At 46.3% G+C, this 72,089-nt stretch overlaps 1 protein-coding gene across 2 annotated transcripts; it reads right to left on the bottom strand.

Annotated features, from left to right (window-relative positions):
* Positions 1–46,632: 46,632 nt before the first annotated feature.
* Positions 46,633–64,405, bottom strand: Cd83 (CD83 molecule). 2 transcript variants are annotated; one of them, XM_047558770.1, is made up of 5 exons: positions 64,022–64,405; positions 63,825–63,940; positions 51,870–52,086; positions 50,121–50,227; positions 46,633–48,160 (listed from the first exon to the last, which is right to left on the bottom strand). In XM_047558770.1, the coding sequence occupies exons 1-5, from the start codon at positions 64,056–64,058 to the stop codon at positions 48,035–48,037; spliced, it is 603 nt and encodes a 200-aa protein (XP_047414726.1). In that variant the 5' UTR covers positions 64,059–64,405; the 3' UTR covers positions 46,633–48,034. The 2 variants fall into 2 exon arrangements, with proteins under 2 accessions (XP_047414726.1, XP_047414725.1); XM_047558769.1 differs by having other exon boundaries at positions 46,633–48,163; positions 64,022–64,311.
* Between the last annotated feature and the right edge of the window lie 7,684 nt (positions 64,406–72,089).

Raw genomic sequence — 72,089 nt, 5'->3', positions numbered from 1 at the left:
TGTGGTAGAAGGAAGCTCAGGGGGTCTTTGTGGATAATCCTGTCACTTTGGATAGGGCCACATCCCAAAGGATGTTTCTCCCTGTCACAACTCTAGTTGAAAAGTGTGCTGTCCTTTGAATGTGTCCTCCCAAATTTCATGTGTTGGAAACTTAATCCCCAAATTCACATGCTAACAGTGTTTGCAGATGGGACCTTTGGGGAGGTAATTGGGTTTAGATGAGGTCCTAAGGGTGGGTCCCCAATGATGGCCTTAGTGACTTGCTTGCACACTAGCTGGCACACTTGCTCTGCCTTGTCATGTGATGCTACCCACCATGTTAGGATGCAGTAGAAGGCCCTCACCAGAGGTCACAACCATGCTCTTAGGCTTGCCGGGCTCCAGAACCATAAGCCAAATAAACTTCTGTTCTTTATAAATTACCTGGTTTCAGTTATGTTGGTACAGCAACAGAAAATGAACTGAGGCCGAGCCCCATAGCCAGCCTGCTCTAGGCTGCCCTGCAGTATTGGGGAGAAGTTCCTTCAAAGGCAGTCGTTAGGATATGAGACAGCGGTAAGACCACGCACGTTAAAACATTCCATGCTCCTCCCAAATCTTCCATAGGTTATGGGGGAAATTCTTACTTTAAAAAAAGAAGGTATAAACCATACTTGATGGTAGGGTCTCATTACCTGTACCCTTTGGCTGCTACAGACAGATCATTTCCTCTGCCTTTTCCTACATCATGGATGTGAATGGGACTACAATATTATTAGAAATTCACTCATAGTGCTTCCATTTGTTCTAAGGGGCTTATTTTGTTTTGTATTTCAAACATAGTACACTTTTTAGTCATGCAACATGACTTTGCAGTCTACCAAGAATTCTTTTCTGTGAATGCATTTAACATGCATTTTTGAGCAAGTAAACTCAGACATCGACCTCAGAGTTCTGTGATCCCTGGTAGCTCCAGGCAACCACAGCACAGCATGGGAGGTGTTGGAAGCAGGTGTCCAGGGCACAGGGCTACAAGGGGAAGATGCCTCCTCGTGCCTGGAACATCAGGAATGGCTTCTGAGAGGATGCAACATCCAGACTGAGGCTGGAAGAACAATTTTGGACTTCAGGGCTTGGTTAGGATGAAAGGAAAACAGGTCGACTGCCTTAAAAGTGTACTTGTCAAATGCACTTTCCCTCTGAACCTGAAGCTCTCTTTCTAGAATATCCCTAAAGGGCTAATCAGACAAGTGCATGAATATGTGCATACAACAATATTCATCTCTCCTATTAATAATAGGAGAGAGAGAGAGAGAGGGGTAAAGATAAGAAAAAGAAAAAAAAACCTAGATGATCAACAGTAGGATAAGTAAATTGAGATACATTCATTTAACTCAGTGCAAATGTAGACAATAAAAGTCATCTTGTAGATAATGTTTCTTGATACTCACAATAGGTTCCTAAAGAAGAGACCAGACTACAAAAAGGTGTGTCACTGTCTAGCTCCCAACAACCTGCAGATGGACCACTGTCTAGACCTGGAAGTCCATGGAAGGACCGCTGTCTGGCACCCGGCAGTCCAAGGATCGAAGGATGGTCATGGCCCAGCAGCATTGGCAACATCTGGGAGCTTGTGAAGTGTCAAGTATCAGACCCACCATAGACCTATTGAATCAAAATATGCATTTTTCTAAGAGCCTAAACTCTTGGCAAAGAACTCATTTAAGTTTGAGAAGCATTAGATAGAACTATAGACTTGTTGGTCTACAGTGACGTTTCTGCCGATCCATGGCAGCGTGAGAAAACCAGGGGCGAAGTATTGAGTCTTCCACAAAGTTAAATATATTGAACTGATAGCCCTGCACTATATTCTAAGGTTATAAGCTTACATTTTTGAAGTTATGCTTCCTTTCTTTATACAACAATGGTGATTTTTGCACAGTAGATTTTGTTTGCTGTTTTGGAGGCATTTCAGTGGCCTTCGTTGGCAAAATAAACAGTTGGTTTGGAAATCCTACGTGTTGCTTTTGAATTTTACCAAGAAATCTTGGAATCATGAGGAAAGTTAAAACACAGTTTTCAAGTAAGACCTAACGTGGGTGTGTAGTTTGGGAGGCCGTCAATCACATGCTGACAACGGTTCCCTAGGGAAGGCGGGACCGCAGACACTTGCAGCATTTTCTCCTTTTTTGGGCTGTCCATGTTTTCTGCATTAAGTGTTTAACACAGTAGGATGACACTGGAGTCCAATAGGACAGGTGTCTGGTCTCAGTAGTTAAGGAGCCTGTATCTGTCTGGGGACTCTCAATGTACCGGTTATGCACATGGACAGCAGAGTAGATTCCTCTGAGTTCTAGTCCCAGTGCCACCACTTACAAGCTGGGAAACTTTGTCCAGGTTTCTTCCCGTCCTTGTGCCTCGGTTTCCTCATCTATAAGAAGGACTTGAAGACCATAGTGCTTAAACTCTACAGCTGTTTTGAGGTTTACATGAGCTAGCATATGAGCTACTTCACTAAGTCTGCCAAAATGAAATGTCACAAGCTGGGTGCCTTTGTGCTTCCAGAAACCAGAGGTCCAAATTCAAGGTGTCCATAAGACCATGTTCTTAAAAACCTTATACCTTAAAAAGAAGGTATAAACCATACTTGATGGTAGGGTCTCATTACCTGTACCCTTTAGCTGCTACAGACAGATCATTTCTCTGCCTTTTCCTACATCATGGATGTGAACAGGACTACAACATTATTAGAAATTCACTCATAGGCTTTTGAGACAGTCATTCTTGCTTTTCCAGCTTCTGGTGGCCAGGCCAGGGGCTGGTGCCGGTGTCTGCTCCAATCCAACCTCTGCCTCTGTCTTCACAGAGTTCTCTCCCCAGGTTCTGTCTCTGATTCGGACACCTGTATTTAAATTCAAGGCTTCCCTCAATAATCCCGAATAATCTTATCTCAAGATCCTTAGTCTTATTGTACCTGCCAAGATCTTTTTTCCAAATGAGATCACGTTCACAAGAACAAGTTGAGTAGCCTGAATCTGAAAATCCAAAATCTCAAAAGCTAAATCTGGAACTTTTTGAATGCCAACATGAAACCACAAATAAAAAATTCCACACCTGACCTCATGTGACTGGTCACAGTCAAAACACAGGTGCACTGAAAATGTGCATAAAATTACCTTCAGGCTATGAGGCATAAGTGAATTTTGTCTTTAGATGTGCATCCCATTCCCAAGTTATCTCCCTGCAGATGTGAAAATATTTCCAAATTTGAAAAAATCCCAAGTCCGAAGCACTTCTGGTCCCAAGCATTTTGGATAAAGGATCCTCAACCAGTACTGGGGGATTGGAAGTCAGGGCCACACATTTAACCCACTGCAACATTTGTGATTCAACTTAACACACACCAAGAGCTGTCCTTGTCCCATTTCAGTTACCAGCCTCTGGGAAGCTTACATTCCAAAGCTTTCTCTAAAGACTCTGGCTCAGAAGCTTCTTGTTTTCCAGTTTCCAACCCAAGTGGATTGTGAGACTTCCTGAAGATCTCCCTCTCAGGAACCCTCGCCTTCAAGAAGCCCAGTCTTTTGACTGTGCTTACCGCTGAAATCAGGAAGTTTTTGGTGAATCCTAACAGGACCCTCCTCAAGACAGACGAGGAAGTAAAACTGAGTCCACAGAGTCGGTTTAATCATCAAAATTCAGTTCCATTTTCCACTTCTCCAGATGAGCATCTTGTATCATCTAATAAATAATTAGTCCCCGAAGAGCCCAGGATAGACTGTGGACTTCACATGCAGGATGTTTTATCTCTTGGGGAGATAAGGGCACCCTCAAAAAGCAACCCCTGAAAAGAGGTGAGCCTGTCCTCCTGTGTGGTCCTCCTGCCCACAGGCAGCCTTCCAGCAACGTGGTCAAGGAGATTGCTGGCAGCAGGATACAACACCTGACCTTGACTTTTAGAAGCTGGGCTGCCAGTGTTTCCTTGTGACTGACTGTTCTAGGTCATCAGATGGGTGTGACTTCGTATGAAGTGGCACCGCAAGCTGTGAGCTCAGAGCCAGCCTGCGTCAGGAGCTCAGTGTGTTTGACTCAATGAATGAGTTTGTGGCTTGGGGAGAGTGACAGTTGAGAATTCTAGGAGTCACAGTTTCATCAGGGAAGTTATGTAGATAAACACATGACTTTCCCCTGCCAAGTGGGCGTTTTCTCTAAATGGAAAACTAAGCTGCCAGGAAGGGGTGTTGTTTCTGCTCCTTGCCAGAGCAGGTCAATTGCCCTGAGGCGTTTACAGAGTCAGGACTATTGAGTGTCTTATGTGTACAAGTGACCACCCACTGGCTCCTCCCTCCTGGGGTGGGGGGTCAATGCCACCTCCATGTGGCACCCTCTAGTAGTAGGATAGGGGGGAGCCACAAGATGAGAGCCCTCCTCCAAGCTTCCCCAGGTGGCCACCAGTCTCTGAACTGCAAACTCAGGCTACAGATTCCCTTGGCACAGAGAGATGCAGACTTCTCTTGAGCGTGACCAGGAATACGCGCAGCTCTCGGTGGCTGATGGAGGGACCATGCAGCAGAGGCCCCTTGCTCCATCTCTTCCTTCCAGTGCCTCTTGAAACCCAGCTCCCTCGCACACAGCTTGTAAAATGAGTGTCGCACACACACACTCAGGGTCCTAAAGCTGTTACCTGGATATTTCAGACTGAAAATATTGCAGCCTCCTAAAAAATGTAAACAACTATGACTGGAGAAGAAGTTGGTTTTTGGATGAGTAACAAAGTTGCTTGGGTTCTTCCCTCAGTCTGCAGTCACCCCAGAATGAAGGGGGAGCAGCATCCAGCCCTGGTTCCATCTCGCTGATGAACTCCAGGCCCAGCCCCTCACAGCAAAGCCACTTCCAAGGCATCTGTAAGCAGAGACTTCCAGAGAATTGGAACCGACAGCAGTTACAGGAGGTTCACGGCTGCCCTGTACAGTGGCATGCTGGGCTCATGTTGTGGCACCCCTTTTACTGGTGTCCTTTATTTATTATTTTTTTTTAATTTCAGGCTACAGGCAGGCTTTGTAAGAATGTGAAAATCAATAGGAAAGGTTTGTAAAGGGTGACATGTTTGTTAATGTTTTATTGATTATGCTATTGGTTGTAAATTTTCTAACTTAATAAAGCTCAAGATATTTTTGCCATGAAAGACAGAGGTTATTTAATTAACTGCAACTTAATGCAAACTAATACCATGATACATTGTGACTACTTCAAAGTGACACCCAATTTGTCACTCTACAAGGAGGCATGATGACACACATGTGCTCGCACACGTGAGAATATTATGCCACCGTAGGAATCAGAGTGGGAACACTGGTATAAAAAGGAAAAGCATCTGTACCCCAGCACTTAAGACAAAAGAGCAGGACAATGTGCACTTAAAGCTAATTTTTTAAAAAAGGCTGAGCAGGCATGTAGCTGTTTCTTTGTAACAGAAAATTAGGAATGGGTTCTTTAAAAGCTAAGCAAAATTACAAATGCCCATAATTCAGGCAGCATTGTAAAATATTCATGATAATCCATGTTCTGTATCTAAAGTGAAAACTCAGTGACTTAACTCAATGATCTTGCAAAATCACAATTACTTATTTAACATATCTAAGAAATCCCATCAGCTAGGCTAGCCATGCTATGGCACTCCTTCCCAGAACTGCTTGAGTTGCTCTGTACATAGTGGATGTTCATCATTCTATACTAAAATGGTCTCACATTCGGAGTCGTGTCATGTCGTGATGGGGTCTGAAGCACTAAGGTGTTAAGGCATTTATTAACAGCAAGTCTTCCTCTCTTTTCAAACAAATCCTTTAGGAAGCTGTGTTCCTTGGGCTTTTCATCACTGTGATAAAAATACCCACCAAGAATAATTTTGAGAAGGGAAAGTTTCTTTTGGTTCATGGTTGGTTTGGTTTGGTTTCAGAGGTTGGGTCCATGGTGAGGCTCTGAGCCCAAGGTGAGGCAGAACATCATGGCGGAAGGTCATGGTGGAGGTGCCCTGCTCAGCTCCAGGCATCCAGGAAGCAAAGAGAGCAGGAAGTGATGGGGGATAAGACACGATCCCCAAGGGCACCCGCAGTGACCTGCCTCCTCCAGCCACACCCCACCTGCCTACAGTGACCACCCCGTCTACTCAAACTGGGATGGACTGATGAGGTTACAGCTCTCACCATCTGAGCATTTCACCTCCCGCATTAACACAGGAGTGTGGGGGAGACCATAACATCATCCACTTTGTTCTGTTATCTTTGTTCATTTGGGGGTTTCCTGCCATAAGCCCTTGACGCACACTATTACATGGTCTGCAGCATTCCTGGCCTTGCCTCATGGAGTTGAGCTGGGGAGGGAGGTGGCCCCCAGTTTGTCTGTGTGGGCGTCAGCTCTCTGGTTTGCCAAGACCTCCAGAGCTGGTAAGTGACCCTCCCCCCTCCCCATTCCCAACACTAATAGCTGAACTGGCATTATTTTTTTTTTAAATCTTCCTCCAAACTTCTTTCCTCAGGAAATGGTTTAAATAACTGTTTTGCAGTCACAAAAGGCTCATGAATCACCAACTCTTCCAAGAAATTGTAAAGATTCTCATGGAACTGCTTCAATAAAGCATTTATTTCCTCTGAAGAATAGTGGAAAGGGAAGAATTACATCCTGCACACTAATTTCCCCAATTACCATCCATGGGTTTCTTTCTACCTGCCAGGTTAATAACCAGCCTGTTTTTATCACCCTGGCCATAGGAAAAAAACCTTCCATATCTGGTAATTACCCTTTCTCTCTCTCTCTTTCTCCCTCTCTTTTGCTTTTTGAATTATTTTTAACATGCCTTTTCAAGCCCTTTCAAACTTCCTAATGGAGCCCGCCCTCATGGGAACGTTTCGAAATGTTCCTCCATTCTAAATCTCACATCAGCTCTTCCAGAATCTCAACAGTAATTCTCAATTAATAAAAATTTCAATGAGACATGAGTTCCCTTTCTTCCCATTTATTTAAAAGTCTCCCACCGTGGCTCCTAAAATGTTTGAAAAACAATTTTTAAATGAAAATAATTCTATAAATATACAGCCATGAAACCAGACTCGCTTTGGGCTTTCCCTATCTAGGTTCTAAGTTAATGCCTTCAGGAAAAGGCCTTTTATTCTCTTTCTTTTCTTTTAATACATCTTTGCACTTTCCAATATGAAGTTTTTAAAAACCCTACAATTTAAAAATAGACTTTTTAGAAATTCTCAAAAGTCAGATAAAATTATATAAATGTTAAAGGAACAAAATTGGGAACAGAGCATGAAGGACATCCTTTCCTTGGATAGAGAAAGAGAGACGGGCTGCTCCGGGGATGATGGCACATTCAAAGTCATTGTCAAGGTCCTAGTTTTACATTGAGCGATGAGTTCACGGCACTTATTAAGTAACAAAAAGCAAACCAGTGAATAACTGAAGACCTACTTGGACAGAGATTATGATCGCATGAGACTCAGATCTTCATCAGCAGAAGGTGAATAATGATTCCTGTATCACAAGTTCATTATGAGGGTTCTTTTAAGCCCCAAAAAGGATGTGTTATCATAACAGCAAGAGGGATGCATCTGTCATCAGATACCTGCTGGCTGGGTCATCTCTAAGGACCTCCATTATTTTCATTTATAATAAGGAGATAATGATCTTTATGCTTCTTTATTGGAACACAGTGAGGAGCAAGTGAAAAACGTTTGTGAAGTACTTAGAACCATGCTTGGTTTATGGTACTGATGAATATCAGCCACTCTTATTTTTAGGTTGCACCTCGTGCAGGGGTGAGGTCTAATAGACCAGCAGTAACTCTTCGTTTCTCTTCCTATGCCCACAAGATTATCTTGTGGACTAAATGAGGTAAGAATTATGACTCAGCTTGGTGGGTTCTGTGGAGTTATGGAGAAGAAAGGACAAGCCCCTCAACAGTGGCCAAGGGAGAGGAGATCAGGGCACAGCCAGAGCCCCGAGACCCAGCTTGATGGAAGCCATGCTCTAGTGTTCTGCTGCACTTGCTTCGTCCCCACCAAGCACCTCAGCCTCACAGAGATAAAAAGTTAAGGGCTTCTACCCAATCAACAAATGGGCTAAGGAAATGAACAGACACTTCACAGAAGAAGATCTGCAAGCAATCTACAAACATATGGAGAAATGTTCACCATCTTTAGTAATAAGAGAAATGCAAATCAAAACTACCCTAAGATTCCATCTCACCCCAATTAGAATGGCAATTATCAAGAATACAAGCAACAACAGGTGTTGGCGAGGATGTGGGGGAAAAGGTACACTCTTACATTGCTGGTGGGGCTACAAATTAGTGCAGCCACTCTGGAAAGCAGTGTGGAGATTCCTTAGAAAACTTGGAATGGAACCACCATTTGAGCCAGCTATCCCACTCCTTGGCCTATACCCAAAGGACTTAAAATCAGCATACTACAGGGATACAGCCACATCAATGTTCATAGCTGTTCAATTCACAATAGCCAGACTGTGGAACCAACCTAGGTGTCCTTCAATTGATGAATAGATAAAGAAACTGTGGTATATATATACAATGGAATATTACTCAGCTATAAAGAATAATAAAATTATGGCATTTGCAGGCAAATGGATGAAATTGGAGAATATCATGCTAAGTGAGATAAGCCAATCTCAAAAAACCAAAGGATGAATGATCTTGCTAATAAGCGGATGATCACACATAATGAGAGGTGGGAGAGGGGCAAGAATGGAGGAAGGAGGGACTGTATAGAGGGAAAAGAGGGGTGGGCGGGGGGGGGAAGAAAAAAATAACAGAATGAATCAAACATCATTACCCTATGTAAATGTATGATTACACAAATGGTATGCCATTACTCCGTATACAAACAGAAACAACATGTATCCCATTTGTTTACAATAAAAATAAATAAATAAATAAAATACAAAAAAATAAAAAATAAAAAGTTAAGAGCTTCTATATCGGTTTTTTTTTTTTGTTACTGCAATGAAATACCTGTGGCTGCATACTGTGTTATAAAAAAAGGAGATTTATTTAGCCCACGGTTTTAGAGTTCAAGGACCTTATGTCAATGCCATGGTGGATGGCACCACAATGTCTACATGTTGGAGAGGCAGAGATCACATGATGAGACTCAAAGCCAGAGAGAGGGGAGGGGCTAGGAATGACCTCCCTCTAGGCTCCACCTCTTAAAAGGCCCACCACCTATTAACATCACCACACTGTGGACCAAGCTCCTAACCTATGAACCTTTGGGCACAAACCACATCCCCACCACAGCTGCTCCTGCATTTAGCCGAGTTACACGGCTTTCTAGTAGATGGATGCATCAACTTGCAGAAGGCAGTAGAGGAAGAAGCCAAGTCTCCTCCAGAAAGCAGAGTCAGCCCTTTTTGCTCTCCAGAGTCGCTGCTGACTTCTCTGTGGTCCACTCTACCCAGAGGTGAATACATTTGGGGCATCACTGCAGGAAGGGACAGGAGCATAGACAGGTCATTCCTGGGGGCCACTGAAAAGGAAATTAGCATCCACCCCTGCAAGACCAGGTGAGCCCTCGTGATACAAGGTCAGGGGTGAGAGCTGGATGTCCCTGGCCTTGGGCGCCTCCCATCCTCACACCCTGTAGGTTCCTTCGGTCTCTGAAGGAGCAGCATTTGCCCTGGGAGGTAAACACAGTGCTCAGGGCCTCTGAGAACAGTTGATCTCATCAGCAGGGACAACGGGAGGGCATCCCTTCTTCTGCACCTGGGATAGCACTTCTCAGTGATGAGAAAGGAAAGTATTCTTTTCCCTCCTGGGTTTTCCATTTTTAACCTACAGGCCCCAGAGTACGCTGAGACGTCATTTTAATCCTCTACTACAAATTGGGGGCAACTTTTGCCAGAAAACTTTCTGGAAGCTGCCAAGCCATGACAGCCAAGGAGCAGGGGCTCAAGGTTCACAGAACACTCGGTAGTTTCAGCTTCATTATCACCTTCAACTTTTCCACGACGCAACCGCTCTCGGGTATGAGTTTGAACTCACAGCTCCCTTTGGTGACCTGATTACCATCTGCAACACTCTCCGGCAGAAATGACCTACGTTGAGACTCACTTTAATTAATAACGAGGATGCGTCCACACTCCCCTGAGCCGGGCACTTACTTTACTTAGTGTTTCATATGCATCAACTACATTTTCTCCTCATTAGCATCCTAGAGGAAGGCACTATGTTAACCCTTATTTGAAAAATGAGCAAACCACAGCCAGGAGTCTGGAAGACACCGCCTAGCTTTGCAGAGCTGGAAAGGGCAGGGACAATTGTGGATGGGAGGTCTTGAGCTTCGTCAGGGCTAAATCTGGCCTCCCAGAGACTGCTGCACGGGTGGGACCTTCCACTTGCATTACAGGACTCTGAGGGTCGGTCACACCCAGGCAGGTCAGCCACCCACATCTACCGCTCCAAGGAAAGAGGTTGTCGCTCAGCACCATGTGAAGCCAGCGAAAAGGCTCAGGCGACCAAACCCCCAGCGCTAAGGCTGATGGGACTCTGTGCGTATTTAGATATGACCCAATCCAAGTATTTTAGAGTGGACTTCCACATTCCTTTTTCCATCAGTTTAGACACAACCAGGGGACAATGTGAATAACTCAGTCCTCACCCCACGTCATGAATGCACTCAGCTTTGAATCAAGCCGCTTCCTACCAAGCCCATCTTTGCTAAGTTCCTCTCAGAAACCACTCAGCATCCACCGTTTTTCTCAGAAGTCTTTGCTTCCTTCCAATATACTCGGCCACATGTTACCTGCACCTTGTCACAGCTCCCCGACTGCCCACCACAGTGTGTGTGTTCGATCCCAGTCCGCTGGTTGGCCCTGTTCCTCGGGACATGTTCTCTGGGTCACTGTGGCAATGCAGGATGTGGGCGGCAGGGGGTTGGGATGGCTTCCTTGTTAGGCAGGGTCTGCAAGAATCCCCTCTGAGGGAAGATTTGTGAGTGTGGTCAGCCGTGACAGTCCCCCTGTGGAAACATGTCTCTGACAGCCATCGCTGGTGGACACGACCGTGTGATCATTTAATGCGCCATGACAGTGCGTCTCAAGACCCCCTCTGCTAGGTTCTTCCTTGGGCTCTTGCTCAAGTCCAGCTGAACATGGACACACCCTGACCTCCCTCTGCCTCCCAGGAGCCCCCTTCCCCTATCAGTGTTATTGTTGGACATCTAACAGGGGATGGGCAGGTGTGTTGGCAGTTGTTCCTCCTACCGAACCCCCTGAACGTTCCCATCTTGCCCACGATCGTGACCTGAGAACCGATCTGAAAGCTACCTCAACTGCCAAACTTAGAACAGCTCCACTTTGCAACATGGACTTCCAACCCTTCCTCTTCTTCCTGGCTCCCTTTTCATCTCCTTTGGCACTCTCTCCTTGCCCAGGCTGCTCGGATGATGGCCCAACCCTGGATTGCCCTCCTGCATGTAGAACCTGGCTCTCGCTTGGGTTTTGCTCCGGTTGCTGCAGCGTCCCCCACCCTGCCGGCCCCTCCCTGACTCATATCCTCAGTGGACTGGACATCAACTTGACCAAACTTCACATCCTGAAAAAGAACACGGTCGCGATCCCTTAGCTGGGCACGTCTCACTTCATCGGCCTCCTTAGGGTATTTTCATGGAAACAGCTCATTTGTTTCTATGTGGTTAAGAGGCCTCTGCCAAAAAAAGATGGGGATGCATTCAGAGCTTCATAAATACAAGAGATCGAGCTCACTAAGGACACACTCACTCCTGAAAGAACGGCACTGGAGATTAACCGAAGCATTTCTGTCTAAATTCGGCAAATTTTTTAAATGATGGCTGTAGGAATCAGGCTCAAGTATTTCCAGCGGTCAACCATGGAGCCCTGAATGAGTGGTCCTAGGTGGCTCTTTCTCTCCTGTCTGGACCACCTTCTCTCATTTCCTGGTAAGGCCCCTCTCCCCTGTATTGGCCACTGTGCCATACACCGTGCCTGTCAGGACATGGCCTTTCTGACAGCTTGCTGGTACGCTATGGAGACTTGGCCTCTCTCTGTCTCCAATTTTGAAATTCATCCCTTTGTATGAATATTTCCTGCTGCAGCCACACCCAGGTTGCTGTTGGATTCCTGCTGTTCTTGCTCTTCTCCTCCTAATGAGTCCTTCACAAAACTGACCAAGGTTAGGCGGAAGGTGGCACCACCTCCTTGGGTCCACCATGTATGCAGATCACCTCTTCAGGAGCTGTTGCTTCTGTGGAGAAAGGAAATTTGTAGACTCCTCTGACTTTAGGTGAGCAAAAGTATTTTTCCTTTGACTAAGTCCTTCTCCTCTGATGCCACCTCTGTACAGGTGGTTTCCTGTCTCTCCTATACATGAAAAAATCTTTGCCTAAAGATGGAGGGGTCCTAACCAGCCAAGCTACTATTGTGCTACTTAACCATACAGCCAGAAGAAAGGATATGGAGACAGGAGTTCAATAGTCTAGTGTGTATCAGTTTCCTACAGCTGCTGTAACAAAATCCCACCAACTTAGTGACTCAAAGCAACACAAACTTATTATCTCACAATTCTAGAAGTCAGATGTTTCATATGGAGTAGTGTAGCACTTTCAAATCTTTTTCTCCCTCCCCGCCCCCCCAGATGCTTATACCTTCCTCTTGCCTAGTTACGACATTAGGGTCACAAGGTTAATCCAGGTCCACCTCCCCATCTCTAGATCCTTGACTTATTTAGACCTGCAAAGTCCTTTTGCCATGTGAGGAAAATATTCACAGACTAGTGATTAAGATGTAGATATATTTGGAGCAGTCACTATCCTGCTGACCACATGACACAGAAGACAAGATTAATAATCAAGAAAATGAAGACCTAAAAGAAAGGGGTTGATTTATCAACAGCATAGTGTCCCCATCAAGACTGTCATGAAAGCCTGCTGCTGTGGTCTGAGTGTGTCTCTTGAGCTTCACATGTGTGACATTTGATCCCCAAATTCTGATGCTGGCAGTATTTGAAGGTAGGGCTTTGGGAAGTGATTGGGATTAGACCAGGTCATCATGCTGGGACCCCTGTGGTAGAACTGGTTACTCACACTTGCTATGACTGGCCTGGTGATGCCTTTCACAATGCTGTGATGCTGGACAGACTGCCAGATCATACTCTTGGACTTCACAGCCTCCAGAACTCTGAGCTAAATAACTAACTCCTTTCCTTTATAAATTATCCAGTCTCAGGTATTCTGTCATAGCAACTGAAAATGTATTAAGACACCTATAACATGGCCCAACAAGATCAAGTGACACCCTTATTTATAAATGAGGAAACAGGCCCAGAGGGGCAAAATGCTTGCCACCTATGCTCAGTGGTTTAGTGACCTGAGAAGGACTGGCATTCAGTACTTGACTCCCAGATGGGTGCTCGCCACCAAACAAACACTTGCCATTTCCTCCACTCCACATTTTTCTCCTCCATCTTTTTAAAAAGAAACATGCCGCCAGATGCAGCCCCCCAGTTTCCTGGCTGCTGCTAGAACAGCAGGCTTCTCTTGAAGCTGGGAACCCCTTGCTGCCGGCCTTTCTGCCATGTGCTTGCTAAGCCTGGTACATTGTGCGCTCACATTCTTTGAAGATCCTCTTCTTTTATCTTGGCTCAAAATAGCACCTGCCCCCGCATCAGCCTCGGGAACTTCAGAGCCTCCGAAGGAATGGGTAAATTGATCACCTGGTGAACTGACCTACATTCTGCCTAACTGGTTTTGGCCTGACCATGACCCCAAGCATCAGAGTCAAAAGGAATAAAAGAGATGGCCAGATCTTTGTGCAGAGAGATTTCATGGCTCTGGTTGACCCCCCAAATTAATAATTGTCAGGAAGAAATCAAAAGATAAAAGGTTCTTAGCATAGAGTTAATTTTACAAAAACGCATACTTCTGCTGATGTTTCAGGAAAAAGAAATTATCAAAACGATGAGTCGGGCATTTCTCAGGGGCAGATCATCTGGTCTCGTTCAGCGGCCCTTTCAGTCTGATGTGGTGGGTCAGGTTATATTTTATTACCAAAAAGGCTAAATTGGATGCTGTATCTGTTTTTATATAAGCACTTTGCAAAAGACATCGGTTTCTAATTTGCAAAATGTGCCACATTATCAGATGTAATTGAAGAAACAAAGGGCTGGTTTTTTTTTCTTTTTTTCTTGAAACGTGAACTGAAGATGTTGTCAAAAGATATTTAAGATGTTTCTAGGGTCACCATCAAATGCATATTATCTCCCTGTTTCTTTTAACGCTTCAGTTGTAAAATCCTTTTGGAACGCTTCAAAAAGACATTTACTTCCTCCTGATCTGATCGTTTGGTACAATTGGCATCTGTTGAGCTTCATTTTCCAATGGAGCTGCACAGAGCACGGCTTGTTTAATATAATTTGTTGTTTACGCTTCAGGATCTGTGGCATTATCTGCCTACATGTGCAAAGAGGAGCTGGATGAATAACTGGTTTTGGTTTTCTTTTCTTTCTTTTAATTTTTAAATCAACATGGTTTTTCTGCATCTTACAGAAAAGTGTTGTCAGTTCTACTAGAATCTGCACATTTCGCCAAGAGAAGAATGCATCTTCAGGTTTCTCCAAACAGTCCCCAGACCTCAGATTACTGCAATAAATTTCAGATAAGTAAAATTTCAGCCTAATGAATGCCATACCTAAAGAAGCCTCTGTAAAGTACTTTGCATGACCCAGTTGCAGAGAGCAGAGAAATGAAACTCCGCTAATTTGACCACAGTGGGGTTCATGCACAGACTGGCCGTTTGCATCCTCCAGTGTCACAGACACCTCTGATTAAAAGCATCCAAACCTGAACTTGACCTTGTCTTTGTTTCTCCAGGTTCGGTCTTGTCCTACCACTTCCCAGCTCAGCATTCAACACCACCCCACCCAGCTGTGCAGGACCCATAACCAGCCCCCAGCGCCATCAGGCACCTTCTAAATACCTCTTGATTCGGCTACCTCACTCTATCGCCAGAGCCGCATCATGGCTTCTGTGGGTCTTTGGCTTTTTTGGCTTCACCGCCTTCTACCACTGAAAAATACTTAAAATTGTACTTTATGGCTTTGAGGGCATAGAGTCAAATATAATCGAAACTGGATTTTTTAGTATTGATTCATTTTTAATTCTGATTTTTAAGATAAACTAAAAGTTAAACGTTTCACGGACCCCTGGAGTGTTCCGTGGGTCCTGGGCGCCGCGCCTGTTCGTGATCCTGACCCAAACCTGGCCTGCTCCAATTGCTGGTTACTTGTTCACTCTCTCTAATCTCCGTGGTAGTCAGCTTTGTATCTCTGCAACCAAAATACCTGATGAGAACAACGCTGAGGAGGAAAAGTTTATTTCTGGCACAGAGTTTTACAGGACTCAGTCCATGGTCAGCCGGCTCCATTGCTCTGAACCTAAGAGAAGGTCTTGGTAGAGGGTGAGGTGAAGGAAAACTGCTCATCTCATGACAACTGGGAAACAGAGAGGAAGAGGGAGATAAAACAAGAGAAGATAAACCCTCCAGGGCACGCCCCTAGGGACCCACTTCCTCCAGCTAGGTCCCACCTTCCAGTGGTCCATTCAGCTGTCAATGGATTGATGGACTGATGAGGTCAGAGCACATGAGACTTTGGGGGACAGTTTAGATCCAAGCCATAACACCGCTCTCAACAATCCTCTCTCCTGTGCAGCCCAACATTCAAATTTGTCTACCACCCACCAAGGCTATGCATTGCTTTAAGAACATTTTTATTAAGATAAGATTCCCATAACATGAAATTCACTATTTTAATTATTTTTAAGTGTATAATTTAGTCATTTTTTGGCATATATTTGCAATCTCCTACAAACATCACTACTACTAATTTCAGAATGTTTTCATTACACCCAAGGTAACGCTTTTCTCTGAATCCCTCCCTCTCCTTCTCTCCTGACAACCAGTAATCTTCTTTCTCTCTATAGACATTTGCCTCCTCTGGATATTTCATATTAAAATAATCATGTGCTGTGTGGCCTTTTGTTCTGCCTTCTTAGGTGTGTCTTCAAGGTCATCCGTGCCAGAACATTTATCGGTCTGTCCTTTTCATGGCTGAAGTCCATTGCTTGGCTGGGCCGCAGCTCATTTGTACAGTCATTAGTTGAAGGACATTGCGGTTGATTCCACTTTGGAGCTATTATGAATTATGCTCTTAAGAATATTCACGTACAAACTTTTTACTGGGCAAGTACTTTCCATCCCTGGGGCATACACCTAGAGAGGGATGACTGTATCATCTAGCCACTCTGCTTTGCTTTTCAAGGAACTGCCAGGCTGATTCCATCAGCCGCTGTTCCTTTTTACATTTTCGCCAGCAGCAGATCAGGGTTTAAATTTCTCCTCATCTTTACCAATACTTGTTGTCTCCCTATTTTTTATTATAGCTGTCCTGTGGGCGTAAGTAGTGTCACATGCTTGCATTTGCAATTCCCTAACGACACCTGATGCTGAGCATCTTTTCACGTGCCTACAGGCCATTTGTGTGATATTTGAAAGCAGGTCTACTAAATTCTTTGCCCACTTTTTGATTGTTTTCTTTTAGCTGTGAGTTGCAAGAGTTTTTTAAACCATACATATATATATCTTCTAAATACTCAGTCCTTATCAGATACACTTTCTTATTCCTTGGGTTGTCTTTCCTCTCTCTTGTTTTTGATGCACAAGTTTTAATTTTCAATTTATCTAGGTCAAATTTACCTATTTTTTTCTTTAGTTGCTTCTGCTTTCAATATTGTATTTAAGAAACCACTAACTAATCCGAGTTCACTGAGACTTATACCTTTATTTTCTTCAAAGAGCTTTATCGTTGAAGCTCTTATATTTTAGTTTTTGATCCATTTTGATTTTATTTTTGCATATGGAGTAGATGGGGGTCAAAATTTGTTCTTTTGCACATGGGTAACCAGTTATCCCAACACCTCTGGTTGAAAAGACTTTTCTTTTCCTGTTGAAGTGTCTTGGCCTCTTGCTTGAAAATTAATTGACCATAAGCGTGAGAGTTTATTTCTGGACTCTTGATTCTATTCCATTGATTTACCTTCAAGTGCTTCATCATCTTGATTACTGCAACTTCATAGTAAGTTTTCAAATCATGAAGTACAAGTCTCATGACTTTTTTCTCTTTCAAGGTCGTTTTGGTTATTGTGGGTCCTGTGCATTTCTATGCAAATTTTAGAATTGACTTATAAATTTCCTAAAAAAAAAAAAAAAAAGATAAACTTGATAGGCTTTGGGAAAAGCAGACAACCTTTTCTTTCTCCTGACCCAAGGAAGAAACTTTCAGTCTTAAATATTGTCCCGGCGTCCTCGTTGAACATCAGCGTTGAGAGGCCAGGTGCGCATTCCTCGTCGATGCTTTCTATCAGGTTGAGAAAGTCTCCTCCATTCCTAGCTTTCTGTGTGTTTTCTACCGTGAAGGTTGGAATTTGTCACTTTCTGACTACATTTTTTCCTCTTTATTCTGTTAATATCGTGTGTTCCACTGATTGATTTTCCTATGTTGTAGCAATCTTGCCTTCCTAGGACAATTCCCACTTGGCATTATTCCCCACGGGTGTATCATCTGTTTAATATGCTGCTGGAGTTGGTTTGCTAGTATTTGGTGAGGATTCTTGCATCCATATTCATAAGAGATATTGGCCTGCAGTTTTTTTTTTTTTTTTTGTGTGTGTGTGTGTGTGTGTGTGTGTGTGTGTGTGCTGTTGACTTGGAAATGTGGCAATACCATTCTTACAGAATAAGTTAGGAAATGTTCTATCCTCCTCTATTTGGGGAATCATTTTCGAAGGAATGCTGTTAACTATTTAAATATTCAGTAGAATTCACCAGTCATGCAATCTTGTCCTGAGTTTTTCTTTCTTTCTTTTCTTTTCTGTTTTATTTTTGAAAAGCCAATTCAGATTTCTTGTTTCTTTTTTAATCAGTTTATGTGTTTCAAACATGTATATAATGAAACATCACTCCTATACAGCTCTATACTCCTGTTTTGTGACATGAATGCTATAGATTACATCTTTATGCAAAGATGCATGTCCCCATCTGTCTCTCTCTCTCTCTCTCTCTCTCTCTATATATATATATATATATATACACACACACACACACACACACACACACATATGTATGGATTTGTATAAATGTATAAATATTTGTATATATGTATACATATATACATTTGTATATATGTATATATGTATAAATATATATATATGTATATATGGCTTTATGGATTTGCCATTTAAATCATACAAGAAAAAGAAGAATTACAACCAAAAATTACATTAATATTGTCTTTTATCATTTATTGTATAATTATATTTATGGGTGCCTCTAATTCAGGCAGATTTAAAAAGTGATCTAGTGACCTCTCATTAGCCTAAGGTCTCTAAGCTTTCTTGTAGGGCACATCTGATAAGAACAAACCCTCAGATTTTGTTTGTTTTGAGATGTCTTCATTTTTCCCACATGTTCAAAGGATAGTTTTGCTGGGTATAGAATCCTCAATTGACAGTGTCTGTCTTTCTCACTTTGAATGTGGTGTCCTACCGCCTTATGCTTTCTCATCTGGTTTCAGATGAGAAGTCTGCTATAAATCTTACTGAAGATCTCTTGTATATAATCAGCCATTTCCCTCATGTTTTTTTTTTTCCAGATACTTCCTTTGTCTCTTGTGTTCAATAGTTTGATTAGCAATAACAGTGGAGTAAAATGGCAGAGGCTTTGGTATGAAGCACATGTGGATTTTAATCTCAGCTGTATCAATTTCTAGCTATTTTTCTTGTGTCTGAAAGGAACATAATGACGTCTACTCTGAGGATTTTTATGAAAGCTGAAATACTGTAAAAGAGGTTTGAATGCAGGCAATAGGTCATTGTTCAATTCTCACAGACCTACCTAAGACATGGCTCCACCCAGAGTAAGTGTCATGGTTTGGATAAGTGACCCTCAAAGGTTTATGTGCTAAAGGCTTGGTCCCCAGTCCAAGATGTTATCAGGATATGATGGGACCTTTAGGAGGCAGGACCTAGTAGAAGAAAATTGGTTCATTCGGGTGTGCCCTTGAAGGGGATATTGGAACCCCAGCTATATCTTTTCTGTTTCTCAACCACTATGACAGGAGCAGATTTTTCTACCATACACTCCCTGACATGCTGTTCTGCCTTGTCATGCACCCACAGCAACAGGACCAATCTGATCAAAGACTGTAATCTCTGAAACTATGAACCAAAATTAACCTTTCCTCTTTTTAAGCTGATGATCTGACATTTTGTTATAGTATTGGGAAACTGATATAGCATTGTAGATTACAGGTTTTGTGCTTGGTATTTGTATTGCTATTTTGTTCATTCTTCACTATTTCTCCTTCACAACATCTAGTCAGAAAACTGTTCCTTGTGCCGAGGTGATTTCGATCCACCCAAACTGGTGTTATTTCTCTTAGAGTATCATCCACAGATGCTTAATAGAAGAAAATAATGTTGTTGTCTGATGGCTCTCCCTGAGATACAACTGGCACCCTAAGTTCCCCTAAATAATGCATTATAGTGATGAATCAGTTTCATCTTTTTTTTCCCCTAGAACTGTGTATTTCAGTTCTGCCCCTTGAGGGATCCACGTTTATGAAACTAAGCAAAATTTTCAGCCTTGTCCTCTACAGAGACAGTTCTCATCTGCAAATTTACAATCTGCTCCAGGGAGGTTCAACCCCTTCAATCTCAAACCCATCTCTACCTACAGATAGGACTTAATATTGTAAGGCTGAAGGTACATGTATGCTAAGGTCAATGGCCTCAGATCCTTGCTGACTCTCCACCCTCTTGCACCCAGAATCTGGCCTGCTGACTCACAGTACCTGCCTATTGCCTCCTAGCCCACCGGCCTCCCCTGGACAAGCTGCCAGTTCTTGCTGACTCTGCTGGACTTCTCTCCCTTGACTGATACATGAGTCTTGACCCTCCCTCGGTCTACTTAATTCATTCGACAAATACTGATGAGCACTTGGTATGAGCAAGACTCTGTTCTAGGTACCACAGATAAAGCCTTGAGCCACAGGTAGATAAAAATCTCTGCCCCCTACCCCAGAACTTACCTTCTAGTTTGCCTCTAATAACATGTCGTCACAAAGAATTCAACACCCCATCTGAAAAATGGATTGGCTAGGCTAAGTCTGTATTCATCAGGTGCTTGGATCTTTAAAAGGGTTGTTGGAACTTTGTACCCCAATGACTTCCAACAAACAGGTCAGGTCATTCTTTCCCACTACCAGGTGGTATGTCCTAAGTATTCCCGGATGTTCCCTTCGTGATTTCCCCCACTAACTTGTCAGTTAAAGAAGAGAGACTCTCTCACTGTGGTTTCTGGGCATTGCTGGGAGTTTCCTTTGGATGGGAGTCTTTTGGATAACCTGTCACTCACCTCTGCTAACTAGTCAGTCCTGGGGGCTATTTACTCCTGTATGTTATACGTGATGGCCAAAACATTTACATTTTCCTTCAGTCACATGTAAACTCTGAGTGGGTAACTTGGGGAACTAAGGATTTTTTTCTTTGCGTACCCCGATTTTCATTTCTAGAACAGCCTGTGATCTTATAACCACTTTTTCTAATATTTCTGCCCAATTCATTTCAACAAAAATTTTAGAATGGTGAATTTCTCTAATATGGAACCCCAAACAAGATGTCCTTGAGCTTCTCTGCCTCTCTTTAGTCTCAACCCATCTTTTGTAGCATAGTTATCAAATGGCCCCTCTGATTCTTTAGTTCATTTCTTCCTTTTTGTGTAGAAAGTTCTACTTCAGTTTTAAAGTTTGCCACGTATCTCCTTAAATTCTTTTTCCCTAATGAGTATTGATTTGCAACTGACAGACTCAGTTTTATGCTCTTTCTTCGTCTCCTTCTTCAAGCAGTATTTTGCATTTTTAATGGGGCGGCTTCCTTCATTCTGCTGGGTAGCCACATGGAGGCTTTCCTGGACAAAGGCCTGGCTTTTAAGGCCCTCTCCCACCTTTCCCCAAGTTTCTGGTGGCCCTCTGCAGGCTTCCCCCACAAGTTCCATGACCATGGCACCTCCATCGGTTTCTCTGGTTGTTATACATCCAGCCCCCAGACAGGCACAGAGTAGGAACCTCAATATTGGCCCATGGGTGAAGGAATGAATGAACTTTTTTAAGTGAATGTGCCCCCCTTTTGCTACTCTTTTATATACTTGGTTGTGATTCTCAATTTTGAGCAGCACTTGAATGGATCCACTTGCTCTCCTGAGGGCCAGTCTGCTTTCTTTCCCCTCTACACACCATATATCATCCCTCCTTGAAGGGACTGGGGATTCCGACACAGATGCGTGCTTTCTACACCCAATCTCAAGAAGCGATTTTAGATTGCTTCCTTTCCTGTAGTTTTCCAACCACCCTGCTCCAGGAAGAGGGACAAGAGCACCTTGCATCACATGGTAGTTTTTGCAGGACGAGTCTCAGAGTTACGAGACCAACACTAAGCACAGCTGCTGGCTGCTCACAGGCACCTGGGCTCCTCAGCCCTGGGCTGCTTTGTGACCTCTCAGTGTCATACACATGAAGCGGGAGAGACGCAAGAACAGTGCTCAGAAACTTTTATGTGCTCTTTGGCATTGCCACAGCACACAAGTTCCTGGTTTTGTATTTTACAAACGTCTCCATCCATGATTCAACAGCAACAAGAATCACTAACTCTTTACCACAAATAGTGTAATATGCACCAGCTCAGCGCTTAGCTGTGTCAAATGGGAGGTGGCTTAGTCGGTCTGTAAAACAGACTGCAAGCTTGAGGACTGTCCATGTCACATGACCCAGAAAAAAATGACAAACTCGGGGTAATGATTCCTGATGGGTGGGAATCATAAGCCTCAGTACATGTTTCTATAGAAGAAAGATTCTGTTTACGGAATAATGGACATTACCCTGGAGTTATGCAGTATGGTGCAGTTTCAAAACCAATTCATCATCCATCTTTGCAGCACACAAATGTAGCTGCTGTGCAAGAAAAACCTCATTCACTGGTATAAAAAGCCAGCTGTGCCAGAGGAGGGAATAATAGGGGAGCTGCACTGAGTCAGAATACATCTCATTGACACTAAAGCTGATTGATGGGCAAGGAGCCTTCTGAGTCCAGAGGAGAACAAAATGGAAAAGAGATAGACAAATGGTACCGTGATGTATGAGAATCTGTAGGTGTGACACAGATGTGTGTTCCCTGCGCAAGAGAAGATTAGGGTCTTTCAAGGCTGACAGTTGTTGTCAGTGCAGTTGACATAAATTTTGCTAATGTTAATGGAAATGTACTAGCGTGATTTACCAAAGCCATTTACAGCTGTTGAGTTAGAGGGAAATAGAAAGCAATCGCAGGAAGAACCCAAGAGGCTTCGTACTTGTGTGCACGAGCGAATGCATATTTTAAAACTGCTATGCACATAGAATTTCCCCCTAATGTGGCAATTTTTATTTTTCTCTCAAGTTATTCTTTCAGATGTTAAGAAACAGCAGCAGATTCTGTGGTTCCAAGACAGCCACCCCAAATTATTTGCTTTCTCCATTCTGAGTCTACGCTTCACGGGTTTGAACTGGCTCTGATTTCCTAACGAATCCGTTTCTCAGGAGACCATCTCTCATTCTTCTTCATGATGCTGGAATTAGACTTTTATCTGCATTTAGTTACAGAAGTCACAAAGTATTCTGGAAGGCCAAGACATTGCTTTTAGCCACGGAAGTGGCAATGCCAAGGGCATGTTCAATTTCCACCGATGACCACATGCAGAGAGCATCAAAAGCCATCCTTGAAGGGTACAAGGTGTGGCCCACGTCTTCTCATACTGCTGCAGCGTGTGTTTGCAATGCACGACAAGAGAGTTGGTGGCAAGAAAGTGCGCCAGAGCTGGAGCATCTCCTGGCATGGAAGAGGCACAAGTGGCTTCACCCAGGAACTTCTCCAAGGAGCTGAGTAACACAGGTGCCCAGGGAGGCTGCATTTGGCAGTTGAACCATCAGAAGCAATAGTTGGGACAATCGGAATGATTCTGTAAAGAGCAAACAGGGGACTTGAGCAGGCGTGGAAGGTAGGCAGGTGGGAAAGTGTGTGGAGAACATTTTAAGAGGTGAAAATAAGTTTGTCTATATAAAAGAAGAGGTATGGAAACTCTGGGCTGGCTTCCTACCTGAAAAGACTTCGGGTGGGTCCGAGAGCAGGAGGAAAGAAGACAGCTCTGTGGCAGCCAAAGCCTTTTTCTACCTAGGATGCTGAAGTTGTTTCCCTGGGAAGAGGAGCAGGATGGTGTGAGGACAGTAGCTTCTCCTGGTCCTGTCCCCTCTGACTGTCCGCTGCCTTTGGCTGACATTCTGCTACTGCCCTCAGCGTTCGAGATGGGCTCAGGGAAACAGGGAGCCACATGGAGGTTCACCCAGCGGCTCTTTTCTGCAGGGTTTTGTGCACAGAAGGTCGAAGCCTCGGTGCTGATGGAGGTGAGTTAAACCCTTGCTTCCCCACGCCACTCAGCTCACTCCACACCAAGCCTGCCCTCGCACAGTGACAATGCTTTGGGGCTTCAGAGACCCCACTTAGTTCAGTCACCTGGATTCTTTGTTCCCAAGCCCCTTACTTTCTTTCTGGTCTCCAGACAGTTCATACAGTTATGGCAAAAACGTGGAAAGTTTTCCGCCAACGTGTTTCACTACTTCCCAGACACCTATGGCCTCCCTCACTCCGGAGTCTCTCCTGACTTGCCATTCTTCCTTGGGATGGCCTCTTTGGTCTCACTCTCAGTGGTAGCTCTGTAACTACCATTTTGCTCAACTCAGCCCTTGCAGCAATCCATTCTTCAGCAGCATCCTTCCAGATGGTTCTCACCCAGACTCGGTTCAGCCTCAGAGGCAAGGCCAGTGCTGACATGCTACAACATGGACTAACCATGTGGGATGGGTACCCAGTCCCTATGCGGTCAGCCTCACAATTCCTTATGTAAATCCCCAGAGTCTGAGTAATGCACAAATGAAATGGATTTTGAAGTTCTAAAATAGGAAATAAATGTGATCTCATGGGTTCAACCAAGGATGGGTGGCTCATGGAACTAAAGAGTCTAGAAATAGAACTAGTTCTAAGCATGGGTGGATCAAGGGGCTCAACTGATGTCAGTAAAATATAAGTAAAGTCTCTTGATCTTGCTTTCTTGTTGTCTTCATCTCAAGAAATTCTCACGCTTGAACTGTGACTGAAGGAGTCACTAGAAAGTACAGTCCACCCTCTACCAGGTAGGCTCTCCTGCTTTAACAAAATATAACTCCTTTTCCAGGCATAAAGGGCACAGATTTAAAGTCCTTACACAAGATTCCCTTATTGACAGAGGTGGATAGGATGGTTCCCCAAAGGAAGCTCAGAGCGCTACTGTCCAAGGAGAGAGAAAGAACGCAGAGCCCCCAAGAACTGCAGGTGTCTATCGGCAAGGTTGGTCTAGAGCAACTAGGTTTGGTAATGGAAGAGTTCAGCTTGCTTCTTTCTTTCTTTCTTTCTTTCTTTCTTTCTTTCTTTATTGGTACCAGGGATTGAACCCACAGGCTCTTAATCTCTGAACCACATCCCCAGCTCCTTTTATTTTTCATTTTGAGACAGGGTCTTGCTAAGTTACTTAGGTCCTCGCTAAGTTGCTAAGGCTGACGTTGAACTTGTGATACTCTGGCCTCAGCCTCCCAAGTCACTAGGATTACAGGTGTGCACCACCATGCCTGGCTTATTTTTAATATATGCAAAATACATACACACATATATGCAAGAATCTGTACGCTTATATATGTGTACATACACATGTAAATACAAGCATCTATAAGTTTGTATATAAAGGAACATATGCGTGTATTTAAATGTAAACACATTATAGCAAGCTGCCTCACCTTCCTTGAGAGTACGCTAGACAACAGTAGAGGATTTTTGTTTTTGTTTTGTTTTGTTTTGTTTTCCTTTCTAAAAATCTATTTTGTGCCCTATGACATCTAAGACAGTGCTGGCACATAGTGGGTTCACCCAAAACAGCTGGTGAATGAAAGAATGGAAACCCATGCATATGAAGAGGAAAGTCCCTCGGGGAGCACACAGGCGGAGTCTGTCCCACCAGGTGGGCATGTTATTGATGCCCCCCCTAACATCTGCCCACTGCTGGTGATGGATTCAGACTCTCCAGACTCTGCTGAAGACCGTACATGCCAAAGACCTGTCTTCTCTGACTCACCTTGCCTCATCTTATCTCAACTTCAGGGAATAATGTAAGTGTGTGCCCTACATTTGCCTTTGACCACAGGTAAGGATCACTTAGGAAAGAGTGTGAAAGAAAGAAGAGACAAGAACCTGAACAGAAAATGGCCAGACCACCCACGGATAGACACGCACTTTTAAAACGGCAGACCCGTCGATTCAGATTTTCATATGAACCTGTAAACAAGATTTATTTGGAAAAATATGAATAAGAAGAGCCATGAATAGGGAAATGTATGCCGGATATTGAAACATGCCCTAAAACCTCAACAACTTAAAACTGTGAGACCGCCTCAGAAGAGACAGGCAAATCAATGGAACGAAATAAAGTCTAGAAATAAATGGAAACACATCTGGGAACGTAATGTACGACACAGATGGCCTCTCTGATGAGTGTGGAGAGAGTGGATTATTCAATTCTGTCAGATCAACACAGAAGTCATGTTTAAAAAAAGTTGCATCCGTACTTCACACCTTATACCTGGATGGATTCCGAATGCAAAATGATTAACACACCAAAGCAGTGGGAGAAAGCATAGGCGAATTATTTAGTAGCTTGAGGATGGGAAAGACTTTTCCAACTGTGACTTAAGATGGAGAAGTCATACAAGAAAAGACTGATAAAATTATGCAATGGAAAAAAATTAAAAGAAAATTCCTGTGTAATGACTAGTATAAGCAATGTCAAAAAGACAAATGACGAATCAGAAAAAAAAATGTGTTTCTTCTATCACAAAAGCCTAGTTTATCCAATATGTATGTTCTCCTTAATTTTTAAAAGACCATCAATCCATCTTTAAGTGAGCAAAGGATGTAAATAGTTCATAGGAAAGTAAATATAAAAAGACTTTAAATACGCAAAATGTTCAACATCATTCATTAAGAAATACAAGTTAAAACTGCACCAAGATACTTTATTTATTTATTTATTTATTATTTATTTGGCTTCTGGGATTGGCAAAGACCCAAAAACCTGATAACATACTCAGTTAGTGAGCCTTGGAGTAAAGAGGACTCATTTATCACCAGAAGGGAAATAAATTGGAGGGCCAGCAAGGTCAATATGGCAGTATCTATTAAAATTACAAATGGGCCTGCCCTTTGACCCCTCAATTCCATTTCACAGCAGTTATCCATGGTTATACTGGTACATATGCAAAATGATGTATGTACAAGGTTATTTGTTGCAACGTGTACGAGGGAATGATTAGAAACTACCTAAATGTCCATTAAAAAGGAACCCAGACAAGGAAATCCTATTTAGCTTTAAAAAATAAATGAAAGATCTCCAATATGTACTGACAGGCAAGGAAAGAATAAGGTATGAAACAATGTATAAACAGGAAGACAAAGAATGTGAATTTGTATCTTTTTCAAGCAAAAGGATACTCAAGAAATCAGGTCACTAAGGCCCTATTCAAGGGGAGGGGATTTACACTCTGTCTTTCCATGGTAGGAACGTCAGAGAATTTGTAGACATATTTAAAATCACACTAAGTTTCTGTACTCCTAGAATTCCTAACCACGTTAATGTATGAGCTGTTCAAATATTTAACAATTCAACATTTTTTTAAAAAGGGAGTGAATACCTAGAGATTTCCATATTGCAGCAGCTTGCTTTTATTAAAAGACAACATGTGACTGTCTTCAGGATCTTTGGCTAGTTAGACTCCATTTCAGCCTTCCAGTGGTCCTGGGGGAGTCTTCCTGGTTCCTGGTGGGGTTCAAGCCCAGGGAGAAGGAGGAAAAGTCCGTCACGCCGTGGCAGTGAGCAACGTGGCCGTGGTGTCGCTTTCTCCAAGTTCTTTTGCGATTTCTAATATTTCCTCATCGAGCAGCAGTTAACTTTTGGGATCAAAAAAATAAATAAACCTGCTATCTTAAAATGTATGTGCTCTTTAAAATTCACCCATTAGTTAAAATGCACGAAGTATTTCAGATTCATCTTGCCTTCCAAAGAAGACCCACCCTTAGAAAAATGTTGTTTTTGCTAATGTCACTTCTGCTAAGCTGGAGGATGCTGGACAGACAGTCCAGAGGAGACCCGAGCCAGCCTCCCTTTACAAAGGAGACTGGGATGGTTGTCAGGAAGAAGGCGCGTCTCCACGCCCAGGAGTTCCCTGCGAGAAGTGGCACTGGACTCAGGACCAGCAGGCTTCTTGGTAGACATGTCAGAGAAGACTTTCAGCATGACAAAGGCATGGACAGAGGTTTATTTAGGAAAGTAGGTGCACTATCAAGGGAGGACAGGGGCCACCTCAAGAGAGAGGCCTTCAGGGTAAAGCAAGGCACACTCCAGGGAGGAGGGGCCCATCTCCAGAGAAACAGTGGCCCCTGGGCGGGGGCTGTTAATACTCGTAGCGGGTGGCGTTGGGGACTGGGCTAGGGAAGGAGCCAGTGCAGTCACTCAATTCCAGGTCAGTTTTCCCTGCCCTTGGGTGAGCCAAGGACAGGTGGCTCAGAGTTACAACTATTCCTGAGCACTTTCTGCATCACCATGGCTCATGGGCGTTTCCATTAGGACTCAGTCTCTCTCTCTCTCTCTCTCTCTCTCTCTCTCTCTCTCTCTCTCTCTCTCTCTCTCTCAGAAGAGCAGAGGTTGCAGGGTAAATGACACTGGGGTAGAAGAGAGCCATGAAGAGACCTTGGAGGGGAAGCAGTGACTTCATCACATTAGGTGTCACCGGACGCGGTGTGACGATGACAGTCCACGTGGTGTATGTTCCCCTGCCTTTGTGGAAGCATCTCTAATTTTGGAATGGATGCATTTTTCAGACTCTCCTTTCTAAATGGAATTTCGCTAAAAAGGAGCAAATTGCAAAATTCCTTTCTAACTAGAAAAGAGTGTCACTGGGAGAGTCTTGGGACAGGAGATGGTCTGGGCCAGAAGTGTAAGAGGTCAGTTAGCCGGAGCAGACGGTGGGCAGGCAGGGAGGGTCCCCGTTACTTACAGGACATGTGGACTTTATCTCGGGGATGATGTGAAGTACCCAAGAGTTTGAAGTGGGAGAGTTTTCAATTTGTAACTCAGAGTGACCATGTGGCTATGTCCAGAGGACAAAGTGGAGTGGTCAAGACTGGAGACAGGAGACAGATTAGGGTTTTATTTCACAACAAACCTCATCCGGGTGATGGATGAGGAGAGCAGAAGGAGGGTCGTGGTGTGCGCAAGGAAACATGGGTAAGAGAACCCTGCAAGGCTACAATCAGTCAGATGCATCGACAGATTTGATTGAAGTCAGATGAGAGAAAGATGGCGGTAGTGTTGCCTAAGCTGCCTTTCCTTTTAAAAGAGTCTCTCTCTCTCTCTCTCTCTCTCTCTCTCTCTCTCTGTAGTTGTAGTTGGACCACATGCCTCTATTTTATTTGTTCATTTTTCTGTGGTGCTGAGGATGGAACCCAGTGCCTCGCACGTGCTAGGCAAGCGCTCTGCCACTGAGCTACAACCCAGCCCTGCCTAAGCTTCTGAATGGCTACTGCAGACCAAACAACAACAACAACAACAAACAAACAAAAAACTGACCAAGCATATTTAGAGGGGAGCAATTCCACGTGCCTTGTTTTAGTCTGAGGTAAGAAAACTGCTTGGATTTGAATGCGTTCCCTTGGCGATATGTGTGGGATGGTCCAGTGGAGATTTCGGCAGGGCTTGGAGTCTGAGGTCTGGGAAGCACCTGAGCGAAAGGCCTGACATCTGCAGGATGCAGCCACATGCATGGGGCTTAGGATGGTGGCCCCGGGAGAAGCCTTGGAAAGCGATGTGCAGAACTGAAGGTGTGACTCCGGGGTCAGTGGCACAGATGGCTGGGTAGGCGTTGCCTGGATGACTTAACTCAGTCACCTGTAGTTGCAGGAAAAGGGGCTCACCTCATTTATCTCAAGAAAGTAGGAAGGGTCTGGAAGGAGGCCAAGATGCCTCAAGAAATTGGGCAGTCCCGAGTCTCTTCTCTTCTCTCTTCTCTTCCCTTCCCTTCCCTTCCCTTCCCTTCCCTTCCCTTCCCTTCTCTCTCTTCTCTCCTCTCCTCTCCTCTCCTCTTCTCTCCTCTCCTCTCATCTCCTCTTCTCTCTCTTCTCTTCTCTTCTCTTCTCTTCTCTCTTCTCTTCCCTTCCCTTCCCTTCCCTTCCCTTCTCTCTCTTCTCTCCTCTCCTCTCCTCTCCTCCCTTCTCCTCTCCTCTCCTCTCCTCTCTTCTCCTCTCCTCTCCTCTCCTCTCTTCTCCTCTTCTCTCCTCTCCTCTCCTCTCCTCTTCTCTCCTCTCCTCTTCTCTTTCTCCTCTCCTCTCCTCTCCTCTCTCTCCTCTTCTCTTCTCTCTCTCCTCTCCTCTCCTCTCCTCTCCTGTCCTCTTCTCTTTCTTCTCTTCTCTTCTTTCTCTCCCCTGCTGTGTCTTCTGCACATCCTCTTTGTTCTCTCAGGCCCAACCAGCTTCATCCCCTCCTCGCTAGGATTTGGGAAGTCTGAACACCTGAAACTAAGAAAAATATTTATTCACTTGCAAATGATTCTCTGGAGCTAGAATCCGTAGCTTTCCTCAGCTCCTCAGAGTGATCCAAGAACCGAAGAAGCTGCCAAACCTCCTCACCCTTCTCTCCTGGGACAGAGGGACGCGCAGGCTTGTCTCAGCCCCAGGACTTCCTTTTGCTTCCGAAACTATGGCAAAGAGCAAAACTCTTCACCATCCTAGTTTGCATTGTCAAATTAGAGAATTTGATGGACCCAGATTTTTTACAACTGGCCAAAGGAAATAAGATTTTTGCACTGGAGTCAAGGCGACCTCCAAGGGGACACAAACAAGACCAGAGGATATAGAGCCAACTGCCCAGGTAGAGAGTAGGCAAAGAAGCTCCCATAAACGGAAGGCAGGGTAGACAGGAGGGAGCGGAAGGCAGCACAACCTTCAGCCACGAAGGGGGGGCGGATTCTGTATCAGGGATATTGGGTGCGATGATCAATAGTTGGCTGCTTAAAATTACCAAAGAGATTGGATTAATGGATCGATAGTAAGCTGACAGGAGATTTCTAATGGAATCCTACAGATCATGCTCCTCAACCCTATGCTTTTAACATTTTTTTTGTCTATAAAAGCATCTCAAATGAATATCAAATTTGCAGATATCAAAAAGCTGTGGAGAACGTGGCATATTGGAAGACAGATCTCGGTCTCAAGAAGATCTTGGCAATTCAGAATAACAGACCAAAACAAACAGGGTGAAATTCGATGGGATTGAATATAAAATGCTGAATTATTAAAAGGAAACGCAACGACAGCATAAAGCAGTGGCCTAGCTACGTAGAGCTCCAAAAATCTCTAAACAAACCGAATCATCAATATGAAACTTGCTGAAAAAAATGGGGGTGGGTAGAACTTTTAAAAAAGGGAAAAATCATCCTGTATTAATAAAGCTTTCAAAGTCCAGGTCCAAGAGTGGTAGCAAATTCTTCCCTGGTCAGACAACATCGGGGTAGAGTGCTCTCCTTCCAGTACGATCAGTACAACACACTCGGGCCCTTAGGGTAGGCTGCCTGGCTGTATTTGGAGTCCCCTAAGATATCTTCTCTTCGAGTGGCTCACCATGCGGCACTTACTCAGGTCCATGGGGAGATGCTCCCCTCATGCGTGGCTGGCAGAGGGCTGGAATCCAGCCTCCGCTTATCTCAGGAGCCCAGGCAGCTGGACTCCCACCTTCATCTCCACGACCCTCCACACTTCTGAACAGACTCCTACAGGTGCCAGAGGGTGCTCCTAAGGACAAATTGCATGGTCTTCATGACGTCACCAACAGAAGACACTGGGGCTGAGTCACCTCCCAAAGTGACTAACACAGTTAGGGTTCCGATGACGCATGTCTGACCCTAAAGACATGTCCAACCCCCATTCACTCCTTTCAGTTCCTCCATGAGCTGTGTCAGCGTGAAGACCCAGGAACCAAGGTCTGAATAGCCTCTTTTGTCTCCTTGGAATCCTCCTGTTCCATCCCTCAAGTTATCAGTCCCCGTTTCCCCTGCCCCCAAAAGCTCAGCTCCCACTCTGCCCTCCCAGCTCCATCAGAGAGTCAACTTGAGAGTGACTGAGGATCTCTGCCTCATTTTGGCACTAACTCTAGTTTGAGTTGATGCTCCCTCCTCAAAGGACACCTTGATAGCTTTGTCACATTAGGAGAACGCCAGGGCTGCAGCCGAGTGGTGTAACTTTCCAACAAGCTGCACACAAATCTGAGTGACCCACACATTGCCAGTGATATCTGCCCACTCCCGCACCCACTGTGGGTGTCCAGGAATGAGTATGTCTCTTTCCGCATGGGATGGAAGTCAGCCACAGAGGAAATGGGTTAGCCCCTTGTGGGAGCCAAGTGCCAAATGAGGCAAAGTCCTCTGGGGTCACAGGCTTGTCCAGAAGGTACTCAGAGGGGAGAAGAAACCACAGCGGGGGCTATTTTTAACAACCTGGTGTTGATGGTGGAGGCAGCAGGAGGAGGAAGGGAGGCCAGGTCATGCAGTGATGTGGAACGGAGTGAGTGGAACACCCAGCAGAGCCGAGGCAGGTGCCAGGCAAATGGGGCAGGAGCCCAAGGTCCCAAGAAGAGATCCAGCCAGCTCCGGGTCTGTGGGACAGGAGGTGGCCTCATTGGACAGAACGTACAAGCTGCATAGCTCTGAGTCCTTTCCTCAAACCCAAGAGCGAGGCCAACTGTACATTTTCAGGCTAATGATGTACATGGAAGCCAAACTAAACTTCATTTTCTGTTTGAAAGATTTTTCCATTTGGGGGCCAAGCGAAAGCCTTGGCACTTGCACCCAGAGTTCTTCTTACACACACATAGTAATAACAATTAACCAAAAGCAAAACTGTTCCCTGGGGCTTCAGAGCCCCATAGAACGTGCAAACAAGCCCCAAGGCAGACTGTGGAGTCAGGCAAGGGGCACATCTGCTGGTTTTCCTTTCCAAAATCATTGCAGGTCTAAGATCCCATCCATGCTTGCCAGGAAAGTGCCACCCCTGGTGACGGGTTGTTGCCAGCAGGGACTGCACATGGCTCCCCAAGTAGCCATTCAGGGTGATCTCCCGAAACCGAAGAACAGTTCCATACACTGAGTAGTAACGGGGTTCAGCTTCTGTGGTTCACGTGTTCTTAAATAAAAATTACAGCCCACTCTTGGAAAGCACAACGAAAACTTGGTCTTTTTAAGAGCTCTAAACTATTTAATTGGTCCAATAACATCTGTCTCTGAACCTTATACCATTACCCTGTAAGTCACCGAGGGGACACCGGTTCCCACCTCACCCTGAGGGTGACATCGTTCACACTGCTCTAAGTAGGCCCTTCAGCTGTGCTCCAGCAGGAGTGCCTGGTTCTTGCCACGAAACCTCTTATCTGAGACACAAACATTGTCATGAGTCATTCAATCAAAATGCCAATCACTGTGGAAAATCACACAAAAGAGGTTCTCATACAATCAACGTTCTACCTTACCCTAAAAACAAACATAAATTAATTTGGCTGTTGTCCTTGTGCCAACAATGCCTGGTTACCCTCCAGCCCTTGTCAAGTAGGGGAGAAAGAGAAACGTGATTCACTCTTCCACAGTGAAAGTTGTCAGAATCAAAATGGAGTCACTGTTGTCAAGTGCCAACCAAACGTAATAATAAATAAAGTCCGGATGTTATGAAGGAGGGGATCTCACACATGTATGTTTGATAAAAAAAATCCAGTCACAAAAGTTTTTGCCAGAACCACGATCCCACACAGAGGCCACACAACTTACACAAAGACCTCTGCCAGGAGTCTGCCCAGCACAGCTCCTCAACCTTCCCGACGCCACCCTGTTGTTGATTCCCTAGCCAAGGATGATTTTCAAAACAGCTTATGTGACCCTCGTTTTGCTTTTAAAAATGTCCCTCTGCCCCAATCTCCTTGGTACACACAAAGTTTACTGTGTCTTACCCTGAATGCCGTTAGCACCAAATAAACTTACCCATCTTTCTCCTTATGTTATTTAGGGTTAGCAACCCCAAACCTAAATTTCTTGACAAACTGCAAGGTAGTCCACAGCTTAGAAGTCACCTGAGGGATCTTTAGTTCATTCCACTTTTTTAATGGAATGGAAAATAAGGTAAAATTTCTAACATTTTACAGATGAGAAAAATGAAATCAGACCAAGGGAGCCAGCAAATCTGAGAAGACAGTACCTTCAGCGCCCCCTGCAAGGCATGCCCTGATAAAGAAGCTCATCTGCTGAGCTGGCGGTTCAGGGATGGATTAGAGGCTCCAAGTGTCTCTAAAGGGGGAAGCAGGACACCGAACACAAGAAGGTTGACGAGACGTCATGAAAGAGGCTGGAGGCGCCCCCGACACTGCTCGCCCAGCCAGGAGGCTGATCCCTGTGCCCAGCCACCAAGACATACAGGGATTTTATCTGGGGGATGCAATGGACCAGAGCAACTCCAAAATAGAGACCCCCCAGGCAGGAGGGAGGGTAGGGGCATGGCACCCAGGTGGCAGGAGGACAGTGGGTAGAGCCTTCCACCACCCAGCTCGCAGCAGGTACCCTCAGGCAGGAGGCTGGAGCCGGCCAGGAGGGCAGGTGTGAGCAAGAGGCCCAGAGGCTGAGGTCGCTGCAGGGAGCCGCGAGCAGTGCAGTGCTCCAGCTCAGATGGGGCTCTGCGCCTGGCCTTCCCGGTCCGTCGGAAGAACATCGAAGGTTCTGTAAAAGTAGAAGGTCAAGGTCACATTGGCATGGAAAAAGGACCACTCTGGCAGCAAAGGGAGCTCTAGATGGTGAAGGAGGAAGACCTGGGAATATCTGGTTGGTTACAGTCAGGAGATCACCCCCCAAGGGAGGTGGGTAGGAGGAGGAAGAGCAGGTTCCAGAAGGGAAAGGACACGCAGGAAAAGTCAAAACCAAAGACCAGAGTGAGGGTCTCACGGACCTCCCGTGCCAGAGGGTCGGACCCTGAGCTCCCAATGCCACCCCTGTAACCTTGCCGGGTAATAGACCCAGAAAGATCCTGGCTCCACTGAATCCGGAGGCACGTGGCAAGCGGAGCCGAGTGGTTGCTGGGAGGTTTCCAGCCTCTTGCCCGTCTCTCGCCAGGAACTGTCGTTTCATTGTGGGTCAGACGGATTTGCCAGGAAATCCTCCAGTGAGCAGTGGAGCCGTGGAACAGAGGTCGATTTTACAATTATGAAATAGCTCGCTTTTCTGGCAGCACCAGAAGTCACTGGGCCACATCTTTAAAGGGCAGCTGTTACACTCATACCTGCCTGCCTGCTGCCGGGGACCACACCAGCGGTGATGTTGTGGGAGGGGAGCTTTGGGGCTCAGGGCAGCAGGAGAGGAGGCCCAGGCTCCTCTGCAAATCATCCAGAAGGACCAGGCGTCAAAACTAAACTCGTGAGTCTACCGCAGCCCTGTGGTGCCCTCCCTTGCCTGGAGGATTCTGGGAGGGAGTACACACAACTGGCACTGTCCCCAAGCAAGTGATTCTCCTTGACCCCTATTACGTGGCACCTGCTATGGTTCAGATACAATTTGTCCCCCATGGGTCCTATGCTGGAGACTTGGTCCCCGGAGTGATGACATTGAGAGATGGTGGCTCCTTGAAGAGGTAAGACCCCACGGGGGGTGACCATGTCACTCGCACACCACTCTTGGTAGGGATGGGTATTAACCCCTCTATGGAAGTGGGTTAGTGTCATGGCTGGGATCTTAAACGTCCCCCAAAGGCCCACTGGCTAAAGGCTTGGTCCCCAGCTTGTGGTGCACTGGGAGGTGGTGACCTTTAGGAGGCAAGGCGTGGTGGGAGGAAGGAGGGGTCGTGCCCTTGAGGTATCTGTCTTCACTGTCCGGCCACCACAAGGAGACCAGCTCGGTCCCACCACACCCTCCCTCCACAGTGCGCTCCCTCAGCACCGGCCCAGAGGCCACAGGCCAACCAACTGGACTGGCTCAGGGACTGGAACCTCTGAAACTCTGGGCCAGAATAACTCTTTCCTCCCAGTCATTTATCTCGGGCGTTTTGTCACAGTAACAGAAACCTGACTAAACACGCTTAGGTCTTGTGGGACTTGGATTAGCTGCCGCGAGAGCAAGCTGTTGTAAAGTAAGTTTGACTTTCACAGCCCTCTCTCTTGCTTCCTCTGCCACCAAGTGACCCCCCTGTCACGGGTGCTCCTGCCGTGTGACACTATCCACCATGCATTCTCACCAGAAGCTGATGCCAGTACCATGTTCTTAGACGTCCAGAACTCTGAGTGAAGTAAACCTCTTTTCATTACCAAGGACCCAGTCTCAGATATTTTGTTCTGGACCAAGAGCGTTCAGGATGACTATAGCTCTGACGAAGCAAGTGACAAAATATGAATGTCATTCTGGGCTTTCATAGTTACAAACTAGAAGAACAGTTAAAAACCCATTTTCAGTTTGCAGCCTGGAAATAAATGCATCTAGTATATTTACTTAATCAAAACAACAGCCCAACCCCTGACTCATGCAGTATCTAGAGAGGGGTAGCCATAGAGGAAAGTGATTCACCTGCAGGAACAAAACTTAAGAAAGCTCTAGAAACTCGGTCTTCAAGATCAATAATATCTTTGTGCAATATTTTAAAAATCAAAATGAAAAAAAAAAAACTTGTGATGAACATTTTATATAAAGAAGTAAGTGCCTTGCTGAGTCAGACCAGAACCAGAAGCAAAAGGAAAAATCAGCAATATGGGGGCTTTTTAATTTAAAATTTTGGAATTTTGCTCTTTGTGGATTTTTTGGCATCCATTTTAATTTTTTTAATATGACATTTAAAGGGTTTTCATTGATTACTGACTCTTTGGATACCTCCTTAAATCTTGTGCCAGGGGATGAGGGCTTGCTTTGCTTAGCCCCACCTCCTGGGGAAGAACTTGAACCATTTTGCTCAAGTTCACCCAGGTTCAGACCCTCTGCCCCAGCGCGCGCGCGCACACACACACACACACACACACACACACACACACACACAGGTACTCACACACAAAAAGACATGGAGAAATTAGAAGCCATTCTGGAAATTTAAACACACATCTTATTTATTCACAGAGCCTATCAAGGGCCATCTTGAAACAACTTTTCTCATTTATCTTTCAAGAGTCTTGCTGTTCACCTTTAAATACACACCTGAGATGTGTTGGTATCAGAGCTGTACACCCGGGTTGTGCTCACACACAGAAAGGAAGAAAATCAATTTCAATCCCCGAAGGACAGAATTGCTGGCACAGAAGGTCACTAAATGCAGGCACTTGCTCAATGGGCTTGGAACAAGATCCTTGTCCACAATGCTCCACTGCGCTGCCAGGGAGGGGGGGGGCGGCCCTGAGACTGGCTCCCACCAGGGAGGAGAGAGCTGTCGCTTGTACGAGCCACAGGATCAACATGCTAAACAACCTCGGGCCCAGGCAAACACATGCATGTGCGACGTGGAGTCACGGACTCGTGTTTGCACCTAACACTCTGGAGAAATTGGCCAAGACTGGCTCCAACCAACTGAAAAGATTACTGCTGTAATTCTCTCAAGGTCACTTGTCAGACCCGGTTAGCTGCTCCCTAAGGGCTTGCTGCACAGATCGGCCTGACCAAAGAGACATAACTCACAGCTCCCTCTCTCTTCTCTCTTTCTCTCTCTCTCTCTCTCTCTCTGAGAAAACTCCCAGGCCTGGTTGCCATTTGGCTCATGCCCTTTCCTGCCAAGGGCATCTGATTCAGGCCATCTGTGCTCTACAGCAGATACAAGCTGAGCCCGGAGCCTGTGGCCACCAGAGCTCTGGGTCCTTCCAGACGTCAGCAGACTCGTGCCATTTCTATCACCTCAGACATTATTGCAAATATTTGATTGGAAGCCACATCAACAACAATGAGGTATGAGGCACCGCAGGGGCAGTGTAGACTCACTCTACGGGAGACCACCAGAGCTGTGTTCCTGCTCCCAGGAGCACGTTCCCCCCAGCGGGAGGAGCAGGGTCTGGTGGAAAGAGACCGTGCAGGAAAGTCAAACAGATCTGCAGACCTGAGTCTGGATCCTAGCTCCGCGCATTTGCTCTGGGACCTTGGAACCTTCTCTAACTCTCTGAGGTCCAGTTACCTGACCTATAAAGGGGAGAAGCTAATGGACGTAAGGGGCTGGCAGGAGCCCTGCTCCTCACACGTGTCTGCATCCCGCCTTCCCAAGCAAAGAGCTGCCGCATGGCACCTCTTTCCTTGCCTTCCCTTGATAGATCTGTTCTTGGTGCCCAGAATATTGAGCTTCCTTTGCTTCCTGTCACCATATCGGAGTATTATGGTTTGGATGTGAGGTGTTCCCCAAAAGCTCACATGTGAGACAGTGCCAGAAGGTTCAGAGGAGAAAATGATCGGGTTGTAAGAGTCTTAATCCAATCAATGATTTAATCCCTGATAGATGGGGTTAATTGAAGTGGTGGGTGTGGCTGCAGAAGGTGGGAACTGGGGCGTGGCTGGGGGTTTATGTTTTGTATCTGGAGAGTGGAGTCTCTCTCTCCCTCTCTGCTTTCTGATCGCCATGATGTGAGCTGCTTCCCTCTGCCACACTCTCTGCCATGATGTTCAGCCTCACCTCGAACCCTGAGGAATGGAGGCGGCCTTCTACAGACCAAGACCTCTGGAACCATGAGCCCTCAAATAAGCCTTTCCTCCTCTACAACTGTGCTGGTCAGATCATTTAGTCACAACAACGGAAAAGCTGACTAAAACACTGCAGTTTGACCCAACCATCTTTACCAAGCATCTAGCATCCAGAGTGGCGGGATTTTCACAAGAAAAGAAGCAGCCAGACGGAAGTGTCCACCCGCAGCCAGGGCCTTGTTCATCAAGGAGGCAGCGATGGGAAAGAGGACCTAGGCGCTTCCCTTCCTCTCCCCTCCAGTCCTGGACCCTCACCGAGGCCCAAGGCTGCCCTCACAGGCCACATCCGTGTTCGTTACCTGCTCTTCTGAGCTGAATCATGGGAAGGTCATCGGGGAAATGCTTTCTGAGTCTGAAGGACACTGCAGGACCTTGGGTCCCACATCCTCCCAGGAAAGGTCAGAGGAGCCCAAGGGAATGGAGAAATCACCCCAAGCCCGGGACTCCAGGAACTCTAGTGTATGTTTAGCAAAAAGTCCAGGACACATCGGTAATGGGAAAGAAACGGGAGTCTAAGATCCGTGACTGCCCAGGTACGATGTCCTGCAAGAGCACCCTGAGCGTCTTATGTGGATGGTTGCAGTCTTCAAGAAAAGCTCTCTCGCGGGAATCGGTGCATATGTGTGAGACTTGCGGGGCAGGGGGTGTCTGCAGAATAGGAGGGAATTCACCAAGTCCTGGAGAAGTGCTGGCCTCAGGTAGGAAGGCCTGAGCCCCGCCCCCTTCCTTACTTCCTGGCTCCAACTTTGTCTGGGCCTGACAAGCACAATTTCATCTTGGTAACCCCAGCTTTCCCACACCCTGAGATTGTTAAGGACTGAATCTGAAGGGCCAAGCCCTTCCAGGATTATGAGTCTTGGAGATGACAGATTAACCCCCACTGCCTGTAGTGACAGAGGACATAATCAGGTCCTACCACCATTCGGGGCTCATTGTTGGAGAGATGTCTCTGAATGAAGCACTGGGGTAGTGGAAAGTGCCCCAATTCCAGGAGTGAAAGAAACCGACTTCTTGTTGAGAGAGATTTTTTTGGCAGTAGAGGGCTCTCCAGCACTCTGGGCCCAGTAGCAGCAGCAGCAAGAGCAATGATTCACCTCTTGCAGTCGGAGCAGGAGCCACTCAGGATGCAGTTACCAAACCAGCCCTCGGGGTAGCATAGCAGAGAGCAGTGAGGTCCATGCAAGAAGAAAACACTGAGGGCAGTCTCTCCGAACCCACGAGGTGTTGAGCTTATTTGGGGCACACCAGCCTCACTTGGTGGGAGAACACAACATCAAAGGTATTTTTATCAAGGTTGTTACTCATGCCCTGGATCATGGAGACCTGGGAAAAGTTACGCTCAAAACTTGTCAGTATTTGTTTAAAAGGAAAATACAGAAAGAGGAACCATTTGATGGAGATTGTTTTAGTTTGGGTAAATTGGAGGGGATATTTAATCGGGGCTCAGAGACTACTTGCACACGAGGCGAGGTTGCTGATGAACTCTCCCTGTGGTTCAACTCCAGCCAGCATTTGGCCTAGGCTGACGAGAGCAGCGTTTGCACCCTGTCTTTACACAGCGTGGCACACACCTGCAAGGCAGAGTCCTTGACCACTTGATCCTCCTTTCGGCGCTCCTCATTTCCGGTTCCTCTGATTCCCCAGGATGTGAACACTGCCTTGGAGAGAAAGGGCAAGGAAGGAAGATGCTCCACAGCTGCTGCTGGCCAGCTCTGGACAAGCTCAAGTTCTCACTCCCAGCACTGGGGTCCCCAGACAAGGAGGAGAGGAAGCTCCTGGGAGTGGGGTGTGCTGAAGCCACGTGGAGACGGAAGCAACTTCCCCCTGTCACAGCTCAATGGCAGGCCCACCAGTCAGCACCTTCAACTGGGCCCCTCCCCCAGCCTCACCCTGCGTCCCGACTCAAGTCTGCCTGTCCCGCATCACCCACCTCCACACTGTAAGTGAAGGAAAGCGCTGGAGCAGAAAACAATGCTGCAGACAAGTCAGCACATTCTCTAGACTAACCTTTGGTGGAAACATCAACCCATTTAGATCTCACAAGTCTATGACTATATCCACTTAGCAGATGAGTAAACTGAGGCACCAAACGACTTGCCTAATAGTGTCAAATAGTGAATGATGATTTCCAAGTCACATGTTTCTCATTCCAAAGTCATTTATTTTCTTCGGCCTTGGTTTTATGTGTTACGCTGCCTGGTATTGCTTGCATTTTAAAAGGAGCAGCCTGAAGAGGGAAGACTGAAGGTGAACACCAAAGGTGTGTGCTGGCCAAAGTGGCCGCATCCCCATCCATGCCAGATTAATGGTATTTCCAGAACTTGGATCTTCATTTCTGCAGATTTTTCTTTTCCTTTTCCTACACTTGATCCAGCCTCTGTGATTTCTGGGACACTCTTGGATTTTTTACCATTGTGAGGATAAGGAAATGGAATGCATCAAAGGCATTTGCACGACTGCAGTCCAACATGTTAAAACAGGATTGGCCCAACGCTGTCACAACTGTCAACACCTGCCATGCAGAGGACCACTCTGATGTCACTGTCACCACTATCATGAGGGCCTCCCACCCACCTGTCCTCAGCAGCAGCAGAAGCACACTGTTATCACGGCCCAATCCCTCAGGAAAGCTTCCTTGGGTTATTAAGATGGTGGGGTGTGCTTTATAATAAACGATCATCTTATGAACCCCACATTTGGAAGCTCTGGTATTTGGAGCATGGTATTCATTGCTGCACCAACCAAGTGCCACACGCTGGCAGGCTGAGAATAGCAGAATGCTTCCCACCATGGTTCTGGAGGCCAGAAACCAGCACAAGGTGCTGCAGGGCCATGCTCCCTCCATAGGCACTAGATCCCATCCAGGCCTTTCCCCTAACATCTGGTGGCAGCCAGCAATCTGTGACATTCCTTGCCTGATAGAAGTGTCATTTCAGCAACTGCTTCTGTCTCCACAAGGTCTTTCTTCTCTTAACCATATGTCTGATGTCTGTGTCCATATTTCTCTTGAGTGTGTGTGTGTGTGTGTGTGTGTGTGTGTGCTGGGGATTAGAACCCAGGGCCTTGAGCATGCCAGACAAGCGCTCTACCACTGAGCCATATCCCCTGCCCTATTTCCCTCTTCTTTTGAGGACACTGACTACTTCAGTATGACCTCATCCTAACTTGACTACATTTCCAAAGATGTTACTTTCAAATAAAGTCACGTACACAGGGACCAGAGGTGAGGACCTCAACACATCCTCTTGGAGGGCACATTTCAACACAAGGTTGAATTGTGGTAGTTACCTTAGCCCATGTGCAGGACAGACATCAATAATCCATCAAGAACTGAAGAAACAGCTCGTTTTGGAGAATGCTCGCCTAGAATGCTTAAGGGCCACAGTTCGTATCCCCGGCGCCTCAGAGGAAAACAATAATAATAATCCGCCGAGAAACATTCTCTGAACAGACCACAATGCTCCACGCTACTGACCTGGCCACAGCTACAAGCAATCAGAGCCAACACCCGAGGTGAAACCGGTTTGCTATCACAAGACCCGAGACCGGAATGAATCTGCAATGGTGGCAGTCTGGCATGAGCTGGTGGCTTGTGGAGGAGACCAGGCTGGCACTCTTCAAGGCCTGGTGCAGGTGGTCGACTTTACGCAAAGAGCTGCATGCTGGGGAGGGACCAGGACATCTCCTCATACCACTGCAGCTGCCTTGGACTCACCGGGGGCAAGTTCCCACTCCCTGTCCTGAGCCCACAACCCACACGCACCGCATCGTGGCCTGGTTCCAGCTTTACACCAGGCATGTGCTTCCCCCCGCTTGCCCCCTGCAAATTGGAAATAGTGATACTCCGCATCTCACAGGGCTGTCAGACGATTTAATTAATGTTTATAAAGCACTCTGAGGTCTTCAGATGAAAACTGCTGTGTAAGTGCAAAATTATTATTAGTTCTCAGCCTCCTGTCCCTTGACTTTTGACACGGGCTTTTGTTATTCCTGAATGGGAGCCCTTTATGGGCCGTCCAGCTGGCTCTTTGGGGGGCACAGGCAAGCGCATACACATTTGCAGAATTTTTCCCCCTTTGAAAAAAGCATGCCGGCTCTGTGGGATGTCTCGATGCTTTTCAATGTCTGAATTTCTCCCTACTTGTCTCTACTAAGTACTGTAATCTGCAAGAGTAGATTGTAAACAGGCTACTTTGGCAAAGAGTATGTGTGTGTGGGGGGGGAATGGTCAATTTGAAGAAATAGCCCCTCTGATAATGAAGAAAAAACAATATCTCCTTCTCATGCAGAATTTAAATGAACCACTAAGTGAGGCCCGTCTCTCTGGCCCAGAGGGAGACGGTAGGGACGTGTTTACGCATCGAAAGGAGGAAAGAATAGATTTGCTTTTAGTGCCTGAGTTTCGCCTCCTTCCTTCACCCTAACTTCTCAGGAACCATGGAAACAAATACACCCAGCCTAGATGATGTTTTCCTGATAGTCCTTTGTTACCTAACTGTGCGCTGCCTGGAATCCCAAGGGGAGAATGAAAAAGAAGTAGAAAAGAAAAGAGATCCATCTGCAAACGGAACGCCTCTGCTCTGAAGGCCCGAGGGGGGCCCGTGCATTTATCCAGCGCTGGGGCCGTGAACATCGGTCAGCAGGTTGTCCTTTCTCTAGGATGTGCCTCTACGCACCCCATGCTACCCACACACAACCCATGCCCGAAGGGCGTCTCTTGGTTGTTAATGGGATTTGCCAGTCATTCAACTGCTGGAAGGTGGTATTTTTAAAAATCACCAAGGAGCAATTACATAACACATGATGGGTTGGACAATAGTACCAAGGCTCAGAACCAGGAAAGAATTCAGTGTTAGTTATACCGTTGTATGTACACACACAGAAGTAAACCAAAAGAGCTCAGTTGGTGCCTGCCATGTTCCCTAACCAACTAATCACTGATCAAATACAAGGCTGTTGTGGTTTAGATGTGAGGTGGCCCCCAAAAGCTCATGTGTGAGTCAATGCAAGAAGGTTCAGAGGAGAAATCACTGGGTTGTGAGAGTCTTAACCCAATCAGTGACTTAATCCCGATAGGCATTAACTGAGTGGTGACTGACGTGGTGGGTGTGGCTGGAGGAGGTGGGGATTGGGGTATAGCTTTGGTATGTATTTATATTAGGCAAGTGGAGACCCTCTGATTCCTGATCACCGTGAGAGCTGCTTCCCTCTGCCACGCTCTTCCGCCATGATGTTCTGCCTCACCTCGAACCCTGAGGAATGAAGCCGGTCTTCTATGGACTGAGCCCTCTGAAACTGTGAGCCCCCAATAAACTTCTCCTCCTCTAAAATTGTGCTGTCAGGTCTTTTAGTCACAGCAGCGAACAAGCTGACTAAAACAAATCCCGAGTTGTACAACAGGGACATCAGGAATGTTCCAGGACTGGAGAGTAGGAGTAGGAATAAAGAAGAAAACAACCAGCTTGAAAGAGGAACCGTCCACGACCCCAGCAGTGACCGCCTGTTGGCTCCAGTGATGGCAGGACACTGGGGACCTTCCCTGTGGCCTACGACGATTAAGTTCTGCCTGTTGTAGAGAGGTACAGGCAGAAGCGTTGCCAATCTTTCTTTTCATTCTGTCATTTTTAAAGGAAAGGAGAACTTAATATTTTTTTAAATACAAAAGTACAACAACAATGGTATCCACATCTGCACAGCAGCTGGGCAGATATGAGAACTGAAAAGCCCGGCGCAGGGGCCAGCGGGTCCTCATCTCCTCCTTGGCCCTGTGCTTCCCCAGGCTGCGGGTCTCCCCTGGGGTCCTCCTGCCTCCCAACTCCTCCAGTCCTTCACTTTGTCTCCCTGGTTATTTTCCCCAAAGTGGATCTCGCATGACAGCGCCCCAGCTCGGGGTCCTCAATGCTGCCCTGCAAACCCTCGGCGCCAACATGCCGTCTTTCAGTGTTGCCCGCTCCCCAAGACAGCTGGGCCAGGGTGCCCTCTGCCTCCAGAACGAAGACTCGACCCTTGTCACGCCTGCCACCCCTTTCTGTCCCTTTCATTCAGTGGACCTTTATTTTATTTGTTTATTTATATGCGGTGCTGAGAATAGAACCCAGTGCTTCACACATGCTAGGCAAGTGCTCTGCCACTGAGCCACAGCCCCAGTCCCACACTGAATAACTGGCTTTTTTTTATATCCCCAGCCCCCTCTCATTCAAAATCCTGCTTCTCTTCCACACTCAAATGGAATCAGTTCTGCAGAGCCTTCTACGCTGTCCCCAGAAGAATTTGGACACCCATGCCTTTTGTGTGTGCTCCCACTGTTCTTTGTGTACATCTCTAATATCCAGTAAAACAATTAACTGTGCACACAGCACTGAGCTCATTTCTCCTTTCACTGATTTTAAGCTCTTTGAAAGGAAGGATGGGTTCTTGCCTTTTGAAGAATGGCAGAGTGTCTATGAAGTCTCTTACCTGGAGTATATTTATATTAAACATAACCAATCTATTTATATTTAATTTTTCCCAACAATACACACACACACACACACACACACACACACACACACTACAGAAGTTCAGGAAATGGTGATGATTTTAATTTCTTATATAAGTTAAAGATAAAAATTAGAAAATAAAGCACATCTCATCTTGAGAGGACAATAAAAATAATTGACTCTCAAAGAAGAACTCATAGATTTGAATCTTACCAACCAGTTAGATCAGATCTGGCTCAGCAAATAATCACAAAGCTATGTGGAGTGAATGTCAATGAATTAAGCAAACCATTCCTATTCTAAGATTTTGAGGCCTTTGGCTAATTTTACATAGGAGAGATAAAGCATTAAACAATCATTCAGTTAAGGCAACCAAATAAAGCTGTCAATGGGGGAAAAGCTGGGGAGTCAGACTAAATTATTCTGAGATCCTCACCTCTATTGTGGGGTCAGCCCATGGCCTCGCCCGCTATTGCTGCGACCACAGGCTGCGACCTCAGCACATAATCAGGCTGCATTGGATTCTGGGAGCATGGCTCAGTCTTTTCTGCTAAGTATTATTAATACAAAACCCCACAGGTTCTCATTTGGAAGAATGCAAAGCAGATATTCATGCCCGTTTGTGTGTCTTGGGAAATCCCAAGACGAAAATATTATAACTGCAGAAGGAATTCCATGGGCAAAGGAGAGCTCAGAAATCAAAGCTTTCCCTGACAGCAAGACAAAGAATAAATACGGTCCACCATCACCTACCACGCTGTCCAAGCAGAAAACCAATGGAGGCAGCAGAGAACAAATTCACTATCCTTGATAAATTCTGCCCTCCTTGCCCTTCTCCCTTCCCCACCCTCCTCTCTTTCACACACACATGCATGCACACACACACACACACACACACACACACACGCATTCTTATGTACTGGATGTGAAATACTAAAACTACCTATACTCCTGAATACTTATTTATTTATTTATTTGTTAATTGGTACTAGGGATTGAACCAGGAGGCAGGGAGCTTAACCACTGAGCAGCATCCCCCAACTCTTTTTTATATTTTTTGTTTTAATGCAGGGTCTTGATAAGTTGACTAACGGCTCACTAAATTGAGGCTGGCTTTGAACTTGTGATCCTCCTGCCTCAGTCTCCCAAGCCACTGGGATTACAGGCATGAGCAACCATGTCTGGCCCTACTCTCAAATCTTGATCATGTGTCTGCTGTAAGTCAGTCCAAGCTGACCCAGGGACCCTTGTCCTGGGTCTGTCTTGCACTATGATTCTACTAGACGTATTCAGCATTCAGTTCTCCACTTATTAATTCTTTCGAGGGCAACACAAACCACCCACCAAGTCAGCTGGTTCCTTTTAACAAAACGCATTTGTCGAAGATCCATGGACGCTGTGTTTTCTCGACTCTGTCTCCTCTCTCCTTCGGATATCACTCGAGGGCTTACTGTTTGGCTGGACCTTAGGCTTAGCCCTTCCAGGTTATCTCATTTAATCCTCACAAGACACTTATTAGGCAGACGCTATACTTATTCCACCTGAGGCTCTGAGAGGTAAGTCACCTGTCCACACCAGCACAACTTCAGGTGGACAAAGCTCTGAGTTCCTAATTACCATGCCAAGTGGCTTCCCCGGCACTTTTGGTAAAGCATTTGAGGATAGCGTTGACACCACTGAACAGGAACCTACAGTTTTTACAGGTGCACATATGTATTCATCTTTGTAAAGAGCCACACGTCTGTGATACTTTCATAACTATTACAACCACTTGTAGGTTGCTTTTAACATTTTGGGGGCAAGGGACCTATTTGAAGATCTTGAGTCGAACCCCACGAATCCCAGGTCCACGGCCCCTGACTTCACACCCCCCTTCCTTTTCATCCCTGCTCCCGTGGTCGTACCTGTGGGTAAGGGACCCCGTCCTAACTGGTGGCCATGCAGCTCAGGATGGATCTGGAGGCTCTCTGGGACGGGGCACTGCTGTCTGGCCACCTGCCAGTCAGGCCTCGCTCCCAGGGTAAGAATGGGCTTGCCGATCTCTACCTCCATAATTTCATGTTGGATTCTGGTTTTCCAACTAGTTGATGGACATTCTAGCACCCAATCCTAGTCTTCTGAGTAGTTTTAAAGTTAAAAAAAGAAAAGCACTCCCTCTTCACATGCAGACCTTTAATAACATGAAAGAGACGACAAGGAGGTTCAAACACTAAATCACCTTGGCACTTCCTATATTAGTGTGAATGACACACATACTACTAAAGGGACAATGTGTCTTTGGAAAGCAAGCAGGGAAGGGGCCAAGTTTGTGAAGAGAAACCCAACAACTGCCCAAACACCAATAGGACACTCTATGAACTTCCTTCTGCCAGGGCTGGATGCTCCCAACGTCCACGCCTCGAACTTTTGGCTGGTACTTTGGACACTGAACTGGTCTCCTTACTTCCCCAAGAGGAATCCATACAGGAGGATATGGGAATGTCCTCTTTGTAGCCTTCTCTGTTTGGAATGATGGAAAACGTGAAAACTGAGGCTTCCTCTCGTGCCTAGAATCCCCCAGGAACAGCAAGGACAATGGCCCAGTGGAGGTTGGAATCTGTGCAGAGTTTCAGACTTTTTCTGGAACATTTTTGCACACATTATTGTAATCAGTCCATACAGCAGCCTTCTGGTTTCCAACTGAGAAAGAAGAAACCATCGAGAACTTGCCCAGGATCACACAGCTGGGTCCTGGCACAACCCAGGCTGGAATGCAGATGGCAGGTTGGTCCAGCATCTCCAGAAGGTCACCAAACATCCATCTTGTGGTCACTCGCTCTGTCTTCTCTCCCTCCATATTCGGGTTGCTGGTCAGTTAGCAATGATGTTAACTAGATCGGGATTTCAGAAGAAGAAAAACACAAATTCCTCTTTGACAAGAATATATAGATATAAAAATAAATGCGGCACTCTTTATTGCTTCTTTATGGATGTCTTTCCAAGATGAAACAATTCATCCACCTTTTATTTCTACGTACACATAATCCTCCTTAGTAATAGCAGAGCCTTCACACTGGGAAATTATTTGCTAAATATTTCTCACTGCTTCATAGCTCGGCCTGTCGATTTTTCCCAGATGTAAGACATGTGGGCTGGTGTAACAGGACACAGCAAATCCAAAGAGATGTTTCCCAGATGTGGAAGAGGGCAGCTGTCCTCGGCAGTCTGTCACAGGGCCAGCTCTGGGCACTCAATTTTCTTAAGACCCTTTCCCAACTGCATCTCACCATAGCTTTTATATGACTGAAAAAGTGTCCAAGAGGTTGACCAGATAGCTGCATAAAACACTAAGATGGTAGCCATGGAAAAGGAGCAATGGCCCCATGCTATGTGATCATGTAATGGTTTTCAAGACTTTGCCAGCGGAAAGTGGGATGGGATCCACTCTCAGATGTCTTCAGGTGACTTCACAGCAAGGATGCCATCTTCAGCGTGGGGCTCCTTCTGCTCTGGTCCAGTGTGGCATTTAGGCATGCCACTGAGTCCTCAACTTAAGAAAAGACAACAGCAGAAGTCCTGCTCATACCACTTCAGTCTTGTGAAGAATCACTGGTCCCAAATGCTTATTTGGGGAGGTAACGGGAAGAAAAGCTCGTTCCATGCCAGGTTTAGAAAAATCTGGAAAAATACTCTGTAGTCGTGCAAACTTCTGAAAAAAGTGAAACAAAAGAGACGAGTCAAGAGGTGAATAACTGGGGAGAGGCTGCGGTTGTCAGCTCTGTTTAAATACCACTCCCTCACACCTGCTGGACAGCCCAGGCAGGAAGCACTCTGAATGCTGGTCACGTCACTCCCTGTACGAGGCACGTGGGCAATTTCACTGCTACCTCCAAACACCAGCCAGAGATCTGCTGACTACAGACCACAGCCCTTTCAAGTCTTTAATGTCAGAGATCTGTATGGAAAGTTAGTGTGGAGGGAAGGGGCCAACAAGAAATGGAAGTCACTCATTTTACCAACGGACCAACTGGTAATTCTAATCATCATTTTATGTGCAAATAATCCTAACAACCAAACTATAAGCTCTTTGGGGACAGGAACAATGTTTAACACCTTTTTAAACCCCATAGAGTTTCTGCCATAGAACCTTGTATACAGTAGGTGCTCATGAGGGTCTTTTGGCTTTTTTTTTTTTTGGCAAAGACATGCTTACTATTTAAAAATCACTGGGAGCTAAGGGTGTCCTCAGTGGTAGAGTGCTTGCCTAGCGTGCACAAGGCCCTGGGTTTGATTCCTAGCACTGTAATACAAACAAAACAAAACAAAAACCCTTTTCACTTTAAGAATCTTTTTTATAATCAGCAATAGAAATCACTGAGAAACTGATGCATCCAGAAAAATCCTAGTTCATGATGTAATGACTTGGTACCAAAGCATGGATATTATGAAATTATAGTTCCTTATTTTTTGGTGTGATTATGAAAGACTAGTATTTCATCTTGTTCTGAGATTTTTTGTTGCTATTTTTCTTTTACGTTTTTGATTCTCATAAAATAATTGTACCGATCTGTGAGGCACAATGTGGAGTCTGTTGATTGATATCTGAAAACAGAAATCAGAGATGAATGCAGAGCCAGAGAGGCAGGTGAGTACAGAGAGGGTGCAGTGGGGGACAAGGACCAGCTCTGGGGCAGCTCCTGGTCTGTCCGTCATGCCCCTAGGTAACCAGCTCTTCCTGGTGGTCCTGAGACTATAGGAAAGATCACTTTCCAATGGGTCAGGGCCACAGCTGACCTTGCAACCATGGTCAGCCCAGGTCAGGAAGAGGCTGGGGCAAGCTGGCGCCAGTGACCAGCAGCTCAAGGGCAGCTCAAGGGCACATCCAGGATGCCCAAGCACTGCCACCACAGGGGACTCCCTGTGTGCGCCAGTGCTCTAGATTCTCAGGTTAATTCTTTTTTAGAAAAAAATTATTTTGTTTGTTCTAATTAGTTGTCCATGACAGTAGAATGCATTTACACATTTTGATAGATTCTATATAAATGGAGGGTAATCTCTCATTTTTCTGATTGCACATGTTGCAGGATGACATGGGTCATGCAGTCATACATGCACATGAGGTCATGTCTGTTCCACTCTGTCCTTCCTACCCCCATGCCGCTTCCCCTCCCTTCACTCCCCTCTCCCTCTGTATCTGTGTTATTTTCACCCCCTCCTTAAGAATTAACCTGAGGACGTGGGTTTGGCTGCACCAGGGGTCTTCCTCCGGTTAATTCTTAAGGAGGGGGTAAAAATAACAACGATATAAAGGAAGAGACTCCAAGAGAAAACAGACAAAGGCAGGCAAGGGGATGGTCCACCCGGGGTGCCGGGCTAGCTCCCTCCTCGCAGGAAGAACTGGCCTCTGCCCAGCACAACACTGGCAAAACAACTTCACCACCCTGACACGAGGCGCCCAGGACCTGGGGACCACCAGGCTCTGCTGGTGTTTCTCAACCTCCCTCCGCTTGCTCTCCAGAGTTCCCTAGGTGTGTCCACGAGACCAAACAAGCTGGAAGTCGGGGGTTCAGGGAAGGATCGACTCCCCGTCACTATCTATGAAACACACTGGGGTTGGTGGCCCCAGTGATGCTGCCACAGCAAAAGAGGTTTAAACAGATACTCACGCAAGTGAAAATGATGAGTGTTAAGTAGAAAACGACCAGAGAGAAGAGCAGCACGATCTCGGCTCTGTATTTCTGAAAACTTGCTTCCTTGGGCTCCTTGGGGCATCCTTAAACATAAGTACGCAAAAAGGCACATGTGAAGCCATCTTAGCAGGACTCTCCTACCGTGAAAAAAGCCGGGTGCTTCCTGCTGCCTCCCCCATTCCCACCCTTGCTCTGTGATGTCAGTAATGGTTATGGCCATGCAGTGCTCGGCCGCCCTGAGCTGGCTGTGGGTGACAGTCTGTGCAGACGGGGTCCCCGGGTCTCCCGGGCAGACCTGAGTACTCCAGTGCTGCAGAGGAAGCAGCAGCGGCTCAGGACCCAGGCCAGCCCGCTCGGGATCTATCCTGCCTGCACCTCAGAGGGGCTTTGCCTGGCTTTTGTCTTCACATTGGATGAACCACCGCTTCTGGATCCATGGGGTGCCAAGTGTCCCCACCACAGGGGCACTCGGGACTCTGGCATCAGGAGGGGAGCTGCCCTGCGATTGCCCAGGGAAACGTGTTTTGGTAGAACCAGAGTCCTTCCACCAAGCTGGGCAGAGAGGTGGCCAGAAGGGCCATGGCTGCGGGCTGTGAGGAGGCTGGAGGACCGAGGTCCTGCCCCAGAGCAGCCACGAGGGGCAGGCGCCGCTCACCCAGGAGCAACACCCAAGGGGCCAAGTCGGAAAGCAGCCCTGGCCTGGGCTGTGGCGTGACTGCTGAGGGAATCCGCTAAAACCCGAGCAGGAGCAGGCACTGGGGTGATCCAGGGAGGCCGACGGATTTGAAACTGGATTCAAACCACACGCAATCGTCTAGGGATGACTTCTCACAGAATCTGAGGTGGAGAGCCACTGTCCTCATGGTCCCCAACACCGACCAAGTCTACCCCAGGCTGTGCAGTAAGCATTTTAAAACCTTAGTGGCAAACCTGTCCTGCATGTTATCAAACCCATTTTAGAGATGCGAGAACTAAGGCTTGGTGCGGGTCAGTGGCGTGCCCAGGGCCACATGCTAAAGAGCTGCAGAGTTAACACTGAACCAGACCCAAATGATTCCAGTCTGACCCCTTCACTCCCAGGCAGCACTGCCTGGGGAAGGAGCGGAGGGGAAATGTGCTGTGCTCTGCTCTGCCCCTCCACTCCCGCAGGACCCCGCTACCCCTCTCAGCTCTCCCCTGCAAGACTGCTGTCCTGCAGATAATGTTAATTGAGGTCCTACTGCGTGCTGGGTCAAAGCGATCTCTCTTGGGGGAGGGAGGCAGTAAACCAAACCACACACAGCTTGGCGGGTGTAAGAAGGGCCCTGGAGATAAACCACCCAGAGTAAAGGCTGGAGACCAGGAGGGTGTGAGAGGTGTGGGGCGGGGGTGAGGCACACAGGTGCCACATGACAAAGTCCAAGCACTGCCCTTCAGACAACACTGTTCTTGTGAGCATAGAGTGCCGTCCGGACTCTGATTGCTTGCAGATACTGGACATAAGCTAATGTACAAAATCAGGAACTCTAGGACACGGTTATCATTTCCGGCCTTAACCCCTAGCAAGGACTGGACACAAGGCGACTTGTAGTTGAAGGCACATTCCTGCCGGGGAATTCAGCCCCAGCCCCAGACGGGATGGGAGCCGCAGAGTCAGACTTGGAAAGAGAGGATGGATTTCCCGGCCCACAGAAAGTGCACCCGTGCGTTTTGCAAGAAGAAAACAAGCACAGCGGGTCACCTCACCTGTCACTTTCAAGATCACAGTGGCACTGATGTTCCTCTGCCCTCCCGGCTCCTGCAGCGTGCACCTGTATGTCCCCGAGTTGCAGGTGGCAGTGTTCTCGATCTTCAGGGAATAGGGGCTGTCCACGGGAGCCTCGGAAGAGCCATTCTGTCCCCTCTGACCGTGGTGCAGGTCCTCCTGGAGTGTGTCCAGCATCTCCTCGCTGCCCTCGGGGAGCTGTGGAGAAACCATGATGGGGCACCTTGCACTCTCGGGCGGGACCTGGGTGCTCTGGGGCTCGCGGCGAGGTTTTACATCCTGTTTTCATAAAACTCATCCAAAACTCATGTTTCTAAAGCAAGAAAGCTACGGGGCTTTTTTTGTACGTGTGAGTTCTGGGGGAGGAGGAGAGAACCTATAAAAACCCACGAAGCCCGTATTTTCTTTGGAAGAAGATCGGGTCTGCACTTCATGATTCCAGCACCGGCGTCCCGACTCCCACCCTAGGGAAGGAGAGTGTCGCTGGTGGTGGTGGTGGTAACATGTCGAACATGAATCACTCTGGACTCGGTTTTGTTGCTGTTGGTTCTGCATTAAATGTTCTCTTGTTTTCTGCAGATACCAGCTCACCCACTGATGGGTTCTGGATTTTGGATCCCAGCCTTTTCTTTGGAAAAGTTCCTAAGCCTCTCAGGAGCATCGCCAGACAACTGAAACGGGAGGCAGATGAACAACGCCTCCCATAATCAGCCCCCGTGGGCCCTGCCCACGCTGTGAACGGGGCTCCACAGACAGGGATGGCGTGGTCAGTTCATCCGGTGGCCACAGGAGGCCGCATGGGGAAGGGCCGGCACAGTCCACAGCCCCGTGCTCACGACAGACTGAAAAAGGAATCTGGCTATTTTTTGTCTTCCTAAGTTATCTTTGTGATTCAACTGGTGGGGCATTTCTAGCAAGTTCTACGTCAAAGATGTGACACACAGCACACCCGACGTCCTTCCCGCCAGCTGCGACTCCACTGACATTGTAACCCTTCCAGGGTGGATGAACACCAGCAGTAAAGCCGATCGCTGTTTTGGGTCTCAGGGACAGTGCTTCAGCGTCAGCATCCCTGGGCAGCAGTCACGCTGCCCTTTGCTGACCGGCTGGGGACCAGTGGGGGCCCCGGATGGAATGGCATCCCTCACAGCAACCAGGAGCCACGCTAGGAAAAGAGACAGATTGGCAGGCCTCACTGCCACTGTCCTCGCTGGCCCCTGCTGGTGGTCAGCCTCTGCTGGGGAGCACTAGCAGTGCTCCCAGGAGGCTCGGGGCAGGGCGTCAGACAACCCAGGTACGAGGGGAGCAGCCTGTGAAGGAGACTCTCTACACACGCCTGCCTGTGCACACGTGCACATGCACACTGTTTGTGCTTGACTCATTAATCGGGGACTGCAGGGCTGGTCACCCACAGCTCAGGTTCCAGCTTTGGTGCTTGCTGCCGTTCGGGTAGAGTGGACTACAGAGACATCTGGTGGCAGATCTGTCACTCACTCCAAGCACCAGGCTGAGACAAATGGTTCTTCCCAGGGTGAGTCTGGGACATAGATCCATTTCTTGGTGGTCTTTCTTGTGCTTAAAGTCTCCTTTCCAAATAATCGAGAAAAAGACTGGGGCCTTAGGGTGTTCAAAAATAAAGCAGTAAAACAAAAGGCGACTGAGGAAGCTCCGAGGGAATGAAGAGCATCCAGCCGATTCTAGAACATGCTGGAATGACCACAAGGTTTCCAAGTCCAACTGAACCACAAAGTCAGGTGCCTGGCTGGTCAACACCCCTTCTCTCCTCTGCTGCCCAGCAGAGGAGCTTCCTCCCACCAGGGTGGTCATGCAGCCATCTGTGCCAGGCTGCTCCCCAGGGCCAGTTTGAACTCATTAACTCACCCCAGACTGCACCCCCACGGGACCCTGCATCTTGCTTCTCTTTTCTGAATTAACCTCCAAATCCAAACGTGGCCACAATGACCACTTTGAAATGATCTACCTCAGGTCGTCTTCTGGGGACCTCCTCTCCCATCCTGAGACCCCTCCCTCAACTCAGAAAGGCCCCCAGGAAAGTCAAGATCAAAACCCACAAAGCCCCCAGTGGCTGGTGGAGTATGAAGATGGCCCCTATTTACATAAAGAGGCCCTGGCACTGAGCCGGCCGCTGGGAACCCTGGCTGCAGCCTCCTACCTACTTACAGAGGAGAATTCATTCCACCAATCATCATCAGCAGCAGCAACAACAACAACAACAACAAAATAACTTGTCTATTTGATAGGAAGATTTCCAGGGGCCTCTGGCCAAGCCTCCAGCTTAAGAGTTATTTTCAAATGGTGACACAAAGGCAGGGTGAGACCACCAGGAGGACAAGAAGAAGAATCAAGGCGAATGCAAACCTAAGAACCAAAGAGGGCCACAGCACAGGCCAGCAGAATTCAGATTTGCTGAACAGTCACCACCATCCTTGGGATCAGGGCAAAATATCTCAGCTCTCACAGGGTCATCTTCCAGAGAACCCTCTCCTGAATGACACAGAGTTAGTGGCATAACCTAAGAACTCTCCCCAAAATAACGAACAGCACTCCTCACCCTATACCATAGTAGTGTAGTGTATGTTCTTATTTGAGGGGGAACATTCCAAACCCCCAGTGGATGCGAACCCTATTATATTTTTTTCCCTACACGTGCATTCCTGTGACAAAGTCGGGCACACATTTTCTGTTCGAGTTTCCCCCCACAAATCCAATGCCTTCTCCATGTTACCTAGACAGCGATGACCATAACTTTTGCAGTTTGAGGTATGACTTCCAAACTAGCATAGATTGCTTTTTCCTTCTTCAAGATTTCAGGGATAAAAGATTCGCTCTTACACTAGATTTTAGCAATTACAGCATAAGATTTTTTTTTTTCCTTATTAATTCAAGAGCTTTCACCTTTTCACTTGAGGGAAGCACTTCATGGATTCTCCACGGCATTTCCACAGCTAGCATTACTCCTCTTGCGCTTTGGAGCCATAATTAAAATAAGGGTTACCTGAACACAAGTACCAGGAGAGGATGAAAGTTGGTCTGATAACTGAGATGGCTACTAAGTAACCAGAAGGCAGGTAGTGTATACAGCATGGATACCCTGAACAAAGGGATGATTCATGTCCTGGATGGGACAAAATACCAAAGTGTGGGATCTCGTCACACTAGTTAATGCAGTGAGCAAATTAAAATCTATGAATTGTTTATTTCTTGAATGTTTGATTTAATATTTTTGGACCACAATCAACAAGGGGAAACTGAAATGGAAGAAAGTGATATCGTGCATAGGGGGTGCTTATGTAGGGTAACTAAGACCTTCTGCAAAGTCATAAAATGCACCTAAAAATATTTCACAGCCTCCCCTTTAGTTTCAAGTTCTAGGTATATATATATATATATATATATTATATAGGTATATATATATATATATTATATAGGTATATATATATGTGTATATATAGGGATATATATATAAATATGTATATTTCCCCTTCCTTTGGCCATTTTAAGATGCTGCCTCTCATGTGACTCCACCTGCTGCGGAAGAAGAGGCTCTCACAGCACAGACGTCACCAGGGTTATCATGGAGGTTCTTACACAAAAGTTGAAATGATTTTCTACAGCCATGTGGCCAAGCACACATGGCTCTTCCTTGGCAGATGAGTTAGCCGGGGAAGAAGCAGCACTCCTTGGTGCAGGAGAAATTCTAGCAGGAAGAGAAGGGAGGAACGGCAAGTGGATCCTCAACTCTGCTTTGTTTTATGAGTTCTTATAAACATTGGAGCTGGCTCAAAAGCAACCACTGGCAAGAAGCGCTCTTTAAACATTCCAAATCTCAAATTGCTTCTCTGCAAAAGCATTTAGGAAATAGTAATTTATAACAAAAGGAACCCTCAGATTCATTCACAGCCAAGCGTAATTGACGGCAACTATTTAATGCACATTTCACAATGCTAATATTGCAGTAAGCACGCTCAAGCACAACACAATTTGGGCAAATTAATTCCTCAAAACATTCATTCCAACGATGTTTTAAGAAATCCACACTCTGTGCATTAACTGTTAGGCTGACAACTTTTTTTGATTGAATTAGATAAGAGGAAAACATGGGATATCTCATTTATAGAAAGCCTCAGAACTCTGATTTGTCTCAAGGTCCCCAATTTGACTAAATAACCTAAATACCATATTCTTTTTATGAACTAGAGATTTGAATTTAAGGAAACCACAAGGCCTAAATTAAAATAAACTTTACTTTGCTGAATACTACATCAAGCAAATACACGTACTGATTTTAAGGGCATGTGAATTAAGTAGGCTTTTTTTAGTGATGGACAAATTTGAATTAGAACAAAAAATAAAACACACATATGGCTGGATTGAACCAACATTTCAGTCAAAAACTTATTGTGACAAATGCTTTTTAAAAAATGTTCACATAGTTTTGTCCAAATAGATGCTAACCTCCTAGAGCTTCCCCGTATTTAAATGGACCAGAGGGTAACAGTTCCATTCCAATAGCAATGAAAGGGTCTGATCCTGAACTGAAATCTAACTTTATCACATTCATCGGCTCTGTTAAAAATGGGATAGAAGCCTAAGAGAAAAGGAAGAGATTTCTTCTGAGGGAGGGGGAAATGTATGTCCATACATACACATACAAATAAATATTTCGTCAGTTTGATAAAATGTATTTAAAGGTAGAGACTTTCAGTATTTAAGGGTGACATTAAATTAATCTGCTGTATTCCAACCACGTTGGAGCTTTTTTTTTTAATTGCTTTTCTTGTTCACTAACATTCATGTACCTTGGTTTCTGACTCAATTAAAGTGCCAATATAATCCCCATTCATCATAGAAACAGCTCTTTAGAACGTGCGAAAGCGTTTGGCTCCGAGGTTGATGTCATAATGAGGGGAGAATGTACGAGCATTAACATCGTTTTTTTCTAAGTGTAGTTTTATTAGAAAAATGATTTTCCACTTTGAAATTTACTGGGTCTAACTGACAGAGCTGGATTTACGGCTGTTACCAGGTGTTACGAGGGCGGCAGAGGCGGCATAATTAAAAGCACCGTCTTTGGAGCTGGGACAGAACTGGAAGCAAACCCCGGGCCTGCCTCAGCTCCTGGCCAAGAGACCACACAACTCCCAGGCTGGTTTGCTCCGCGGGCACCTGGGGAGACTGGAGATCACGGCCGGGCAGAACACGTTTATGATGGTGTGTGCAGACCTTAAGAATAGTACCAATCACACGGCCAGCCCTATAAATGTGACTGCTGTCACAGCCAAGGTGTCGTTCAGCATGCTAAAGAGGCCCTTGCACACAGGAAGCATTCACAAAGCAGTTTCTGAACAAATGAGTGAATTTCAGAAATCACGAGTTACAGGAGTGCTGGCTTTGGAATCATAAGGCCCAAAGTCAAGTCCCAGGGGCTCCACTGGTTAGCAGGGTCGTCTTCCGTAAATCCCTTCACCCCTGGGTTTCATTTCCTCATCTGGAAGGGCGTCATTATGAGAATCAAAGCGGAAAACACGTAAAAGCGCCGTGTAGAGCTGGTAGCGCTGGTGCCTGTCCTCACTAAGTTAGTTCCCCACGCCTCCCAGCCTGTCATTCTTTACCCCTATTTCCTCTCGGTTGTCTCAGAAGTCCCAATATTTGCTTTAGGGGGAAATTTTCTGTCCACTCACCATGTCTCTCCAAAATACTCAACACTCTGAATTTTCTAATTTGCCATCCTAAAGAAGCAGCAAAAACCTTTGGAGTGGGACTTGAAGGCCACCATCCATTGCTCACACCACTCACCCTCCTTCTCTCAGCACCCTGTGGGTTAGGGGCATCAAGAGCAGCTCCCAGTCCGTGTCCCGTACTGAGCTCCGCACCTGATTCTAGGAGAGACACACTTAACTCGGGTCCGACATCCCCCAATCACAGAGACTGGTTCCAATGGGCACACACCCCCATCGAAGCCACTGAAGAATAATCAGACTTCTGTTGACATGGCAGAGGAGAGGCACAGTCCTTGCCTTTGCGCTGGTCTTTGGAAAGACACCCAAGTCTGCAGTTACCAGCTATGATGGCAAGGCCACGTGGAGGCTGGCAATGAAACCAACCCGAAGAGAGGAAGAGCTGAGAGATGGAAAGCCACCAAGCTCGGGGAGATTGATTTGTTTGGGCTGCTGTAACAAAGCAGTGCAAAACCAGGTGACTTCAAACAACAGAAAGTTCTTTTCTCACAGGTCAGGAGGGCAGACATCCAAATTAAAGGTGTCAAATTTATTTCCAAATGAAGTCACAATTACAGGCACCCGGGGTTAGGACCCCAGCGTTATCCTTTGGGAAAGCACAACACAGTCCCTAACACCATCTGTCACTGAAATGTGAACTGTATGTTGTTTTTTCCATTTCTTCCATTGCAATGATACAGTAGCCAACAGAGTTCCTTTGCGTTCTTATAGTTCTGACTGGATTTACGATCCCTGGCCACTGAAAGGGTTCCCACTGATGGGGGCACCCTGAGTCACCACATGAGTGTGACATACAGGAGGAAACTGTCTCCTTGTGGCTCCAGGCTGCAGAGAAGTTTGCAAAGTCCATCCTGCTTTGTCCCTTGCGCTTAAGTGCCACCTGCTCCTCAGGGAATAAGACCTCAGGCCCTGGTTGGACAGAACCTTTGTTCTGCAGAGCTGGCCCGGAAAGCCTGGCCCTGGGTGACCATGAACTGTCTATGCCAGCTAACATCCTTCTTCCCACCGAAGGTCTCTCCCAGGGGGACCCTTGTCCTAGACAGCCACCAACTCTAAAAATGAGCCGCTCTTGGGAGAACTGGGACAGTAGACTAGTTGGTTCTCCAAGAAAAGGCCAAGCAACAGTCACAAGCCTCGGGGTCCCAAGTGTGTGCTGGTTCCACGTGGCACACACGGGAACTTCACCCAGGGACAAACCTGCAGTGTCAAGGAAATGCAGGGAAGTGTCTTGATCTATCTCTGGGCTGAGCTCAGGACTGTTGGTAGAAAACACAGGGTTATTGAGGAAGTGGCCAGGAGGGGACCATGGAACAGTTTCAGAGGGAGGAATCTATCCTTTAGGTAATGGATCTGTTTTTAGTCCTGTCCTACATAAAACCTTCCCCTATGTCACTGTCGCCTCTCGCAAACTTCCTCTTTCTTGTGTGGCAGCAGAACCAAGAACATACCCGGGACAATCCAGTCCTCATGTGATTTAGGTTCCCCCTTAAGTCATGGAAAACAAATGGGGGTTTTGTTTTTCTATTTAACTCTCGGCTTCCTGGTTTCTTTCCTATCCACTTTTAAGCTGAAAGGTTTTAGTTATTTGGCTCGGATCTGTCATGATCCAAAAGTCCCAATGATCCACCATTCTCACGTGTTAGACTCCCTCCACCAGATCTGAGGCAGCCTCTGTAGAACCACACAGATAGGACCAGTGATGAAGAAAAATCCAAGACAAGAGGGATTCCCAGGACGCATCCCAGCCGGAGTCTGAATTAACCTGATGGGAACTTCACGCTACCAAAGAAGCATCCCCTACGGCTCCTCTTGGGTGAATCACATTCTGTCTGCTGCCACGAGAAATACACTTTTCCTTAAACACTTTTTGCACGTATCGTTCTCTTTACTCAAACTCCTTCAATAGTTTCTTACTGCCCCGTGGATAAAGTTCAAGTACAGTTGGACATTCAGGGTCCCTCGCCATCTGTCCCCAGCCTACTTTCTAACCAGATCTCTGAGTCATCTGCTGTATCATTCTCCTTCTAGATCATCAGTGACCCCAATGGTCCCCAAAAAGCCTGCATGTGTTCCCACATCCATGCCTTTGTTCAAGATGGTCCTCTGGCAAAATTCTCCCAGTCTTAGGGTGACCAATGCCAGGCCCAGGACTTGGCACACACTTAGGACTTACAAAGACGTGCTAGAAGCTTTACATGAAAGTGTAAATATGAGGGACCTCTGAAAACCAAAATCTTTCCTAGTCTGATCTGAGCCAGAACTCATGCGTGATTCCACCGGACCGAGGTGGGCAGGCACTGATGGAAAGCTCTGATTTTTCCTGGATTCTAGCACATACGTGGTTTTCACATTTCAATTTTCCAGTCTTTCTATATTAAATGAGGAAATGTTTCCTTTTTCTCCTAGAAACATAGTCTCAAGTCCAGTTTCAACAACCAAGGATGTGCAGGAAGTGGCACGTGCTGGCTCCTCTGGGGGTCCATCGGGGTTAGTGGCCGTACAGATGACTCGACCCTGACCTTTCCTCAACCCCAGCCCCTCCGACGGCAATTGCACCTTATAGATCATTATCACAAGATGGTTGAGGCAGAAAATCTGAGTCTGCTCGATAGGAGTTCATCAACATACAGGGAAGATAGCTTCATAATGAGTCAAGGACAAGAGAGATCTGCATGGTGACTGTCCTTGAAGTAGCTTCACACAAGTCATTAACCTGCTCCCCAACAGTTCCCTTAGCACGAATGTCAGAAATAGAATACTCCACGGGAGGGATCTTCCACAGCGGGGCTCTTCCAGATATTCTGAAGTTCAAGCCTAATCTATTCTCTGAAATCACTGTCTGACTTCCCCATTCCCCCTTCCTTTGGAAATCATCTAAATAAGGCACTTGTCTTGTGACGCTTGGCTGTCCTCGCCCCCGCAGCATCACTCAGCAGTGACACTGGATATCCTCTTTCGCTTTGTATCATTCCAGGTCCTTAGGGCTCCTTAGTAGGATCCGAGGTGGCACTGAACCTCCCAATAAATGCATGCTCATTATTATCAGCGGAGGACTTCGACCGTGCCCGGAGCCTCTGTCCAGCATCGTCCTCTCTCTCCAAGCCGAGTACAGCTTCATTAGAGGGAGCGCGGGCACCGAGCCACGCAGCATGGAGCAGAGACCCAGCCTCTCCTGCAAGCTCTTCCTCCCACAGACAGCGCTGTGCTGTGCCCTCTCATTCCAGGATTCAAACAAAGAGTGATGGATCAAAGTCTATTTGCATACGTTCTCAAAATACCTCCCCGAAGAACCATAATCTAGTATAACTTTAAAGGCTAAATTGAACTACGATCCCCATGGATATAATTTATTAATTTTCTAATTCTTCTCAATCACCCATACTACTTTATAAGATACATGAGAGGAAGGGATGACCAGAAGACCCTTTGGGGATCCCAGCTAGGAGGACTGTGGCCCACAGGAAGGAAAGCCGAGCTAACAGGAGCAGGGCTGGGGGCTTCGCCTCCGACGTCCTCTGTATGTCTGTACTGCGCCCCCCTGACCTCTCTCGCTGCATCTTTAAACAGAGAATCAAAGAATAAAACAGGCACTCTTCTTTCCCAACTCGTCCTAATGTCACAAACACTAATTGGACACCGTCTGCTTGGAGTTTTTGGTAAAAGGCGAATGATAAAAAAAAAAACCAGATGGTTTACACGGGTCCTTTGTTAATCTCAAGTCATCGGTGCCAATTGGACAGTGTCAGGATGCTGCAGGAGCAAGGAGCGAATGGAATTTTAAATTGCAAGTCATTACGACCATCACTGTGATCTGCAGTGGAAACCAGCTGGGAGGGACCCTGCTGCACCCGCCCCGCCCACAGCCCGCTCCCAGGTAGGATGCCAGGACAGCGGGGTGGAGGGAAGTCACAGGAGCTTGGCTGGCCCTGGCTCCAGGGCTGAGCTCCCCACTCTACAGCTGCCCCTCCTCTTCACTGAAACATTTTACAAGAAAACTGTAGAAGAACAACAAGATGCTTAATCTTCTGTAAAATGAAGTATTTCAGTATTTCACCATCGGCCTGGTTTCCAGAATACTCTATCCATGTCTGTCTGTGGTACGAGTACGATCAATGCAAAAGGGTCGAAAAATAACAAATAGCCACACAATATGCTCAGGCCTGTGAAGAAACAAACACCTGAGGAATAACACATCATTTTCAAGACTCCCGATCAGTTTATTGGCACGACACCGTCACCCATCTCAGTCACAGGCTAGGGCTCAAAAATAACCCTGGTGTGCTTTCTCAATGAACCTATTCCAAGGGCCAACAGGGAAAATGCCTAGAGACGCTGCCTTCTTCTTTTTTTTTTTTTTAATTTGGACAGAGTTTTGAGAGACCTTCAGGCTAAATCTTGCAAGAACTGTGTCCAATACATTACAGAGTTACATCATCAGCTGACACCCAAGAAGTCAAAGGTTAATTGCTATGGTTTACTGAACCATTCCAAACGACCCTGAGCAAGAAGATTTAACTTGACAACTGTTTGAACTCCAGTCTGAAATTTCATCTACTCTGGCTCAGGAGTACTTTTTAATTACTCCCCTGGGGATATTAATAATGTTTTCTTTTTTTAATTACTCTCTGGAAGGGATAGTGGCTTCATGTTTTCCTCCTTCTTTGAGATGACTAAGTCCATGCCTAGTTAGCCCAGGGACATTTTTATTTTCTTTACCCTGAGTAATTAAGGTAGCAGACAGAGATATCAGGGCAGACTTCTGACAGCTCAGGAACTGGATTCAGAATGCTTCGTTCAAGTCACCTCCACCACTTAGCCAGCGGTGTGATGGTGTGATAGTGAATAAGTCATTTCCCTCCCTTGGGCTCAGTTTCCTCACCTGTACTGCTCACCTGTAGGAGCAGTAATAGTACTGATCTCTTAAGTCCACATTGGAAGGATGGAAATGGATAATATGTAACTTCATGGGAGCCTGGCAAAATGCTAGCACTCAAATAATAGTTTCTACACTATTTTTTAAATGCTATTGCTTTGTGCAAACAATTTTGGAATTGTGTTCTCTGATCTCACAGTGCACAAGAGCCCTAATTCACTGAGCACTTTGCACTTAACAGGGCAAAAGCTGGGTGCCACACAGAATGCACAAAAGCTTTGGTGTAGTCATTTGTCCCTGGGACACTGACAATCTAGAGAGAACACACACACCCCTCCTATGCTGCCTTTCCTCATTAAATAGCCAGTCACATGTGTAGGTTCTCATTGTACCTTTTACCGGCCGAAGAAGACCCTGCATTTTATGGAGAGCAACAAACAGCACAGAGAGTTCCTCCCAAGGTAAGACAGCAAATCAGAGAGAGCCAGAGAGCTTGCTGGGATATCACATTCATCTGGCTTAAAATGGAGGCAGGTGGTAGCAGATACCACACTTAAGGAAGGGAGCAAGGGACCACATGATGAAAGGGAGGCTGCAGGGCTTCCAAAAGCCACAGGCATTGCAATCTTAGAATCGGAGAACATTCTAGGTAAAAGGAAACCTTTTAAAGCCTCACACAACTCAAATGTCTCACAGTAGGGGAGGCCACAGTTCTCAGCACGAGGGCACCGGCTCTGGCGCCCTGACCAGTGCCCTCCCGGCTTGAACGTCTCCCGGCTGCAGAGGAAGCCTAGGGAAGGAGGCCGAGGATATCCCAGAAAGGCGATGGCCACCGATACTACGCCCCATGAAACAGCTAAATCACTTCTGATCCTCTGAGTCCTTCCTCTCAAACTGCCCTTCCTCCTCCCGTGTCTGTGGGTATCACGGTCACAAGACACAAGAAATCAAGACTCTAGGGACATTCCTCCCGTCCAATGCCCAAATCCAGACCCTGTTGCTTTCTTGGTGGCCTACTGGCCACAACCACAGGTGGCCTCCAGGATGGAGGCCAAATAAGAGGTTCTCTGCCCTCCCAAAATATCCTTCTGGGATTCTTTAGCCCGGGTCACCTTTAGGGGCTGGCAGAGCGGTGAGGTCTTTGGGGAACAAACCCTAAGTCTGCTAGGCGCTGGATGCGGCTGGGGCTGGAGCCAGGACCGGAGGGCGTGTCAGAGGCTGGGTACTCAGGTGCAGCCGCAGTGGGGCGCCGGCCCAGGGGGGCTGCTACCCGGGGCTGCGGGCTGCGGCACGGCGGCGCTTACCTTGGCCCAGGAGACCGCGTAGGAGACCTGCGGGTCCCAGCGGACGGTGCAGGGCAGGTCCACCGTCTCGGAACAGGCCACCTTCACCTCCCGCGTGGCGGGCGCCAGGCTGCAGGCTGCAAGAGAGAGAGAGAACCGTGAGCCGGCGACGAGAGCGGGGTCGCCGGGAGCAGGGGCGACGGGCGCTCGGGCCCTACCGCAGCTCAGGAGCAGGAGCTGGAGGCCGCGCGACATGGCTGGAGCGCTGCGCCGCCGCCTCGGGGTGCCGGCCAGTGGCGCGCTGGCGCCGCGCCGCCTCTTGTACCCCGCGCGCCCGGGGACTTCCCTGCGCGCCGGCCCCGGGGAATCCCCGGCGGGCGACGGAAGCGGGCGGCGCTCTCTCCCTGGCCCGCGGCGGCCGGGGCGCCCCCGTCCCCGTCCCTGTCCCCGCCCCCGGCGCCCGGAGCCAGCGTCGCCGCTGCAGCTGGGCTGCGGCGACAACAATCCCAGCGTAACGTCCCCCTCCCTGCGCTTGCGGCTTGGCAAACCGCGCTCCACGCGTGACACGCGTTGACCCTCAAAACGAAGCCGGGATTCGCGCCATGGAGCTGGTTATGCCCATTTCACAGAGGCGAAACCAGATTCAGAGAGGGTGGGCAGCTGCCCGCATAGCCCAGCCTGTCCGTGATGACGTCACACGACGCCCAGTGCTCCCTCTTGACCAGATGCTGTGATGATCAGGCTGGTCAGACTTCATAGGAAAGATATAATTCTGCAGTACTTGTCTCCCTACCGACCCTAGAAATTTATCAAACGGCTTAAGTTATTTCAGCAAAGGACAACCAACCTCTTCTACTAAAAAATATAATTCTACACACAAGCACATATCCAACATTTTCGGAAAAGACAATCCATCCCGAAGTAACTTCCATTAGCATTTTGCTACATTGGCTTCCATGCATAGATAGGCATTTTTATTGATTTACTCTTCAGACTGCTTGATACCCTACTGTATTTTAGCTCACGTTTTGCAAGCAGTTCCACATTTTAAAAATTTCAGCAGCATCTAATTGGTGACTAGCTAATATTCCATGTGCAGTTGTAGTACCAATTAGAACCAATTAGTGTGAGATATTTAGGTTCTTTTTAAATCACTAATATTGCAAACAGAGCTGCTATTATTATGATGTACTTCACTGTAAATAAATACACTTTTGTTTTTAGATTGCTTATTTTCAGCAGGCCCCGTGCCTACAATCCCAGTGACTTGGGAGGCTGAGGCAGGAGGATCCCAAAATCAAGGCCCATCTCAGCAACTTAGCAAGGCCCTAAGCAACTTGACGAGATCCTGTGTCAAAATATAAAGCAAAATGGGTTGGGGATGAAGCTCAGTGGTTAAGTACCCTGGGTTCAATTCCTGTTACCAAAAAAAAAAAAAAAAGCTTGTTTAGAATAAGTACCTGGAAGCCACAAAAGATGCTTTCCAATCTTGTTAAATATTGCCAAAATTACCTTCCAGGAGGTGTCCTTGACCTCTATTCCCACCTGCAATATTTGAGAGTGTCAGTTCCCTGAACCGTGACACCGTTTCCATCTTTGTCCATCAGGAGGTTAAAAAGAATGGCACCCTTTCGAGGCTTTTCCAAGCCCTTGGAAATGTCTGTACCAATTGACAGACATGTGCCGACACACCAGTCATGTGTCAGTGCCTTTTCCCCATAACCCTCACCAAATTTTCCTAAATTTAATTAGGAGATTTTTATATATACAAAAATAAGTGTAGAAGACAACAGAATTGAATACATCAGTATAGATTTATTTCTGAGAAAGAAACATAACTGATACTTCTTGCGTGGTCTTCCGCCAACCAGAACTCAGGCGTGCATGGTGCTTCCTTCCTACTTTTCTCCAAAATAAGCAGCGGTGCAGACAGGCTGGGGTGAGCAAGCTCTCCGGCTCAGCGGCTCTGTTAGATACCACCATCTGCCCCCCAAGTGCAGGCACCCATTTACGCTCCCCTCAGGGGATCTTAGCATGGTGGGATTTTATTTCATTTTTGCCCATCTCCTGAATGTGAACTATAGGGTTCTTTTTGTGTAATTTATACCATATTGGTGACATATGTCCTAAGGTCACCAATGTCCTTTTCAGAGGGTGACCCATTTCATATCCTTTGATCTTTTCCATGAGAGCTGTTTATCAATTCTGGGCCAAATCCTTTCTTGGTTATGTGCATGCCAAATTCCTTCTCTCATTTTAAGATTTGTATTTTCCCACTTTGTTTATGAAATCTTTCATGTACAAAGATTTTTAAAATATATTTTAATGCAATCAAAGGTACCAGTCTTTTTATTTGTGGTTTGTGCTTCTGGTGTTGTGTTCAACAAATCTTTTCCTAGCCTGAAATCAGAAAAGAACATTTTCATTCATTTTCTTCCAAAACCTTTAAAGTCATGCTTTTTCATATGTAGGTTTTTAATCCATTTAAATATGATTTCATGTAGACGTCTAATTTAATTTTTCCATATGGATATCCTGTTGTTCCAATGCTGCTTCTAAAAGTCCTTCTTTCTTCACTGATTTGAAAAAACATCTCTGCCATGCACAGCTTTCCACACTCAAGTGGGTCTGTTACGAGACTCCATTCCGTCTCTCTGGTACCAACACTTTTTCTTCTGACTGTGATTCAATGAAGTCTTGCTGTGGTGGTGGGGGATCCTCCTATGTTGAACTTCATTTACAAAATTTTCCTGGTGTTCTTGGTTCTTCGCTTGACCTTATATAAATTAGAATCAACTAGATAATCTAGAAAAATCTAGTTTGAATTTTAATCAGAAACATTCAAGTTATAAATTGCATAAAATTAACATATTTAGCAATCGATTCTACAAGTCCATCAATATTGTATATCTATCTTCCCATTCATTTAGGTCTTCAAGAATTTCTTAAGTTTCATACATAGAGGTTTCGTACATCTTGCGGTAGAGTTACTCCAAGGTCCCTTTACGTAAATCTTTGGCTGCTACTTGCACATCTGAACTCTATCTTTCTAGGTGTCCAGTGAATAGATATTTGCTTTTTATTAATGTTCTTTTTATTAACATTTATTAAAGTTCTTTTTTATTATGTTCTCAAACTCAGCGTTAGGTATTTCTTTAATCAAGAATTATTAAGAAGGTTACAAAAGGCCAGGCACCGTGGCATGCCTATAATCCTAGCAGCTCTGGAGGCTGAGGCAGGAGAATCACAAGCTCAAAAACAGCCTCAGCAACTTAGCAAGGCCCTAAGCAACTCAGCGAGACCCTGTCTCTAAAAAAAAATATTGAAAAAGGGCTGGGGATGTAGCTCAGTGGTTAAACACCTCTGGGTTCAATCCCCAGTACCACCACAAAAAAAAAAAAAAAAAAAAAAAAAGGTTACAAGTTTCTGGATTGGTTTTAATTGTTGCTCTGGTGTCTAAGAGTTGGGCACATTCAGGAACCTAGTCAGTCCTCTATTACGGACCAGGAGTTGCGTTGTCTCTGTGTGATCATTTGGTGTGTCCTGTACTCTTGGAAAACAGATGTCTTCTCTACACAGATCTTGTTGATCAAGTTTGCTCCTGTGTCATAGAGATCCTCTGTGTCCTTTCCTTTCCTCCTTATAACTATCAATGACTAAAAGGGACACATCCAATTCCCTCTCTGTGACTACATAATTGTCTATTTATTTTTAAATTCTGTCAATTGTTTACTCCATATAATTTAATGGAATCTTTAGGAGCCTATAAATTATATCATTCCAGAGACTTGCTCCTTTTTATCTTCATTTAGTGACTTATTTTTTCCTGAATATTCCTTTTTGCTCCAAATACAATCTTGTTTCTTCTTCATGTAACTATGGCACTTTCTTTGGACTAATATTTTGCTGGCATTTTCCATATTTTTACATTCAACATTTATTTATCCTTATATTCTAAATGTGTCTTTTATAAACGCATATAGTTAGGTTTTTCTAACCCAACACAACTAACAATCCATCTCGCTAATTGAGAGTTTAATTTTACTTATTCTCAGAATTCAGCTATATTTAGATTTCTTTCAGGCATCTTACTGAATACTTTATACTTACTTAATTTTCCTCTGGTCCTTTTTTCTTTCCTGCATTCATTTTTACTGGCCAATTCACTTCAAAGATGTTTTCTCTACTGATGTGGAAGTCATTTCTCTTCTTCAGTGATTACCTGTATGTATTTTAATGAGCACACTTACTTTCATAAGTTCCAAAATCAGCAGTACCGCCTCCTCCCCCCAAAACGCCCGTCTGAATTCCACCCATCCCTCCCCACCTTGCATACACTGCAGCATCCAGCACCTTCCTACGCTGCCCCAATTAGTCTTTGTTGTGTATCCAAAATCTACTCAAATTCATCTCACTGCTTTTTTTTTGGGGGGGGGAAGTCTCTTTCTTTTGAAGTATATTCCTCAATACATCTTTTAGCACAGAACTTTTAGCGTTAAGGCTCCCCGGGTTTTTTCTGAAAATTCCATGCCTGTTGGTGGCTGATGGTTCAGTGGTGACACAGACGACGGTTATTTTCTCCAGTACTTTGTACCATTCCCTTGCCTTCTGGCAGCTTCTGCTGCGTTTGCAGAGCTCTGGCAACCTGATGCACGTTCCTTGTTAGGCAACCTGGTCTTTCGTCTGTAAATTTCCCATGATCTTGACCTTGAGCCTGGTATGTTCCTGGGTTGTGTGTAGGAGAGGATTCTGTGTTCTTTAACCTGCTGGGATTAACAGCTATTTTCCAGTTCTCGTTTACTCCGTCTTGAAGCACTGCCTTGCCACATTCCTTTGTTTCCTCCTTCTGGAACCCCCAGAGGATGTGTGCTGGGCCTCGACCCCATCCCCCTCCCCCACAGTTGGTGAGTCCTCTGTCTCTCCCTCTCCCCGAACAGGATTCTGAGGAGCCCTCAGGTCTGGCTTTCCATCCACTGGTCATTTTATTAAGTGAAATGTCAACTTTGGGTTATCATATTAAATTTTAAACTGGAGTTATTTTATGTCTGAGTTATATTTCACTTCTTATTTGACTCCATTTGGATTTTTTTATGGTGCCTACTATTTATTACTTCTTTTGTGACACTCATTTAAACATGCTTACTTTATAATCATGTTTATTTTATAAACTAAACATGTAATAATTATATTTGATCTGAAGTTGTTGGGCTTTTCATATGGCTTTTTGTTAAGTGTCGCCGTCTACATGTGAAGGCACATGTACGATTGTGAATTCTTTTCATTATTTGGTACTAGGGATTGAACCTAGGGCACTTAACCACTGAGCCACATCCCCAGCCCTTTTTATATTTTATTTAGTGACAGTGTTTCACTAAGTTGCTTGGCACCTCTCTAAGGTGCTTTGAACCTGCGATCCTCCTGCCTCAGCCTCCCAAGCTGCTGGAATTGCAGGACACCGCACCCAGTCCCATGATTACGAATTCTAAGGGGAGCATTTTCTCATTTTCAAGCAAGCTTCCTTGGTGGCATGCGTGTGCCCAGGCCATTGTTTCTTATCATCCTCAGGCTTCAGGCCTCCTTTCCTGGGCCTGTGGTCACCAGAGCATAAGCCTCCTGATTACCCAACCCGACCAGCTGCTTCCTCCCCAACTCCCTGCAACTCCAGGGCCAGCTCAGGCTGGTCCACACTGCTCTCTTCATTTCTGACCCTTCCGATGCCCCTTACTTTTATTTATTTAATTATTTATTGCAAATGCAGCTATGCATGTCTTTCAGCGTTGCTAGAAATTTTCAAAACACATTTTTCACAATTCAAAGGAACCCATACTTGTGAAAACAGAAGTATCTCATCCACCGCTCAATAACCTCAAAGTGTTACTTGCATTCTTCCTGAGTATGAAGGTGCTTCTGACAAAGGTCATTCCCGAGGATGCGGGGTTTCCCATCACTCATCTGTAGGAGAGCCATGAACTCCGTCCCCCTGCCAGGGGTCCTCCTTGAACACCGGGCAGGGGGCCATCTACAGATGGGGGGATTTTCACTTTCACTGGAAAGGGAAAAGGAAAGTGGGCACAAAGGAAGTACTTCCTGCCTTTCTGAAATCACTAGTTATCACCTTCACTTCTTCCTGCTCTGTTTGTAGAGCAGAACAAAATGAAACAGAAAACCCCAAAGTCATTGGGGAACATTGTGGCTAACGTTCTCCCCGCCAAGAGCAAACATCCACTCACCTTGGGCAGAAGCCAAGCCAGCCCGCCCCTCCCGGCCTCCTCACCCTAAGCCCTCCCGATGGCCTTCTTAGGTCAGGGCTGGGGCTTTGTGGCTTTGCTTCTCTGGGTGAATGCGCCAAGAGAGCATGTCGTAACATTCTGAATGCAGACATTTGTCAGTCTGGTCAGAGTTTGGAGACCAGAGAAGAAGGTTCTAGAATGTTCTGAGTGCCCCCCACCTGCCCTCCCGAGGCCGGGTCTGGGGAGGACCAGCACACAGAGGAGGAAATTGTAGCTCACTGCACTGACCCAGCACCCAGGGCGGGCTGTCGGTGGCCACCCAGGGTCCTCGGGAGGTGGAGAGCTGTTTCTTGGGGTGGACCTGGCTTGCCTCTTTCTTCCCCAGTTTCTCCCTGAAGGTCCAATGTGGGGTGGGGTGCAGGGGTGGGGGACTGTCCTATGAGGAAGCGAAGTGATGATCAGGGAAGGAGGAGATAAGGAGAAAAAGGAACCGAGAGTGTGGTGTGCCCTTTAGGAAATGTCCCGCAGCGGGGCCGGGGCCGGGCCGCCCTTAGACACCCGCAAATGCTGAGCACATCACGAACATGCAAAACATGCAAAACATGCTTGTGAGTGACTGGGACCGCGAATCCGAAGACTGCTGTCCACTGACGGCGCTGAAGAATGAGGAAGTTCTACAAAAGGGGGTTCCCTCCTCCCCCCAAGTGGGCCCTCAGAACCTTCTTTTTAGAGCAGGGCTTTGGAGCGCAAAGAACACCAGTCCTCTTTATTTCATTCAAGACTGTTCAGATGTCACCTTTTCAGAGAGTCTTTCTTAGTTGTCCTATGCAAAGAGCTAACTTCTGCCACCTCCGCAGCCTCCACTTGGGCTCCAATCCGCACCCTCTCACTCTGGGCCCCGACCCCGAGACAGCCCTGCATGGCCATCTCCAATCAACTGGCCACAGGTCCAGGTGCCACCCAGGGACCTTCACGAACACCCTCCCGGCCTCATGCATCTCCAGCCTTGACTGCTGACCCCACCTCCAGAGCCTCCAGAGGGGGTGAAAGGGAAGCCCGGACACATAAATTATGTTCTTGAACAAAATTTCCCACTTAGGTTTTTCCCTTAGGGCTACTTCTTAGTCACCCCGTACTTTCCAGGTAGGGACTTGTTGGTCCACTCAATGAACCAAATAAATAGAAAGAACTCTTCTTTCCTCTACTGTTATTTCTTGGGGACTTTTTTCCTCTGACGAATATTTAGTAGGAAGTAGAGGTGCTAGTCCTCTGTAATGGAGGAAAGAAGCAGAGCAACATTCTGATGTTGGATGCGAGGGAGAAGCCAGACAACCAGCAAGTCCCACATGAAGCACAAAGAAGGTGCTCTTGGGCCTGACGGGCACCTTAGGAAGGTTTTCCTCTGCCCTGGACGTCCCACGGGCCCAGCCCTCCCAACACCTGGTGAGGAAAACCTTCTTTACATAGGATGAATGCCCTCATCTGCTGAGTCCCGTTCCTGGGTCCCTCCCGGTTCATATGCTTCTTCCTGCATATTTGTGCTTACTTGTCCTTCTGTCTAGAAACTTCTTGGTTAAATACAGCCCAACTTCCTCTTTATTTCATTCAAGACTGTTCAGATGTCAACTTTCCAAAGAGTCTTTCTTAGTTATCCTATGCAAAGAGCTAACTTCTGCCACCTCGCCTTACCTTGTTTATTAATCCCACAAAACTCCTCCAAATCTGACATTCTCTCACACATTTGTCTATATTTTGTCTCCTCCCATAGAAGTTAGGGCTGTGTCTTTTTCGCTTCTTTTGGTTTCAGGTCCTAGAATAGCACTGGGCTCAGCAGATGTTTGCTGAATGGAAGAAAAGAGAGACACTTGGCCGGGATTTTGTGACAATTTGCATTAACAGTTTCTGTGTTAGTCAGCTTTCCCTTACTGTAACAAAACACCTGAGATAATCAGCATATAAAGGGAAAGGTTATTTTGGCTCACAGTTTTAGGGGTTTCAGTCCCTGATTCATTTGGTCCTGTTGATTTGGGCCTGTGGTGAGCATGTGGTAGAATGA

Source organism: Sciurus carolinensis, chromosome 7 (genome assembly GCF_902686445.1).
Source record: "Sciurus carolinensis chromosome 7, mSciCar1.2, whole genome shotgun sequence".
NCBI lineage: Eukaryota > Metazoa > Chordata > Mammalia > Rodentia > Sciuridae > Sciurus > Sciurus carolinensis.
This window is presented reverse-complemented; position numbering and strand designations above follow the sequence as displayed.

What these genes read in the sequence shown, in the direction of transcription:
- Cd83 (XM_047558769.1), bottom strand. Translation starts at nt 64,058, where the DNA reads ATGTCGCGCGGCCTCCAGCTCCTGCTCCTGAGCTGCG. An exon ending in GCTCCTGCTCCTGAGCTGCG is followed by an intron (nt 63,941 to 64,021) that starts GTAGGGCCCGAG and finishes TCTCTCTTGCAG; the next exon opens with CCTGCAGCCTGGCGCCCGCC. An exon ending in ACGCGGTCTCCTGGGCCAAG is followed by an intron (nt 52,087 to 63,824) that starts GTAAGCGCCGCC and finishes GTTTCTCCACAG; the next exon opens with CTCCCCGAGGGCAGCGAGGA.